This window comes from Hemicordylus capensis, chromosome 7 (genome assembly GCF_027244095.1).
Source record: "Hemicordylus capensis ecotype Gifberg chromosome 7, rHemCap1.1.pri, whole genome shotgun sequence".
Classification (NCBI taxonomy): domain Eukaryota; kingdom Metazoa; phylum Chordata; class Lepidosauria; order Squamata; family Cordylidae; genus Hemicordylus; species Hemicordylus capensis.
This window is the reverse complement of record NC_069663.1, coordinates 1601089-1672258: the sequence shown is the minus strand read 5'-3', so window position 1 is coordinate 1672258 and position 71170 is coordinate 1601089. Positions and strand designations below refer to the sequence as shown.

Genomic DNA, 71170 nt, shown 5'->3' with positions numbered 1-71170 from the left:
AGTTCAGTGCTTCTAATTTTCAGGTCATCTTCAGCTGGATCCAGTTTTTGTCCGCCATAATTGAGGATGTTAAAGACGTCAGGTCGCTGGGTGGTCAACTCCTGTCCTATGATGAGGCTGAGGCCGTGGAAGCCGTACTGGTGAGTGAGATGCGGCAGAGAATGAAAGGGAATGCCCTAGTGTGGGCTCAGTCCAAAGTGTGTGTTTTGGGGGTGGAGCTATCCCAAGGAAGTTGGGGCAGCTGTCTCGACCCAATTCCTCAGCCAGAAGGAGGACGGTGCACCACCTGGAAGCCTATTGGGCTACCTGTATTGCTGCCCTCCTTCTGTTCTGCACTCCTTCACTGCCCCATTGGCCCCCTCTCCTGCCAATGTCTGCTTAAGGGTCGCTTTCTCACTTTCTCCCTGCTCTCTTCTAGGCTGCGAAGAGTCTGCCGTTGCTGCAGGCGGCTGTTTAAGACCTTCCCCACCAGTGACTCCGCCAAGGGCAAGCCCCCCAGAGGGAGGTTCTTTAAACGGAAACACCACGTTGAGCCTACTCCAGCACCACCTCCAACTCCCACAGGGGGCTCCCCGGCAGTATCCAGAGTCACCATCGATGAGGAGGTGCCCCAGGTTGGGACTGGGGCTGACTCTTTGGGGAAGGTGAGAGAGCTAGTGCTTGGGAACCTGGCAGACTTGTGGGTCCGAATGAAAAGGCCTTTGGTGAGCAGTCGCTTCCCTTTGGGAGATGCTAATCTCTCATTATTCATATAGGCTGGCTGACTTGGGCTGTAACCTAGAACTGGTAGCCCACCTTAATTGCAAGAAAGGAAATCCCCGTTTTTAAATTCCAAATGGGAATCAAACTCCTTAAACCCACCCACCCCCGACTCTTCTTCCCTTCCAGATCTGACAAGTGGAGTGGAGAAAATGGAAAGAGCTGAGGTAGGGATCTATTCAGAAAAGGGCCTTCCTCCCTAGAGCCCAGGACATTTCTCTGAGAGGCATTTGCCCCATACGGGATCTGGAAGCACCCACTCTCTGCTCTGATCCCTTTCCCACTTCTGCATTCTCCCTGAGAGGCAGAAGCCGAATATTCCATGGAGGGGGTGGGGTCCCCAGAAAGGACCTGAGAGCAGCCCATGAAGTAAGGGTGCCCGCTAAATTTCCAGGAAGGCACGGAGAGTCCTTCCATCACTAACAGTTCAGTGCTTCTAATATTCAGGTCATCCTCTGCTGGGCTGAATTCTTGACGTCCGTTATTGACGGTATTAAGGATGCCAAGTCCTGTGAAAGTGAGATGCTGTCGTATGAAAAAGACAAGGCTGTGGACGCCGTACTGGAGAGTGAGATGTGGCAGAGAATGGAAGAGGATGACCAAGCGTAGGCTCAGTCAAAACCTGACTGCCAAAAGTGTGTGTTTGAGGCTGGTGCTGTTCCAATGAAGTCCATGGGTACTGACCAACTCTCTTCTGCTCTTTGATCTCTGCCAGGAAATTATGGAGGACTGTCTGTGGCAGGACTCCCAAGTGGGCATGTCTCAAACTCTCAACCCCTCTCACAGGGGTAAAAATGGTTCTTGCAGGCAAAGACCTTGCAGCAAAACTGTGAGGTCTGGAAGCCATGCTTGCCTTCTGCTTGGGGAACCCCAAGGCAAAAAGTGACCCATTAGACCCTCCTCCATTTGTTCAATATGTAGAAGTCCATCCTTACGTAAATCAATTAACATCAGAATATTACGTCTTTTCTCTTCTCTTCTCTTCTCTTCTCTTCTCTTCTCTTCTCTTCTCTTCTCTTCTCTTCAGATGGCCTTGTCTTCGAGGACTTCCATGAAAAGGAGGAGTTTGTCTGATCGCCCATTTGCTTCCTTTTCTTTTTAATGCTCCTAAAGCTAGGAGAATAGCTGCCTGGAAGTATTATATGTTTTTAAGAATACATATCATACCATATCATATCATATTACATGATTGATCTTAACAATGACTTTGAAATGGTTCTGTATTGTATTTTGTATTTCCTTCACCCCTCCCCCCTTTTCGATCTGTTATGATTTAATTTTTGGTTTGTTTTATCTTAATAAGTACAGTTTATTGTTCTTATTCTTATTTGCATTCTTATTCTTACTATTAGTGAAACTGCTATATATCTTGAATTTCTGCCCAGACATTTATGAAGCGACATAACAGCTGGGGGAAGCACCGTGCTTTGTAGAGGTGCACCAGGCAGAAATTCATCTGGGGCATCTGTAGGAAGTGGATTGGGGAAGCTGCAATTCTGGAATGTCTGCCTAGACACATCCCTCCCCAGCCCAATGTCCAGCTGAGAGATCAAGGCAAAGTGTGGCTGCATGGAGCCTCTTTGGAAAGCCACCATACGCTCCCAGACTGTACAAAGTCTTGACAGCTTCTATGGTGCAGAATTTAACATGGCCACCTTCGCTTGGAATTTCCGTGCTTTTTAGAGTAGAACTGGAAATGGAAAGCATCTCAACTCTCATCTGAAAGAAGAGGTTTTTGGATGACTGGAGAACATTGAAGCCCTAATGAGTTGCTATATCTAAACCTTTTCTGATCAGATCCGCTTAAAGTTAAAAGACGAGGCCACCTGAAAAGATGACACTACTTCCAAATGACAGTCAGGAGAGCGCTGAGGACTAATGTAGAGAACGAAGAAGGACCTAGTTTGGGGCCTTCTTATGTGGACCAGCTCAGTCTTTCTCCTATTCCAGCTGGACGACCGCAAACATGATTAATCTCCCCAAAGGGAAGAACTTTCACAGCTCTTCCTTTTTAATGAAACTCTTACCTTCAGCATCATTGATCTCAACTAGAAATTAAAATGTCTTACTCCCTGAAGCGTATCACACCATCCATAGATGGCAGAAGTAAGATTAAAGTAGCAATCCTAAACATAGCTGCTTGGAAGTAAATCCCTTTGAAATCAATAGGGCTTACGTTGAGTAAGCATACTTCAGTTCAGGGCTGTAAGATCCGAAACATTCCAATTCACAGACTAGCCCAGTGGAGCAGAACTTCTCAATGATTCTATTGACAGGCTTTTGATCTTGCTTGATTTTGGGCTGTGTTGCGTGGAATCCGATCGAATCATTTGGAAGTCTTGTATATTATTGCATAAGTCTATATACACTGACGTAATGAGGAGGTTTGGAGAGAAGAGGTTGCAGAGGAGCTCTGTACTGACAGCAGTGCTGGATGATAGTCTTGACATAGCATCTTTTATTGTACACACCATTTTCTTTGTGGGATTAATCTGCACATAACTGGGTGAGTCATGATAGCTGCTGTTTCACCAGTGGGCAGGCAGGATCACAGTGTGACTTGCTCACGACCACCTATGAGTTTGTGGCTGAGCACAGATGTCAGCCGGGGTCCAGATCAAGACTGCTGTCCCACCCCACCCCACCCCCATTACATTTATACCCCACTCTTCCTCGGTGAGGGTAGAGTTCTCCATGTTATCCTTGCAACAGCCTTCTGAGGTAGGCTAGGCGGAGAATAGTGACTGGCCCACGGCCACCCAGTGTGTTTCATTGCTGAAAGAGAATCTGAACCCAGGAGAGGTGGCTCAGTCATGCATTATGAGAGGCTGTCTCCACAGGAGCACCAATGGCCATAGGGATGGATTTGGGGCTTGATCCTGCTCTCAGTTTACAATCCTGCTGGAGGCTCAGCACTTGATTAGACAAGAGGACATCTGGAATTTGGTGATGCGAGCACCAAGCCCTCTTTCTTTCATGCCGAGACATTGAACAGCTGGCACCAGACCTTTATGACCAATTCAGGTTTTCTGTTAGGCGACTCCGGAACAGCATTCCTTCCGTGACTGGCACTAGCTTCTCCCTTGTGCTTCTTTTTAGTTTGCGAGCTCTTTGGGGGGACGGGGGGCCACTTTCTTCTCCTTTTTGTATGTAAACCACTTTGAGAACAGTTGCGTTGAAACATGAGATATAAATAAGATAAGTAGTTGTTTGCTTCGGTATTCCATTTCTCAACATCCTTCCTTCACAGAGGGGGAAAGTGCCAGTTGGACTTCCAAGGAGACCCTGACCTGGATGAAGCTGGCTCACTTTTGAACAATATCGTGGCTTGAGTTGCCCTCCGAACAACTTGAGTTGCCCCCCGTAACGTCACGGGCTTGCGACGATCTCTAAACTGCACAGGCGTGCAGTTCATTTGCTTCAAGCCACCATCCCTCCCCCCTCGCTGCCACCCCTCAGCCACCATTAGAGTCTTTGGTTTGGTTTTTTAATGGAACTTTGGTGGGGTGGGCCCCCCAAAGGAAGTTTTGGGGAGCCTCGCATGGGGGTGGGGGCTCGTGGCTGGGCGGTCCGGATGCCCAAATTACCTTGGTGTGTCCCTAGAAGGATCTGCTCTGCTGCTAACACCAGACATGGATCTCCTGACCAATGACCCGTTTAACCACTGCCACCAAGTAGACTTGTGTGTTCTAGGCTGAATCTACCGCAATGGCCTTCCAACCTTCCGTTGCAAAAGCAAACTTCTTTCAAGGTAGTAAAGCCTATAGGCGTGGGGTGGAGTCCACAGAAGCTAGAATTTTCCTTTCGCTATTACAAGAAATCTGACTTTGTGATTAGTTCACTTCAAGGTTGTTTCACACGTTCAGTACAAAACAAAAACAACAACAGTAACTAACAGAGCAAAAGGAACAGACAAAATGTGATCAAAAACGCATCCAAGATAGATACGTAGATCTATGTCTTAACATGTGGTTATGAAATGTCTTGGTTTGATGTCCGGTCACAACATAGCTATGCATCTTATTGATCTTATTAGCAAAGCGCCAAAAGGAAGCTACCCACACCAGTTACGGAGTAGAGTGCAGAGTTGAGTTGTTGCCATTATGTGAAGAAGACACATGGAGATTGTTGTACAATCTAAACGAAAAAGATGTATTGGTGAAGTACATTTAGAGAGGAAAAACCTAGTCCTATCTATCAGCTACATAATGAATAGGAAGGGAGAGAGAGATGTTTCCATCTACTCTCTCAGAGGAAAGGAAGAGGACTGACTCTTGACTGGGAATAGCTGAGGAGTCGAGGCAGGGGCCATAGAGGAGAGGCAAGCAGGGACAGGTAAGGAGGCCCTCACTAACTACCTCCACGCCCAATACCCCAAGTGGTCATTAGGAGAGCTGGTGCAAAAGGTCGATGCACTGGAACTCCATCTCCAACTCTAAGAGTAGTAGCTTCTTTACAGTAAGTGCAATTTCTGACCTAATTCCAAAGGAGCATGGAAGTCTCTTGTGCAGAGTTCTCTCTCTCTCTCTCTCTCTCTCTCTCTCTCTCTCTCTCTCTCTCTCTCTCTCTCTCTCCATCATAGTTTCATGGTCAGCATCAAAACTTCCATATGATCTAGAAAGCTGGGTTTTGGAACATGTTCATGACCATCTAACTAGCCTGGGACAAGTTTACCCTGTAGCAGAGGCCTGTACAGAGCAAGCCAGGCTGCACATGGGATATCTCAAGCTCTTTGATGTGGCTTGTCATGCACAGAAATCACGCTTGATGTAGAAGAGGGGAGTGGACTTCAACGTTCTAATCAAAGAGCTGCATCTGAGCTGGCACAATACAAGTGCCTGTTGCTATTCTCTTAGAATGAGCCAGCCCTATTGGTATCCCAGGTATATTTTGGTGTACTTAAGCTTTGCCCATATATGGCAAAGCTTTTCTGCAAGCAAATCAGAGTGTGAAAAGTCAGACCAGATATTGGTGCTCACCAGGGAGCTGCTGCTGAAAACGGCCTCCAAGGATCTGATCTCCATCTTGTTGCTAACACTTAGAAGCATTGTGTACATGTGACAATTGAACTGGGATTCTCCATGTCTCCTTCGAATGGGCTTGTGGAGATTGACAATGTGGTTGCTGCATTGTAATTTCACCGAGTACACATGCGCAAACCCAGTGAAGGTCATTCACTTCAAGGAGGCTGTTGTTGGGCTTTGTGATTATTTAGCAAAGCACCAAGGAAGCTACCAGGCACTGGAGAAGATCCTTTATCTTCTGCTTCTGGTGGAGAAGGAATGCCCCTTCTGGTTGTGGTACAGATTCTTCGGGTTCACGGTCTGGCTCTTGCATCGTGAGACATCTTGCCTCTTTCACCTGGATCTCTGGCACAAGTTCTGGCACATCATCCCTAGTTGGCCCTTGTCTCTCATCAAAAGACACCACATTGCAGATCCTGACCTCTCCATTTGTAGGATCAAGGGTTCTCTATCCCTTTTGGCCATGTGGATATCTAACCAAGACTCCCAGTTCACACTTGCGATTGAGTTTGGTTCTCCTGGCCTTTGGGACGTATGCATAAGCTCTCTATCCAAACATTTTGACATGCTTTAGAGAGGGTTTGTGCCCAAGCCATCGTTCAGATGGTGTCTTGTCTATTGCTTTGGCTGGCAATCTGAGTGGCAAGGACTTAGGAACACATGGGAAGCTGCCATCTCCTGAGTCAGACCATAGGTCCATCTAGTTCAGTATTGTCTGCACAGACTGGCAGCGGCTTCTCCAAGGTTGGGAGAAGGTTGGGGTCCACCCTGGTTGCATATGAATGGGAGGCTAGCACTGTAAGAGATTCCCCTTAGGGGATGGAACCGCTCTGGGAAGAGCAGAAGGTTCCAAGTCCCCTCCCTGGCTTCTCCAAGATAGGACTGAGAGAGATTCCTGCCTGCAGCCTTGGAGAAGTCGCTGCCAGTCTGTGTAGACAATACTGAGCTAGATGGACCAATGGTCTGACTCAGGAGATGGCAGCTTCCTGTGTTTCTATGACATCAGAATGTATTAGCTCCAAAGGACACTGTGACTGTCTGTGCAGAAAAGCTGGCTCTCACCCCTTGATTCAGTAAGCAACACTGACCCCTTGTGGCAGCTTCTCTGCATGACTCCACTTTAAAGTCCTTCCGAATGCCATTTCCCCCAAGCTCATTTATCACATGGATTTGCCTATGTGCTAGTCTTTTCGGCCATATGGTCGAACAGTTCTTGTCTTTGCATGAGGCTGCAAGCCTGGCCTGTTCAGTTACACAGTCCAGTTGAAAAAGCACATCTTTATGCATATAGGCTATATATATTATGCATCAGGAAATCATCCTTCTTAGCTGATGTAGCAAACGTTGTCTTGCAAAGTCACTTTGCAACTTTGATTGACTCCATCTCCCACAGAGGTCAAGTTACTCTCCATATCAGGGACTAAGAGGGCATCTTGGATCAAAATCTTTTCCATTTCCCCATCCAATTGCTTACTAGACAGTTCAGCAGTTCCTCTCCTGGATGAATAACTATTTTTCCCATCAGCAAACCAAACAGCAACTTTGTCATTTTTGTCTAAATCTATCAACAGTTGAGGGGAATTCAGGATGTTTGGGGTAGCGCCTGACTCAATAAGAAAACGATTCCTCTCATTCCTGGTTGCTACAATGAAAGACTCTCTCTCTCTCTCTCTCTCTCTCTCTCTCTCTCTCTCTCTCTCTCTCTCTCTCTCTCTCTCTCGTTTCCCGTTCTTTCAATCCAACCTGCTGTTTGCTTCTCTGTCTGTGAGAAACGGGTATCCTCCTTTCTATTGTGTAGACAGACTGTCAGTCATCTCTGGAGCTATGCTGACCAGAAACAGACTTCCCCAAGTCTTCAAAGGTCATCAGGCAATGGCTGTGCTGTTAACCATAATATCAGTTGTCAGCTCTACAGCCCTATGAAAGCAATGTAGCTGCAGCTTATAGCAGCGAGCAATGTTGGTATCCAAGCAGTTGTGGAAAGCTAAACAACACTTGAGATTGACCCTCATGGTTGCCCACTCGCCCTTTTTAGGACAGGGAACTCCCTCTACTTGTCAACCTGATGAGCTGGTGAGGACTCAGCCGTTAAGAGTTCAGAAAACTTTTGCTCTCCACCGGAAAGAGACATCCCACTTCTCAGAGAAGTTGAAGGTCACCCCTTCAAACCTGCACATACACTTCACTCAAGCCATTTCCAGACTTCTCTTCCTTGGGTGTGCACCCAAACGGACCAACTCCAGCATCCATGAACTCATTCTTCTACCTGAATCTTGGACCCTCCAGGTATGACTGATGCATTGCCTCCAAGCAGGTTTTGAAGTAGGACTCCAGAGGCAGCATGGAGAAGACAAGCGGCTGCCTCTCTGTGGTTGACTGCTGCACTATTACGTCAGTAGCCTCCTCCCTCCTTCACTTCCACTGGGTCTCCTCCTCTCCAAGCATGGGAAGGAGAGCCCTGCTGTTCCCCAAACAAGAGGGTCCAGAGGGAAGCCAGGCAGCTGTTCAGAGCTTCCTTCCACTTGGGGCATCAGCTCTTGGCTTTGAGACTCAGAGGGAGGGAGGGAGAATCCTGCTGCTGCCTCTTCCGCCACCCTCCGCTGAATAATGCCAAAGTCAGCGATGAAGAGGCAGAGTGGAGAAGGCTAAGCAGCCACCGACCTGCTCCACGCTGCCTCCTGGCAGGCAAGTGACAGCATCGCCACACTCTGGAAAGAGCAGAGAGCAGTGGCCAGAGGGCAGAGCCAGCAAAGTGATGTGTGTCCCCTCAGGTGAGAATCAGTGTCAGGATTGCGCTGAAGGAATGAGTCCCCGTGTCGTGCTGAAACAAGAGCACATCCCAGCAACCAAGGTGGCTCTCGGGATGAATGGCAGTGGGCGGAGGTGGAGGGGTCTGCTCTGAGGGGCCTGTGGTGGTTTTGCTTTCAACATGGTGGGGAAGAGAGTCCTCTGATTTCTCAGATCAACAGACATATGAACAGGAAGGGTGAGGTTTGGAAGAACTTCTACTACTACTACTACTACTACTACTACTACTACTACTACTACTATTGATATACCGCTTTTTGACACAAGTTTCCAAAGCAGTTTAAGTGGAGTAAGAATCAAGGAATAAAGATGGCTCCCTGCCCCCAAAGGCTCACAATCTACCGAGAAACCTAAGTTTCACACCAGCAACCACCACTGGAGGGTTACTGGGCAGGGGGTGGGTAGGGCCAACTGCTCCCCCGTGCGGCCTCTGTTCAATAAAGAGAATCAGCCCTTTGAAAAGGTGCCTCTTTGCCCGCTTGGCAGGGGATGCCTCCAAGTCCTGAAGCAACCACTAGAGGCAAGAGGACCAATGGCCATTGCTGAGGCTCATGACACATCCTCTTTTATGACACCACCGGGGCTCAGCTGCTCTTTGTGGGTGAGTTAGGCGAGGAGGGAGGAGGCGAGGTGGAGAGGAGTTGGAGAGATAGCGAGGAAAGAGTGTATTAGAGAGTCCGTTGCTGTTTCTGTTTCTGTTGATCCATCTATTTATTCATCTATTTGTTTATTTATCCATTTATTGATTGATCTATTTATCCATTTATTTATCTATTCAGTGTTACAGTTAGTGTTAGTGTTTGTTATTTTGTTGCTTGTTGCTTGTTGTTTGTTTGGGGTGGTTTTGGGAGGGATCTAGGGGGGAGGGAGGGACAGTCAGCTTTTAGTAAGAGGAGGGATAGTTATTCAGCGAGGAAGAGTTAGACAGGGAGGGAAATGGGGGAGAAGATGAGGAAAGGCTTCTTTGCACGGTTAGTGGGATTCCATAACAGCTTTGCCTTGCTCCCTCTGTTCCCGGACAGGTCTGACTAGAGACCCATTCTCACCTTCTCCCTGCTCTCTTCTAGGTTGCGAAGAGTCTGCAGATGCTGCAGAAAGTTCTTTAAGACCTCCCCAAGCAGTGACTCCGAAAAGGGCAAGCCCCCCATAGGGAGGTTCTGGCCACGAAGCAAGCGGGTTGAGCCGACTCCAGCGCCACCTCCAACTCCCTCAGGGGGCACCCCGGCAGTCTCGGGAGTCACCATCGGTGAGGAGGTGCCCCAGGCTCCTGGCGAATGGTTGGGACTGGGGCTGACTCTTTGGGGAGTGTGGGACAGCTGGTGCTTGGGAGCCCGGGAGCCAGCCTGAATGCCAACAAAGGGAATTCACCTTGCTTAATTCCTCATGGGAATTCAAGTCCTGAATCCCCCCTCCCTTCCCATTCTTCTTCCCTTCCAGGTTTGACAACTATCCAGGAGGAAGTGGACAGAGCTGAGGTAGGGAACCATTGAGGAGAGCGCCTTCCTCCACAGAGCTCAGGACATTCCTGTGAGAGGCATTTCTTCCATCCGGGATCTGGGAGCACCCACTCTCTGCTCGGATCCTTTTCCCAGTTCTGCACTCTCCCTGAGAAGCAACAGCTGCAGAATATTCCATGGAGCGGGTGGTGTCCCCAGAAAGGACTTGAGAGCAGCCCACCAAGTAAGGGTGCCCGCTCCATTTCCAGGAAGGCACGGAGAGTCCTTCCATCACTATCAGTTCAGTGCTTCTAATTTTCAGGTGACCTATGATAAGGATGAGGCTGTGGAAGCCGTACTGGTGAGTGAGATGTGGCATAGAATGGAAGGGAATGCCCAAGCGAGGGCTCAGTCCAAAGTGTGTGTTTGGGGAATTTGAGTGGAATAATCTCACCTTACAGACACCCTTCAGGTTACTCCTGAAATGGGAAACATGTTCTTTGGCTCTAATTTCGTTTTCTGACATTAGAAACCAGATAGATCCAATTTGGAAGTATTTATTTTTTATAATTTATTCTATTTCTATACCGCCCTTCCAAAAAATGGCTCAGGGAGGTTTAAACAGAGAAATAATAAATCAATAAGATGGATCCCTGTCCCCAAAGGGCTCGCAATCTAAGAAGAAACATAAGACAGACACCAGCAACTGTCACTGGAGATACTGTGCTGGGGGTGGATAGGGCCAGTTACTCTCCCCCGCTAAATAAAGAGAATCACCAAGTTAAAGGTACCTCTTTGCCAAGTTAGCAGGAGAAGCTATATTACTTCTAATGTGAAAAAGGTACATGATACAGTAACCCAATATTGATGCAAAGCAAAGAATTCATGGGATGGCAAAATCGTTTTTATTATGAACATTTTGACTTTCCATTATCAAAATGATGTGGTCGCTAAGAGTTGACACCGACTTGACAGCACTCCATCCATCAATCACATGCGTGCCACAAAGAAGCAGTTCTTTTCTGCCCGCATTGCTTCTGCAAGCTCACGTTCAGCAGAGTTGTCTCGGGTTGTGAAAGGGTTAGTACATGACCCTCCTCCCTTGAATGAGTATTTGGATCCATCAGTTACCCACTTTGACATTTTAAAGAGATGTTTGCAGATAAAAACTCTCTTCATCCAATGGAACAGACTCTACAGGTAGTGCAGAGCCTACTGTGGAGGTGTCCGGCAGCTCCTCTTGCACAGTGAAATTGGATCATTTTCCATTTGTGAGCACGGAGGATGTGGACAAGCTGCTTGGGAGACTTCACTTGACAACATGTTTTCTTGATCCTTGCCCAACATGGCTTATACCATCTAGCAAGGAGGTGATGGGATTAGGTCTTGGAAGCATCATTAATGCTTCTCTGAGGAAGGGCAGGATGCCTCCTTGCCTCAGGAAGGCCATGATTAGACCACTGTTGAAGAAACCTGCATTGGATCCCATTCTAGGCCTGTCTCCAACCTCCCATGGTAGGGCAAGGGGATTGAGAGGGTAGTGCCATCTCAGCTCCAGGAGTCTTGGAAGAAGGAGATGATCTGGGCCCATTTCAAAATGGCTTCCGGGTGGGCTATGGGGTTGAGAAGGACTTGGTTGGCCTGTTGGGTGATCTCCAATTGGGAATTGACAGGGGGAGTGTGAGCCTGTGGATCCTTGTGGATGTCTCAGCCGATCCTTTTGATATCAGTGGATCATGGCACCTCCTGGAGCGCCTGAAGGGGTAGGGAGAGGGGTAGGGAGTGAGAGGCACCACTTTGCAGTGACTCCACTCCTACTTCTCATATAGGTCCCAGATGCTGTTGCTTGGAGATTGTTGCTCTTCCAAAGGAGAGCTATTGTATGGGGTTGCACAGGGCTCCATTCTATCTCCAATGCTTTTTAATATCTACATGGAACGGTGCGGGGAAATCGTCCGGGATTTGGAGCAGGGTGTTATCCATATACTGACACACAAACCTCTTTCTCCATCTCAACTTCATTAGGTAATGGCCTAACTTCCCGAAAGACTTACCTGGAGTCCGTGATGAGCCGGATGAGGGAGAACAAACAGGCTCAATCCAAGGAAGACAAAGGTACGCATGTTGGGAAGTTGGGACATAGGAAGTGGCTTAGATCTGCCTGTTTTGGATGGAGTTACACTCTCCCAGAAAGAGCCCGTATGTAGTCTGGGAGTACTTCTGGACCCAAGCCTCTTCCTGGTCTCTCAGGTTGAGGCAGTGGCCAGGAGGGCTTTCTATCAGCTTAGGCTGATACGCCAGCTGCGTCCATTCCTGGAGATAGACCAGCTGGAAACAGTGGCGCATATGCTAGTGACATTCTGCACTAGTGCCATGCACTGTACTTTGGGCAGTTTTTGTCTGTAGTATGCTGAATGTATGTAGAATACAGCAGCCAGGCTGGTCTCTGGGGCTTGGGCCCAAGATATTAAAGGAAATGCTACCTTCTTCATGAACCCTGCAGCTGCCTATTCAGATCATCTGGGGAGGTTTGGTTGCAGTTGCCACTGGTTCAGCTGGTGCTGACCCAAAACCGAGCCTTTTCTAGGGTTCCCCAGGACTTTGGAATGTGCATCCTAACTAAATCAAGTGTTTCTATATTTCTTTCTATTCTCAGCATTTTTCACCAACTACGAATGAAAAGATTCCTCAGCCAATGCACACACTACACTGTGCTGCCAATAGAGTGTGGCCCGTGAAGCTCGTCACTCCCACCCTGATATCTCTACTGCCTAAAGTCCACAAAAAAGTCTCGGTCATCAGCTCTGATTCCAAAAAAGCTGACTTGGGTATCTACAAACCTTAAGTCTGCACAGTGACTTCCAGGCCAAGACAGGGATCATTACCATCCCAACATAGACTCGAGAGACCGCTCCACTCCCAACAAGGGAGACCCCAGAGAAGTCACACCAAGATCACCCTCCGATCCTGAAGGTGACATCGACAAAGCACATATGGAGCATGATACCATCAACACTAGCTGATCTTCTCAAGACCGGCCACCTCCGGACTGAAAAGAGTCTCCTGCACGATACCAATGATCTAGAAGAGACCCTACGTGATACCAACGCTCTCCGGGCCACAGGGAATCCCCTCACCATCTGTACTCTCCAAAACACTATCCCATAGGATTTGGCATATTGCTACTGAGAACCTCGACACTGAGACTACTCTCCATCTGATCATGCCCGATTGTTCCACTAACTTCTTCGACGACAGATCTGGCATTGGTGATAGAGGACGCTATCTTCACCCTTGCTCTTGGGCTCCACATCGAAACCAATATCCGGGGAGATTGGACCATCCAGACGCTCGGTCCCGATCACATTCTCCTCAGCACTGCCGGTCTTGGTCTCAGTCAAGAGATCAAAGAACTCAACCACCTAAGCAGCCGGACCTTGACCCTCTACCACCAAATTCCTGAACTGAAGAATCCGCCTCAGAGGAAGATGCTGAAACAGCTCTGGACATCGCATGTGGTTCCACACCTTCCGATCCAATTGGAGATCCCAGGCCTCTGTCTCCCTCAGAGTACCTGAAGCTCTTTCAGCACCTGGAGCCAAGAAAGGGAGGGCTAAACTGAATAGCATGCCCTACCATTTTTGAAAAATGCTGGAACCCAACTTGCCCTCATACATACAAAAAAGGATATTCCCAAAGAGGTGTTAATTCTCTTGGAAGGGTCAATCATGTGGAGCTTTGACTGCAAGAGGATGGATGGCAGAAGAATCTTGTTCAGAGCTGTGTAGTTATTGGGACCATTTTCAGCATTTTTAAGTGCCAAAATGTCTTCAGAATCCGCTTACAGAATTCAGCTTCTTGAGTCTCAGCTTTCTGTCCCTCTTTGAAACAAAAAGCCAATGTCTAGGCACTGTGATTTTAGAAAGGTACGCAAATGGTTCTTAAGAGGATGTTGATACTGTTGAAGGACCCCTGGACCTTGAATGCTGAAGGACCCTGCTAACGGGGCAAAGAGGCACCTTTTTAACATGGTGATTCTCTTCATTTAGCAGGGGGAGAGTAACTGGCCCTATCCACCCCCAGCACAGCACCTCCAGTGACTCTTAGGTTTCTTTTTAGATTGTCAGCCCTTTGGGGACAGGGATCCATCTCATTTATATATGATTTCTCTATGTAAACCTCTTTGGAAACATTTGTTGAAAGTGGTATAGAAATATTTGTTGTTGTTGTTGTTGTTGTTGTTGATTTCCAGTGTCCAGAGGCCACAACTTCATGGCTGTGTACCCTTCCCTTTCCATTCCTATAGTCAACAGAAGCACAATAGTTTTGTTCAAAGTGAGAGAAATAATGGGAAGTGGTTTAATTTGCACCAGTTATCCCATCGCAGAACTCAACCTTGCCTGTGGCAGAATTTAGGCTGTCGGTGCACACACAGAATTGAGGCTGACAGCACACACAGTGCTGTCTGCATGCAGTTCTTCCAAATAACAGCATCATAAGAAGTTGTGCTCCAGTTCATGGCAAGGCTTTTTTAAAAACTGCATTGCGTTAACCCTCCTCCCCTTTATGTTACATAGGTCCCTGTTTTCCAAATCCACACTCTGTTGGACCGAGTTCATACAACTCAGGGTACGTGTACCGTGTGAAGCCCTCCAGTACATCGAAGCCAACCATGCAAGATACCTGTGAAGGCATGAGACTGCAAGACCTCACTACCCAATGTACAGCCCAATGGGATCTGGCCCATAGATGAAAGGGAAGACGTCATTCAACTCTACTGACCTGTCTATAAGACACAACAACCTCGAACAGGGATGTCCAACTCAGGGTCCGTGGGCTGGATCTATCCTGTGGCGCTCCACTGTCCAGCAGCCGAGCAGGTCCAGCTGATTCCTGCCGTGAGTGCCACCACATTCCCTGTCTTCCCTCTCGCCAGCACCGCTGCAGCGACCGCTGAGCAGGGGCCAGGAAGTCCATCACCAGCATGGCCAAGAAGCGCCCCTTATCCAGCCCTTCTTTCCCCCATCAGGAAGTCAGGGCCAGAAGAGGTTTTCCCTTTTGAGATGCTTTCTTCATTTTGCCCAACAGAGCCAATAAAGGATGTATTAATTGCAGGATTTTGTTTTCAGTATCATACAAAAATTGGTGTCTTTCACATTTTCACACCAAGCAAGGACAATAAACGATTTTCATGTTTTATTTTTCTTTCATGTGTACTGTTTATTGTAAACCTCCCAGAGACATACGTTTCGGGTGTTACATAAATACGTTCAATAAAATCAATCAATCGATACTGGAACTCTGATCCTGGAATCTTATTTTCTCTCTCTCGGAGTAGTTCTTCAAACTGGCCATCATGCAAGCACATCGCTTGGAGCTTGTGCAGGCAAGGCATCAGCCCGGGCACTGCTGCCTCCGCTCCTTCCATAAAGAGCAACTTTCAACACATTTAACGGGTGGGGAGCGGGCCGTGCCCTTCCTTCCAGCCGCCCTGATTGATCGGGAAAGGAAGGATTGAGACTCATCAGCACAGGAAGTGCGGAAGAGTCAGATCAGGGGTCATAGAGTAGAGACCACAGTTCTAATGGGTCACTTTTTGCACTGGGATTGCCAAAGCGGAAGACAAGCATGGCTTCCAGACCTCGCACTTTAGCTGCAAGGACTTTCCCAAGAAGAACCGTGTTTGCCCATGTGAGAGGGGTTGGGAGTTTGAAACATGCCCACTCGGGAGGCCTGCCACAGAGAGGTCAGAGCAAAACTGGGGCTCCTTGGACGAATGATGACCTTTGTCACCCAGGCCCATTCTGGGATTCCAAGGAGACAGTTCTGCCCTCCCCACTTCCCTGGAAATTGGCATTACCTTTGATGGTGCTTTGAATCAAATGATGAGTCAAGTCATCTTCAATGCGCAAGAGAGCCTTGTGTGTGGTCAGCTGTAGAAATAAAGACGGACATGTTGTTTTCATGTCAGTGTGACACCATATCCAAAGCAGTGAAGAACTGAAGATGATCCAGTTGGGAACAAAGTTGAGGATTCCCAAAGATGGAGTGTGGCTCTTCTGGGCACTGGGCAGCCAGAAGAGACATGGGGTGGGGGCGGGTGACAGCTCTGTCCTGTTCCTCCTCTTCCTCGGTGAGCCGCAGTGGAAACAGCCCCTCTCTAGCAAGTGTGCTGCCAGGCTGCCCCCGTGTGACCAGGGACCAATGGGAGGTCTTCTTCTGAACCTGGAAGCTGACAAGGGGTCCCAGAGGATGCTGAAGCAGAGCCAAGCCATGTCCACAGCAGGGTACTTACTTCCACATTGGGCAGTCTGGCCACATGCTGCAGGACGTAGACGTAGGCTTCTCGGCCCTGAGCCTGCAGCCGGGGCTCCTCTGATTCAATATACCTGTGGAGCTCCTGTGGGTTGAAACAGCAGCTCAGAGTCATCGCACTGGCCTAAATCATCCCTTGCCATGCTACTGAGAGCTAAGCCCGGAAGGAATTTGTTCCACTACAGGAACATCCCTTGGTTGTGTCCCAAAGGAGTCTAAGGAGGATCTAATTCCATATAAACATCCCCCCCCCACAATAAAGTTGACATATTTCTGAATTGTCATTCAGAATTCTAGAAGTCAATTCTAAAGTTGATCAATATTTCTGAAAGTTGCTTATGAGAGTGATGGTTTTCTCTGTCTTCTCAGCCAGTTGTCTTCTAATAAGGAAGTGACCTAGATGTATCTTGAATACACCAAGTGGATGGGGTCTGCTGCCTCTTTCTGTCAGACCACGTTCGGATGTGGGAGAGGATGAAGATAGAAGCCCCATTCACACCTTATGTTGCACACTCGGACCACGAGTGGAGAGTGCACAGGGGCAGATCTGGACACAGGGACTGCAATTCATACATGCTGTTGAATAGAGGCACTGCTTGACACTCCCTCTCTGTACCAGGCCTGTGAGGGGCCCGTGCCCAGGTTCACTTTGAAAAGAAATGCAACTACAGTCACGCACGTACCAGCGTTCAGACACCTGCACGCATCTACTACCTAACGTCCCAATAGGGCTTTCATTGCGCTTACCTTCAAGATGCCAATGGTGCTGTAGACAGAGGGGGCCTCCTCCAGCAGCCCCCTGAGCATCTTCTTAAAGGATGCCATGTTCTCCTTCGAGGGGGGAAAGAGAAGATCAGTCATGAGTAGGAGACACAACCGGTCTTGAGAATACAACATTGAAAAATCACTGGTACTGACAGTGCTATCACGTTTTCTTCGCAAGAGAAAAAAGCCCAAGAAGAATTTACCTGGGTCCCTGGGTCCACTTGGTTCAGCCCGGACACCGCCACGTTGAGGACTGCTGCCTTGAGATTGAAGGGCATAGGCGGCTTCATTTTGCTGGAGGGAGAAAGATGAGATTTCGTAGTGTGAGGAGGGCTGGTGATCCAGCCAATGGAAGCTCCTCTAGAGAAGAGTAACATGGCAACCCAGCAAGCGTCAAAAACGACGACAGGTCTGTGATGGTTCCCTTCTTTTTTCCAAAAATGACCAGTCCCCGTCTGGGGAGGCCCTGGTTCGCAAAAGGCCATAGTACTTAAGAAGATTTCTTTCTAAAAGAAAAACCTTCACATTAATGGCCATCTTTTGGGAAAGGGGAGATCCAGTTACAGATCTGGCCTGGTTTGCCACTGCCCTTTCCTGACACAACCCCCTCCTATTTAATCCCCGTGGGCTATAAGCATACGTGAGTTCCATGACGGCGTCCAGGCTTAACCGCAGCAGGAACCCAGGGTCCGGATGCTTTTTGACATCCTCCATAATTTCCTGGCAGAGATCAAAGAGCAGAAGAGAGGTGGTCACTACCCACGGACTTCCTTGCTATAGCTCCATCCCCAAACACACACTTTGGACTGAGCCCTCGCTTGGGCATTCCCTTCCATTCTATGCCACATCTCACTCACCAGTACGGCTTCCACAGCCTCATCCTTATCATCGGTCAGAAGCTGACCACCCTGCGACCTGATGTCTTTGACGTCTTCTATTACTGCGTACAGGAACTGGGTCCAGCTGAAGATGACCTGAAAATTAGAAGCACTGAACTGTTAGTGATGGAAGGACTCTCCGTGCCTTCCTGGAAATGGAGCGGGCACCCTTACTTGGTGGGCTGCTCTCAAGTCCTTTCTGGGGACACCACCCGCTCCATGGAATATTCTGCAGCTATTGCTTCTCAGGGAGAGTGCAGAACTGGTAAAAGGACCCGAGCATAGAGTGGGTGCTCCCAGATCCCGGATGGAAGAAATGCCTCTCACAGGAATGTCCTGAGCTCTGTGGAGGAAGGCGCTCTCCTCAATGGTTCCCTACCTCAGCTCTGTCCACTTCCTCCTGGATAGTTGTCAAACCTGGAAGGGAAGAAGAATGGGAAGGGAGGGGGGATTCAGGACTTGAATCCCCATGAGGAATTAAGCAAGGTGAATTCCCTTTGTTGGCATTCAGGCTGGCTCCCGGGCTCCCAAGCACCAGCTGTCCCACACTCCCCAAAGAGTCAGCCCCAGTCCCAACCATTCGCCAGGAGCCTGGGGCACCTCCTCACCGATGGTGACTCCCGAGACTGCCGGGGTGCCCCCTGAGGGAGTTGGAGGTGGCGCTGGAGTCGGCTCAACCTGCTTGCTTCGTGGCCAGAACCTCCCTCTGGGGGGCTTGCCCTTTTCGGAGTCACTGCTGGGGGAGGTCTTAAAGAACTTTCTGCAGCATCTGCAGACTCTTCGCAACCTAGAAGAGAGCAGGGAGAAGGTGAGAATGGGTCTCTAGTCAGACCTGTCCGGGAACAGAGGGAGCAAGGCAAAGCTGTTATGCAATCCTACTAACCGTGCAAAGAAGCCTTTCCTCATCTTCTCCCCCATTTCCCTCCCTGTCTAACTCTTCCTCGCTGAATAACTATCCCTCCTCTTAGTAAAAGCTGACTGTCCCTCCCTCCCCTCCTAGATCCCTCCCAAAACCACCACCAAACAAACAACAAGCAACAAAATAACAAACAGTAACACTAACTGTAACACTGAATGGATAAATAAATGGATAAATAGATCAATCAATAAATGGATAAATAAAGAAATAGATGAATAAATAGATGGATCAACAGAAACAGAAACAGAAACGGACTCTCTAATACACTCTTTCCTCGCTATCTCTCCAACTCCTCTCCACCTCGCCTCCTCCCTCCTCGCCTAACTCACCCACAAAGAGCAGCTGAGCCCCGGAGGTGTCATAAAAGAGGATGTGTCATGAGCCTCAGCAATGGCCATTGGTCCTCTTGCCTCTAGTGGTTGCTTCAGGACTTGGAGGCATCCCCTGCCAAGCGAGCAAAGAGGCACCTTTTCAAAGGGCTGATTCTCTTTATTGAACAGAGGCCGCACGGGGGAGCAGTTGGCCCTAACCACCCCCTGCCCAGTAACCCTCCAGTGGCGGTTGCTGGTGTCAGTCTTAGGTTTCTCGGTAGATTGTGAGCCTTTGGGGGCAGGGAGCCATCTTTATTCCTTGATTCTTACTCCACTTAAACTGCTTTGGAAACTTGTGTCGAAAAGCGGTATATCAATAGTAGTAGTAGTAGTAGTAGTAGTAGTAGTAGTAGAAGTTCTTCCAAACCTCACCCTTCCTGTTCATATGTCTGTTGATCTGAGAAATCAGAGGACTCTCTTCCCCACCATGTTGAAAGCAAAACCACCACAGGCCCCTCAGAGCAGACCCCTCCACCTCCGCCCACTGCCATTCATCCCGAGAGCCACCTTGGTTGCTGGGATATGCTCTTGTTTCAGCACGACACGGGGACTCATTCCTTCAGCGCAATCCTGACACTGATTCTCACCTGAGGGGACACACATCACTTTGCTGGCTCTGCCCTCTGGCCACTGCTCTCTGCTCTTTCCAGAGTGTGGCGATGCTGTCACTTGCCTGCCAGGAGGCAGCATGGAGCAGGTCGGTGGCTGCTTAGCCTTCTCCACTCTGCCTCTTCATCGCTGACTTTGGCATTATTCAGCGGAGGGTGGCGGAAGAGGCAGCAGCAGGATTCTCCCTCCCTCCCTCTGAGTCTCAAAGCCAAGAGCTGATGCCCCAAGTGGAAGGAAGCTCTGAACAGCTGCCTGGCTTCCCTCTGGACCCTCTTGTTTGGGGAACAGCAGGGCTCTCCTTCCCATGCTTGGAGAGGAGGAGAACCAGTGGAAGTGAAGGAGGGAGGAGGCTACTGACGTAATAGTGCAGCAGTCAACCACAGAGAGGCAGCCGCTTGTCTTCTCCATGCTGCCTCTGGAGTCCTACTTCAAAACCTGCTTGGAGGCAATGCATCAGTCATACCTGGAGGGTCCAATATACAGGTAGAAGAATGAGTTCATGGATGCTGGAGTTGGTCCGTTTGGGTGCACACCCAAGGAAGAGAAGTCTGGAAATGGCTTGAGTGAAGTGTATGTGCAGGTTTGAAGGGGTGACCTTCAACTTCTCTGAGAAGTGGGATGTCTCTTTCCGGTGGAGAGCAAAAGTTTTCTGAACTCTTAACGGCTGAGTCCTCACCAGCTCATCAGGTTGACAAGTAGAGGGAGTTCCCTGTCCTAAAAAGGGCGAGTGGGCAACCATGAGGGTCAATCTCAAGTGTTGTTTAGCTTTCCACAACTGCTTGGATACCAACATTGCTCGCTGCTATAAGCTGCAGCTACATTGCTTTCACAGGGCTGTAGAGCTGACAACTGATATTATGGTTAACAGCACAGCCATTGCCTGATGACGTTTGAAGACTTGGGGAAGTCTGTTTCTGGTCAGCATAGCTCCAGAGATGACTGACAGTCTGTGTACACAATAGAAAGGAGGATACCCGTTTCTCACAGACAGAGAAGCAAACAGCAGGTTGGATTGAAAGAACGGGAAACAGAAAGAGAGAGAGAGAGAGAGAGAGAGAGAGAGAGAGAGTCTTTCATTGTAGCAACCAGGAATGAGAGGAATCGTTTTCTTATTGAGTCAGGCGCTACCCCAAACATCCTGAATTCCCCTCAACTGTTGATAGATTTAGACAAAAATGACAAAGTTGCTGTTTGGTTTGCTGATGGGAAAAATAGTTATTCATCCAGGAGAGGAACTGCTGAACTGTCTAGTAAGCAATTGGATGGGGAAATGGAAAAGATTTTGATCCAAGATGCCCTCTTAGTCCCTGATATGGAGAGTAACTTGACCTCTGTGGGAGATGGAGTCAATCAAAGTTGCAAAGTGACTTTGCAAGACAACGTTTGCTACATCAGCTAAGAAGGATGATTTCCTGATGCATAATATATATAGCCTATATGCATAAAGATGTGCTTTTTCAACTGGACTGTGTAACTGAACAGGCCAGGCTTGCAGCCTCATGCAAAGACAAGAACTGTTCGACCATATGGCCGAAAAGACTAGCACATAGGCAAATCCATGTGATAAATGAGCTTGGGGGAAATGGCATTCGGAAGGACTTTAAAGTGGAGTCATGCAGAGAAGCTGCCACAAGGGGTCAGTGTTGCTTACTGAATCAAGGGGTGAGAGCCAGCTTTTCTGCACAGACAGTCACAGTGTCCTTTGGAGCTAATACATTCTGATGTCATAGAACCATAGGAAGCTGCCATCTCCTGAGTCAGACCATTGGTCCATCTAGCTCAGTATTGTCTACACAGACTGGCAGCCACTTTTCCAAGGTTGCAGGCAGGAATCTCTCTCAGTCCTATCTTGGAGAAGCCAGGGAGGGGACTTGGAACCTTCTGCTCTTCCCAGAGCGGTTCCATCCCCTAAGGGGAATCTCTTACAGTGCTAGCCTCCCATTCATATGCAACCAGGGTGGACCCCAACCTTCTCCCAACCTTGGAGAAGCCGCTGCCAGTCTGTGCAGACAATACTGAGCTAGATGGACCTATGGTCTGACTCAGGAGATGGCAGCTTCCCATGTGTTCCTAAGTCCTTGCCACTCAGATTGCCAGCCAAAGCAATAGACAAGACACCATCTGAACGATGGCTTGGGCACAAGCCCTCTCTAAAGCATATCAAAATGTTTGGATAGAAAGCTTATGCATACGTCCCAAAGGCCAGGAGAACCCAACTCAATCGCAACTGTGAACTGGGAGTCTTGGTTAGATATCCGCATGGCCAAAAGGGATAGAGAACCCTTGATCCTACAAATGGAGAGGTCAGGATCTGCAATGTGGTGTCTTTTGATGAGAAACAAGGGCCAACTAGGGATGATGTGCCAGAACTTGTGCCAGAGATCCAGGTGAAAGAGGCAAGATGTCTCACGATGCAAGAGCCAGACCGTGAACCCGAAGAATCTGTACCACAACCAGAAGGGGCATTCCTTCTCCACCAGAAGCAGAAGATAAAGGATCTTCTCCAGTGCCTGGTAGCTTCCTTGGTGCTTTGCTAAATAATCACAAAGCCCAACAACAGCCTCCTTGAAGTGAATGACCTTCACTGGGTTTGCGCATGTGTACTCGGTGAAATTACAATGCAGCAACCACATTGTCAATCTCCACAAGCCCATTCGAAGGAGACATGGAGAATCCCAGTTCAATTGTCACATGTACACAATGCTTCTAAGTGTTAGCAACAAGATGGAGATCAGATCCTTGGAGGCCGTTTTCAGCAGCAGCTCCCTGGTGAGCACCAATATCTGGTCTGACTTTTCACACTCTGATTTGCTTGCAGAAAAGCTTTGCCATATATGGGCAAAGCTTAAGTACACCAAAATATACCTGGGATACCAATAGGGCTGGCTCATTCTAAGAGAATAGCAACAGGCACTTGTATTGTGCCAGCTCAGATGCAGCTCTTTGATTAGAACATTGAAGTCCACTCCCCTCTTCCACATCAAGCGTGATTTCTGTGCATGACAAGCCACATCAAAGAGCTTGAGATATCCCATGTGCAGCCTGGCTTGCTCTGTACAGGCCTCTGCTACAGGGTAAACTTGTCCCAGGCTAGTTAGATGGTCATGAACATGTTCCAAAACCCAGCTTTCTAGATCATATGGAAGTTTTGATGCTGACCATGAAACTATGATGGAGAGAGAGAGAGAGAGAGAGAGAGAGAGAGAGAGAGAGAGAGAGAGAGAGAACTCTGCACAAGAGACTTCCATGCTCCTTTGGAATTAGGTCAGAAATTGCACTTACTGTAAAGAAGCTACTACTCTTAGAGTTGGAGATGGAGTTCCAGTGCATCGACCTTTTGCACCAGCTCTCCTAATGACCACTTGGGGTATTGGGCGTGGAGGTAGTTAGTGAGGGCCTCCTTACCTGTCCCTGCTTGCCTCTCCTCTATGGCCCCTGCCTCGACTCCTCAGCTATTCCCAGTCAAGAGTCAGTCCTCTTCCTTTCCTCTGAGAGAGTAGATGGAAACATCTCTCTCTCCCTTCCTATTCATTATGTAGCTGATAGATAGGACTAGGTTTTTCCTCTCTAAATGTACTTCACCAATACATCTTTTTCGTTTAGATTGTACAACAATCTCCATGTGTCTTCTTCACATAATGGCAACAACTCAACTCTGCACTCTACTCCGTAACTGGTGTGGGTAGCTTCCTTTTGGCGCTTTGCTAATAAGATCAATAAGATGCATAGCTATGTTGTGACCGGACATCAAACCAAGACATTTCATAACCACATGTTAAGACATAGATCTACGTATCTATCTTGGATGCGTTTTTGATCACATTTTGTCTGTTCCTTTTGCTCTGTTAGTTACTGTTGTTGTTTTTGTTTTGTACTGAACGTGTGAAACAACCTTGAAGTGAACTAATCACAAAGTCAGATTTCTTGTAATAGCGAAAGGAAAATTCTAGCTTCTGTGGACTCCACCCCACGCCTATAGGCTTTACTACCTTGAAAGAAGTTTGCTTTTGCAACGGAAGGTTGGAAGGCCATTGCGGTAGATTCAGCCTAGAACACACAAGTCTACTTGGTGGCAGTGGTTAAACGGGTCATTGGTCAGAAGATCCATGTCTGGTGTTAGCAGCAGAGCAGATCCTTCTAGGGACACACCAAGGTAATTTGGGCATCCGGACCGCCCAGCCACGAGCCCCCACCCCCATGCGAGGCTCCCCAAAACTTCCTTTGGGGGGCCCACCCCACCAAAGTTCCATTAAAAAACCAAACCAAAGACTCTAATGGTGGCTGAGGGGTGGCAGCGAGGGGGGAGGGATGGTGGCTTGAAGCAAATGAACTGCACGCCTGTGCAGTTTAGAGATCGTCGCAAGCCCGTGACGTTACGGGGGGCAACTCAAGTTGTTCGGAGGGCAACTCAAGCCACGATATTGTTCAAAAGTGAGCCAGCTTCATCCAGGTCAGGGTCTCCTTGGAAGTCCAACTGGCACTTTCCCCCTCTGTGAAGGAAGGATGTTGAGAAATGGAATACCGAAGCAAACAACTACTTATCTTATTTATATCTCATGTTTCAACGCAACTGTTCTCAAAGTGGTTTACATACAAAAAGGAGAAGAAAGTGGCCCCCCGTCCCCCCAAAGAGCTCGCAAACTAAAAAGAAGCACAAGGGAGAAGCTAGTGCCAGTCACGGAAGGAATGCTGTTCCGGAGTCGCCTAACAGAAAACCTGAATTGGTCATAAAGGTCTGGTGCCAGCTGTTCAATGTCTCGGCATGAAAGAAAGAGGGCTTGGTGCTCGCATCACCAAATTCCAGATGTCCTCTTGTCTAATCAAGTGCTGAGCCTCCAGCAGGATTGTAAACTGAGAGCAGGATCAAGCCCCAAATCCATCCCTATGGCCATTGGTGCTCCTGTGGAGACAGCCTCTCATAATGCATGACTGAGCCACCTCTCCTGGGTTCAGATTCTCTTTCAGCAATGAAACACACTGGGTGGCCGTGGGCCAGTCACTATTCTCCGCCTAGCCTACCTCAGAAGGCTGTTGCAAGGATAACATGGAGAACTCTACCCTCACCGAGGAAGAGTGGGGTATAAATGTAATGGGGGTGGGGTGGGGTGGGACAGCAGTCTTGATCTGGACCCCGGCTGACATCTGTGCTCAGCCACAAACTCATAGGTGGTCGTGAGCAAGTCACACTGTGATCCTGCCTGCCCACTGGTGAAACAGCAGCTATCATGACTCACCCAGTTATGTGCAGATTAATCCCACAAAGAAAATGGTGTGTACAATAAAAGATGCTATGTCAAGACTATCATCCAGCACTGCTGTCAGTACAGAGCTCCTCTGCAACCTCTTCTCTCCAAACCTCCTCATTACGTCAGTGTATATAGACTTATGCAATAATATACAAGACTTCCAAATGATTCGATCGGATTCCACGCAACACAGCCCAAAATCAAGCAAGATCAAAAGCCTGTCAATAGAATCATTGAGAAGTTCTGCTCCACTGGGCTAGTCTGTGAATTGGAATGTTTCGGATCTTACAGCCCTGAACTGAAGTATGCTTACTCAACGTAAGCCCTATTGATTTCAAAGGGATTTACTTCCAAGCAGCTATGTTTAGGATTGCTACTTTAATCTTACTTCTGCCATCTATGGATGGTGTGATACGCTTCAGGGAGTAAGACATTTTAATTTCTAGTTGAGATCAATGATGCTGAAGGTAAGAGTTTCATTAAAAAGGAAGAGCTGTGAAAGTTCTTCCCTTTGGGGAGATTAATCATGTTTGTGGTCGTCAGGCTGGAATAGGAGAAAGACTGAGCTGGTCCACATAAGAAGGCCCCAAACTAGGTCCTTCTTCGTTCTCTACATTAGTCCTCAGCGCTCTCCTGACTGTCATTTGGAAGTAGTGTCATCTTTTCAGGTGGCCTCGTCTTTTAACTTTCAGCTGATCTGATCAGAAAAGGTTTAGATACAGCAACTCAATATGGCTTCAATGTTCTCCAGTCATCCAAAAACCTCTTCTTTCAGATGAGAGTTGAGATGCTTTCCATTTCCAGTTCTACTCTAAAAAGCACGGAAATTCCAAGCGAAGGTGGCCATGTTAAATTCCGCACCATAGAAGCTGTCAAGACTTTATACAGTCTGGGAGCGTATGGTGGCTTTCCAAAAGAGGCTCCATGCAGCCACACTTTGCCTTGATCTCTCAGCTGGACATTGGGCTGGGGAGGGATGTGTCTAGGCAGACATTCCAGAATTGCAGCTTCCCCAATCCACTTCCTACAGATGCCCCAGATGAATTTCTGCCTGGTGCACCTCTGCAAGGCACGGTGCTTCCCCCAGCTGTTATGTCACTTCATAAATGTCTGGGCAGAAATTCAAGATATATAGCAGTTTCACTAATAGTAAGAATAAGAATGCAAATAAGAATAAGAACAATAAACTGTACTTATTAAGATAAAACAAAGAAAAAATTAAATCATAACAGATTGAAAAGGGGGGAGGGGTGAAGGAAATACAAAATACAATACAGAACCATTTCAAGGTCATTGTTAAAATCAATCATGTAATATGATATGATATGGTATGATATGTATTCTTAAAAACATATAATACTTCCAGGCAGCTATTCTCCTAGCTTTAGGAGCATTAAAAAGAAAAGGAAGCAAATGGGCGATCAGACAAACTCTTCCTTTTCATGGAAGTCCTCGAAGACAAGGCCATCTGAAGAGAAGAGAAGAGAAGAGAAGAGAAGAGAAGAGAAGAGAAGAGAAGAGAAGAGAAGAGAAGAGAAGAGGAGAGACGTAATATTCTGATGTTAATTGATTTAGGTAAGGAGGGACTTCTACATATTGAACAAATGGAGGAGGGTCTAATGTGTTACTTTTTGCCTTGGGGTTCCCCAAGCAGAAGGCAAGCATGGCTTCCAGATCTCACAGTTTTGCTGCAAGGTCTTTGCCTGCAAGAACCATTTTTACCCCTGTGAGAGGGGTTGAAAGTTTGAGACGTGCCCACTTGGGAGTCCTGCCACAGACAGTCCTCCATAATTTCCTGGCAGAGATCAAAGAGCAGAAGAGAGTTGGTCAGTACCCATGGACTTCATTGGAATAGCACCAGCCTCAAACACACACTTTTGGCAGTCAGGTTTTGACTGAGCCTGCGCTTGGTCATCCTCTTCCATTCTCTGCCACATCTCACTCTCCAGTACGGCGTCCACAGCCTTGTCTTTTTCATATGACAGCATCTCACTTTCACAGGACTTGGCATCCTTAATACTGTCAATAACGGACGTCAAGAATTCAGCCCAGCAGAGGATGACCTGAATAGTAGAAGCATTGAGCTGTTAGTGATGAAGGACTCTCCGTGCCTTCCTGGAAATTTAGCGGGCACCCTTACTTGGTGGGCTGCTCTCAGGTCCTTTCTGGGGACCCCACCCCCTCCATGGAATATTCGGCTTCTGCCTCTCAGGGAGAATGCAGAAGTGGGAAAGGGATCAGAGCAGAGAGTGGGTGCTTCCAGATCCCGTATGGGGCAAATGCCTCTCAGAGAAATGTCCTGGGCTCTAGGGAGGAAGGCCCTTTTCTGAATGGATCCCTACCTCAGCTCTTTCCATTTTCTCCACTCCAGTTGTCAGATCTGGAAGGGAAGAAGAGTCGGGGGTGGGTGGGTTTAAGGAGTTTGATTCCCATTTGGAATTTAAAAACGGGGATTCCTTTTCTTGGAATTAAGGCGGGCTACCAGTTCTAGGTTACAGCCCAAGTCAGCCAGCCTATATGAATAATGAGAGATTAGCATCTCCCAAAGGGAAGCGACTGCTCACCAAAGGCCTTTTCATTCGGACCCACAAGTCTGCCAGGTTCCCAAGCACTAGCTCTCTCACCTTCCCCAAAGAGTCAGCCCCAGTCCCAACCTGGGGCACCTCCTCATCGATGGTGACTCTGGATACTGCCGGGGAGCCCCCTGTGGGAGTTGGAGGTGGTGCTGGAGTAGGCTCAACGCGGTGTTTCCGTTTAAAGAACCTCCCTCTGGGGGGCTTGCCCTTGGCGGAGTCACTGGTGGGGGAGGTCTTAAACAGCCGCCTGCAGCAACGGCAGACTCTTCGCAGCCTAGAAGAGAGCAGGGAGAAAGTGAGAAAGCGACCCTTAAGCAGACATTGGCAGGAGAGGGGGCCAATGGGGCAGTGAAGGAGTGCAGAACAGAAGGAGGGCAGCAATACAGGTAGCCCAATAGGCTTCCAGGTGGTGCACCGTCCTCCTTCTGGCTGAGGAATTGGGTCGAGACAGCTGCCCCAACGCTTTGGGGCAGAGACCTTTGACATATGGGGTGCAGTTCTGGTCAGCCCAGCTCAGCCAGATTATGTTAGAGCTGGCAAAGTTGCAGAGAAGAACCATGAACGAGCTCAGGGGTGAATGGAAACCATGTAACCATTAGGCAGTCCTGTTTTCAGGCACTGCATGACACTTCCTAGCTGGACCAGGCCTGTGAGGGGCCCGTGCCCAGGTTCACTTTTAAAACGAAGCAACTACAGTCATGCACACAGAATCACGTACCAATGTTCAGACACCTGCACACATGTACTACCAACTGTCTGAATGGGGCTTTCATTGCTCTTACCTTCAAGATGCTGATTAAGTTCCAGACAGAGGGGGCCTCCTCCAGCAAAGCCCTGATCATCCTCTGGAGCGCCTCAATGTTCTCGTTCTGGGGGGGAGAAAAGCTCAGACATGATTATTCTATGCAGAAACCACATGCTTTTTTAAAAACAAAAAAAAAAGTTTTACCACAAGCAAGCATTGTGTAAGACTATGTGTAAGACAAATCATATGATATTTATTTAGACTGCCTTCCTGCCTTCCTACTGTCCACCACCCTCTTGCCATTTTAAGCAAATCCAGACTCACAGTTTCATCAAAAATGTCCAGGTGTTCAGTTTTAAACATTTCCCCCCTCCGTTTCAAAACACTTAGGACTTCACTGTGAATATAGGAACTTAGGAACATCGGAAGCTGCTCTATATTGAGTCAGGCCCTTGGTCCATCTAGCTCAGTATTGTCTACACAGACTGGCAGCAGCTTTTCCAAAGTTTCAGGCAAGGGTTTCTCTCAGCGATAAAATCTTGTCCTAAAAAAAAAATAATAATAATCTTGTCCTGTCTTGGAGATGCTGCCAGGGAGGGAATGTGGAACCTTCTGCATGCAGTTTTCAAACATGATTCCCTAAAGGAGCATTTTATTGTCCCTTGGACTGTGTTAGGGATGGGGCTGTATTTCAGTGGTAGAGTATCTGCTTAAAGATGCTGAAGGTCCCAGGTTCAGTCCCTGGCATCTACAGGGAGAGCTGGGGGAAACTCTTGCCTGAAACTCTGGAGTGCCAATGCCAGACAGAATAGACAATATTGAGATAGATTGCGGTTCCCAACAGGGGGTACAAGTACTTCAAAGGCTATCGGAAGAGCCAGCGTGGTGTAGTGGTTAGAGTGCTGGACTAGGACCAGGGAGACTCGAGTTCAAATCCCCATTCAGCCATGATACTAGCTGGGTGACTCTGAGCCAGTCGCTTCTCTCTCAGCCTAACCTACTTCACAGGGATGTTGTGAAGAGAAACTTGTGTATGTAGTACACTGCTTTGGGCTCCTTTGAGGAAGAGCGGGATATAAATGCAAATAATAATAATAATAATAATAATAATAATAATAATAATAATAATAATAATAGTTGTTGTTGTTGTTTTTGTAAAAAGATTGCACAGACTGACTACAAACAAAGGCATGACAAGGTAGCAGGGATGATACACCGGAACATCTGCAAAAAATACAAGCTACCTGTAGCCAAACATTGGTGGGACCATAAAATTGAAAAAGTTGAAGAAAATGAAGATGCAAAAATATTATGGGACTTCTGACTACAAACAGACAAACATCTGCCACACAATACAACAGATATAACTGTAGTCGAGAAGAAAGAAAAACAAGTCAAAATAATCGACATAGCCATACCAGGGGATAGCAGAATAGAAGAAAAAGAAATAGAAAAAATAATAAAATACAAAGATCTACAAACTGAAATTGAAAGGCTGTGGCAGAAAAAGACCAATATAATCCCAGTAGTCATTGGCGCCCTGGTTGCAGCTCTAAAAGACTTTGAAGAGCACCTCAACACCATAGGGGCCACAGAAATCACCATCAGCCAAATACAAAAAGCAACTTTACTGGTAACAGCCTATATTCTGCGACGATATCTATAACAACAGCAACAACATTGACAATAAAATTCAGCCATCGCAGGTCCTTGGGAAGGACTCGATGTCTGGATAAAACAAACCAGTCAATAACACCTGTCTATGTAAATAAATAAATAAATAAATAAATAATATCGAGGGGGGGCTCAGAACCCTCCTGCCCCCACACTGCAGCTGTGCTCTTTGTTCCCCTTCTCAGGATTGCCGGCTTGAAGCTGATGTGTCCTCAGTGCTGTGTCTGCTGCAGAAGGGGAGGGAGCAGCGTGAAGACCCTCCCCCTCCGCTGCTGATTGGCTGGCTATGTGCTGAAGCTCAGCGTATCCCTCCTCCTCAGCCTAAGCGACAGGCTTCAGAAAATTGCACTTGTCCCATGAATTTCAATCAGGCTGCTTATGAGTAACTTAGTGTGGATGTGAACCAGTGACTGCAATAGTCTCTGTACCACTTAAATTTGTGTTTTTGTGTATATATGTGTACACACACACACACAATTAAGTGCAGCAGCTATGAGATGGGCTACTCCAGTCACTGACTGGCTTAAATCCAGATTAAGTTGTCTGATACGGGTGTGTGTGTGATTTTGCTCCCAAATGGGGCCCTGTGGCCCCGTTTGGGAGCGAAATTGGCCAGCACTACCTTTGCAGTGCGGCCAGAGCAGCTCCCCCTGACTTTTGAAGGTGAACGCAGCGCTGGCCAACTGAGCTCCTAAACAGGGCCACGTGGGCCTGTTGGGGAGCAAAACTACACGCCTGCATCTGACATCAGACGCAGGGGGTTGGGCTGGAGGGGGCCACGGTGGGGGCAGCACCTGGGTCACCGCTGGCCTCCCTCTGCGGCTGACTCTAAGCAGTCTTATGGAAATGAATGGGACAAGTTGACTTGTTCTGTTCATTTCAATGGGAGTACTCAGTCACCGGTACAGCCAGCAACAGGGTCTCCGTCACTGACGGGAGTACGCACATCTCTTCATGTTCTCCACCAGATCTACTTTCCTCTCTCCCCCTGCCGTGTTTCACTTTTGGAACTGTAGACGGACATTTGCATATCAGCAGAGCCATCAATAGTCCCCCAAGGCCAAAAGAGGCCCAGGGAAATGCCAAGATTTCCAGCTGAGTCTGGTTTCGACCAAACCATTCGCCTCCAGCACCTGTTCCGCTGTTCCTCCCCCGGGAGAAATGTTAGTGCAATTAGATGGCCAGTGACGCCCACAGTTCCTCGAAACGGCCACAAGAGAATGAATTAAGGAAGTAACACGGCTCAAAGTTGCCAGGAGGTAAACATCACAAAGTCGGGAGGCCTGGAAACTGCATGGATGTAGCTGGACTGGATTTGGTTGTAATGTGTTCATGATGTAATGTGTTCTTTTAAAAAACATTTCCTAGACTTTGGTGGAAGGCGAAAGGCTGAAATCCACAGACATGTATTTGTTAAAAAGAATCTAGAGGGTCAAGGTGAGCAGGAGGAATGGGGACTTTATGAGTCTTTGTTCTTCCCTTTCCCCATGCCTTTAACTGCCGGAATCAGCCAGAAATGTCATGGGCATGGCTACCTGCTGATAATCCCAGGTAATTAATTGTCCCAGGAGAATGACAGACTTTGGCCTTCTACCCATTCACACCTGCTCAGTGAAGTGCAGTTAATCATTCTGCTCAGTGAAATCCAGCTAAAACATTTCAAGGTTGCAGGCAGGAGTCTTTCTCAGCTCTCTCTGGAGATGCTGCCAGGGACAGAACTTGGGACCTTCTGCATATACTCTAGCACTGAGCTATGGCCCCATCCCCTGGGATCTTGGAGAGCTGCTGCCTGTCAGAGCAGGGAGTTCTGGGCTAGCTGGACCAATGGTCTGACTGGAGCCAAGCTAGACATGGCAGTGGCAGAGCAGTCTCTCAACATGCAGCTCTCACTCTCACACAGTCACGTAAGAACTAGGAGGAGGGAATCTGATTCAAGTGCTGAATCATCTCCTGTCTATGCCTTACCTCCCCATAATCTGTCCTCAATGTCATTTTTCTCTTGATTGATTGACTAAGTACCGTCAAGTTGGTGTCAACTCTTAGCGACCACATAGATGGATTCTCTCCAAGATGATCTGTCTTCAACCTGGCCTTTAACGTCATTCAGTGGTGCGTTCATTGCAGCCGTAATTGAGTCCATCCACTTTGCTGCTGGTCCTCCTCGTTTTCTCTGTCCTTCAACTTTTCCCAGCATTATAGACTTCTCAAGGGAGCTGGGTCCCAAGTATGATAGTTTAAGCCTGGTCATTTCTGCCTTGAGTGAAAATTTTGGATTGATTTGTTCTATAATCCATTTGTTTGTTTTCCTGGCTGTCCATGGTATCTTCAAAAGTCTTCTCCAGCAGCAAAGTCTTCTCCAGCAGCGTCAATACTTTTTCTATCTTGCTTCTTCCAAGTCCAGCTTTACACAGAGAAATAACAAATAAATAAGATGGATCCCTGTCCCTAGAGGGCTCACAATCTAAAAAGAAACCTAAGATAGACACCAGCAACAGTCACTGGAGGTCCTGTGTTGGGGGTGGAGAGGGCCGCTGCACATCATGACATGTTTTTGAGATTATTTTGGTTTAGCTCAGTTGTTTTCAAACTTTCTACTAGGGATGTACACAAAAGGAGTTATGCAGGCTTGGTTCAAATTTGAACTGGATTTGAGTGGAACCATCCTGGCCATTTTGTGCCCATTTGAACACACAAGACCAGCCAAGTTTGACCCTGGACCTGTCAAGCCAAACCGGCTTGAACCCAGCTAGTTCTCACACCCCTGCTGTCTATCCTCTGGAAACTTGTCCTCATCACTGTAAAGGCAAAGTGTGCCATGAAGTCGGTTTTGACTCCCGGTGACCACAGAGCCCTGTGGTTGTCTTGGGTAGAATACAGGAAGGGTTGACCATTGCCTCCTCTGAAGCATGAGATGATGCCTTTCAGCATCTTCCTATATTGGGAAAACATACCTGCGGGGATTTGAACCGCCAACCTCTGGCTTGATAATCAAGTCATTTCTCTGCTGCACAATTAAGTGGCTTCCTCATCACTGTATCTCCTCACAAACTAATTCTATCTATCTATCTATCTATCTATCTATCTATCTATCTATCTATCTATCTAATATTTCATATTTTGTTATTTTCATATGTTTAATAGAAATATTACATACATATTTATTTATTTATTTAAGCACATTCATATACTATACTGCTGCTGCTGCTACTACAACTACTACAAATATTTATATTCAGGGGGTCATACATGCTGCTGATCACAGAAGTGCTGGCCATCATGGGGACGGTGTTTCCTTGTGCAGAAAATTGCCACTGTAACTGTGAGCAGCCAGATCATTTGAACCTAGGAACCTAGGAAGCTGCCATATACTGAGTCAGACCACTGATCTATCTAGCTCAGTATTGTCTTTACAGGCTGGCAGCGGCTTCTCCAGGGCTGCAGACAGGAATCTCTCTCAGCCCTATCTTGGGGAAGCCAAGGAGGGAACTTGGAACCTTCAGATGCTCTTCCCAGAGCGGCTCCATGAACATAGGAACAAAAGAAAAAATGCCAAAAGACCAAATTGAAAATAGCCTCAGGTTTTATCCATCCTTTGTATTATTTGCCTTGAAAACTTGACTTTTCCTTTTGTGCTGATGGATGGCACCCAGATGGTTGGCTGATGGTTGGCACCCAGACAGCGTCTCAGGACGCTGTCCCTACATGAGGGGGGAGGGAATTGGCAACTCACTTGCCTGTCTTTCTCTCAAGTAAACAGGTTTGCAACCAGCAGTGCCTTGAATTGTCTTTCCAAGAAGGATTGGTCCTCTCCAGATTGAAGGAATACCTGGATCCATCGCCAGAACGTGATTCCAAGGGAGTCTCCAGAGGACATCAACACTGACCCAGGAAAGCTAACCATCATCAGCAGCAGCTACCCGGGGGCAGTCCCTATCTGCATTTCCAATCCAACCCAATGGTGACAGAACGTCCATCTGCTACCCTGTCCTGTGTTCGAAGAAGAGGGCCTAATGCAAAGTTCATCTTCCTGCTCCTAAGTGCTATAGGAGAGGGATAGACAACAAATGCCTGGAGACTGTCACTTTTCTCTGGAGTCATACATGCAACAGCATCTCCCCAAGCTGTAAAGCCCTGGAACCATCCTACCTGGGTAAGATACCTTGCCAAAGACACTATTTCAAATTCTGCCAAAGAGACTATTTCTGATTGCCCACTGGGGGGGGGGGGATCAAGGCTCCCAAACACATAACATTCGAGCTTGTCTATGGACACTATCCAAACAAGCCAAAACAACACGGATCAGAGAACATCCAGGATAGCCAAAATCCTGCAACGTTGTACAAGAGCATTTGGTTCTCAACTGAAGGACTAAAATATTTGTTTTACCAAGGACTCTTAGGGTTTTTTTAATTTTAATTCTAAAGCTCTCCATGGCTTCCTTTTTGGCCATGACAGACTCTAGAGGACACTAAGCGTGGTGGGAGTTGATGATTTACACCACTTTCTTATATTACTTTCTTGTAGTGACTATGTGCTATCATTATGTTGAAAACCATGCTATCTCCTGTGCTGTAAGGACATGGACCTCACATGCTTGCTCTCCGGTCATTTCCCAGAGCATTTACCTGCAAGTCTGCACCTATCCCCAAGTTTGTGCTCTAAGACATTAAGCTAGCCCAAGCTTGACCTGCTAATTTTATAGACACTTGTATTTAAGCAATGTGATTGTACGTGACTTGTCATTGCTATCGCTTTCCACAAGCTGATAATCCATTAATCACTAGAAGCACCTGGTTCCACAATGCAAGACTGTTATTGATACCTTATTTGGGATAAAGATGGGTTAAAACAATGTTGCTTGCTATAAGTTGTATGATCTTTATATGTACACCTTGCTGCTATGTGTAAAACTTTTTATCTATATCAAATCAGAATTATACTAATTATGTTTGTAGCTCTAGGATATTATATGCAATGTATCTAGTTTTATTGCCATATGTACAGCCCATTCAGCACCTATATGTCCCAAATCCTTTAGCTACACAAAACACAGAACTATATTTCCAAGATTAGGAGTTTATGTGTTAGAAAGAGCTATTATTAATATTTCCAAACAGTTAGGACTTTCATTTAACTAATATGGAGAGCCTATTGATTTATGGGCAAAGAAGATAATTCTAATTATAGTATGTATTTTCCTTTTATTGATAATCACATGTTGCTGCTTATAATGCATTCTAGCTTGAATCCAAATGTTTATGAGAACCTTTCAACCTTGCCATAATGTAAGACCCATACATACAGCTGTACCTTTACAAGCCCATATATCCTGAAGGTTCAGGATGATCCAGTGTTTCAGGGGGGAATTGATGTCTTTTAGAAAACCAAAGTAACTCCATTTTCCTTAGAAAACCTCAGTCTGACTTAAAGTAACCCCAGCCCAGCTCAGGGTCATCACGGCCTCTCATGATCAACGTCGTTATCTCTCTCCACTAAATTGTATCTGAGGAAACTTGGTTCTCACAGGATTCTCACTGTTCTTTGCCGACAATTAAGAAAACAGGATGTAACCAAATAAGGAGTAATCACCAGATGAAGAATGAATCATTCGCATGCGTACTAGATACTTAGCCCACCATTTTATTGCCACGTATACTATGTCTAGGGTGTCAGCATCATTCAGATTGTTTGTATAAATGTAAGATGCACCTATAACCAATTTGTATTCAGTGCAGAGCCAAAGCCCACTGCTAATCTGCAACAAACGCCTCAAAAGAGATTCCCACTGTGTCTGTTTGATTGGCTAAAAGGCGGACCCAGGGACGAACCGAATTCACATCACTGTTGTCCCCTTCCATGTGTGATCAGGGATGGACTTCATTCTTTATCCTGCAGGGTTGCCAACCTTTTTGCTAGCCTGGCTCCTGTGCCTTGAAAAAGAGCTTGACAGTCCAAAATTAAGCAGATGAAGCTTTTGCTGCAATGAAAATGAAGAGATGGGGAAATCTTCATCGGTTTAATTTGAATACGCCAGGTTTCCTCTAAAAGCATAAGAGCAGGAGCAGGGAGAGAGTTGGCAAGCCTGCCTGCTGGTGCCTCGTGGCCAGCATTGGGCATGGGAGTTCCGCCATCCTTGTGTACATTCAAACATGGCGGTTGCTGGGGGGGGGGGTCCAAGCCGGGAGTGTTTACCGGTCGCGACGGATCCTGATGGTGCTGGAGGTTCCGCTGCTGCCTTCAGTCTCTCTGGACTCGACCGTTGGCAGGAAGACTTTCTGGCCTCTCCTGCTGCTAATAGCAAATTTCTGTCCAATTTGGATCGTGAAGGGAGCGCAGAACATGGCCTCAGGCAAGGAGTCCAGAGTGAGTGTCCACCGCCCTGCCCCAAATAGTTTCAATGTTTTTTGGGCGGGGGAGACCCCCAGGGGTTGGATTTGGGTCCAGGTGGAGACATTTAGGAAGCGACACTGTCCTGGCCCCTCTGGGCTGACCTTGTAGGGCAGGAAGGGAGTGGCCCAGTGCAGCTTCACGGGGTCCTCATGGAGCAGCAGCCCTCCATGGATGGCTCAGAGCTCCATCAGCCCCCTCCCTCCTCCAGGACCTCATCCAGCGAGGAACGTGCAGAGTGGAGCCACCTGCACAGTGGAAGGGAAGGGGTTCCTGGCCTCTCTGAGCTCTCTGCAGTTCCCCCCTTCAGAGGGGCAGGATGGCCATATTAGGGAGGGAAGAAAACAACACTGGTCTTTCTTGGCTAAAAGAAATGAAATGTTGAGGTGGGGGGGGGATGGAGGGAAGATAGAAATGGCAGGATCTGCCAAGTGGCATTTATGTGGAGGATGAGAATTGCCCCCTCTTGATGTAGCCTGGCTCCTCTGCTTTGAGCAAAAGCTTGAGCAGATTGAGCAGGTGAAGGCATTCCTAGCCTAAAGAAATGGGAAACTGCTTCACCAGCTTAAGATCTGCATGTCAGGCGTCTGCTGAAGTCACAGGAGCAGGACCAGGTAAATAGTTGGCAACCCAGCCTACTGGTGCCTTGTGCCCACCACTGGGCCTGGGAGTTCCACCATCCTTGTGTACATTCAAACATGGCGGTTGCTGGAGGGGGGAGTCCCCAGCTGGGTGTGTTTACTGGTCGCAACGGATCCTGATGGGGCTGGAGGTTCCTCTGCTGCCTTCAAACTCTCTGGACTCGACCGTTGAAAGGAAGACTTTCTGGCATCTCCTGCTGCTCACAAACAATTTCCGTCCAATTTTGGCCGTGAGGGAGTGCAGAAAATGGCCTCGGGCAAGGAGTCCAGAGTGAGTGTCCACTGCCCTGCCCCAAATAGGTTCAGTTTATGGAGGGGGGAGACCCAGAGGGGTTTGATTTGGGTCCAGGTGGAGACATTTAGGAAGCAACACTGTCCTGGCCCCTTTGAGCTGACCCATGTGGGCATGAATGAACTGGCCCAGCACACCTTCACAAGGTCTTCATGGAGCACCAGCCCCCCCATGGATGGCTCAGAGCTCCGCCAGCCCCCTCCCTCCTCCAGGACCTCTTCCAGCGAGAAAGCACAAAGTGGAGCCACCCGCACAGAACAGGAGAAAGAGTTCCTGGCCTCTCCGTGCTCCCTGCAGCTTCCCCCTTCAGATGGGCAGGATGGCCATATGAGGGACTTGAAGAACATAACACTGGTCATTCTTGGTATTTGAGCATGACTGGAATGGATGGTGAAAAGAGCCCAAACTCGGGAGCACTTTCAGCATCCAGCAACACCCCTGCAGCGAGGCTCCCCCTCTCTCTTCCTCTTTGGATAGATGGTGATGACCTCCATTTTTTGGAAGGCTTCTTCCTCTGTAGCTTTGCATGGGATTATATGAGTTCTATTGTTTGTTAGCCACTTCATTATTTTTAAATTAAAAGGAAGATATCAATTTAATGGAATGTGGGGGGGGGAGGAAGGAGGATAGAAATGGCGAATTCTGCCAAGTGGGAGTTGCCGGTTCTGTAGAGGATGGGAATTGCCCCCTCTTGTTGAAGGGGGTGGCGGGAGACCCCCAGGGGTTGGATTTGGGTCAAGGTGGAGACATTTAGGAAGTGAGACTGTCCTGGCCCCTTTGGGCTGACCCTGGTGGGCAGGAAGGGACTTGCCCAGCCCATCTTCACAGGGTCTTTATGGAGCAGCAGTCCCCCTTCGATGGGTCAGAGCTTTGTCAGCCCCCTCCCTCCTCCAGGACCTCATCCAGAGAGGAAGTGCAGAGTGGAGCCACCTGCACAGAGGAAGGGAAGGAGCTCCTGGCCTCTCCGAGATCCCTGCAGCTTCCCCCTTCAGTGGGGCAGGATGGCCATATTAAAGGAGAGGAAAGATTGTGCTGTTGGTCAGTGTCGACTCCTGGTGCCCACAGAGCCCTGTGGTTATCTTTGCTAGAATACAGGAGGGGTTGATCATTGCCATCTCCTGTGCAGTCTGAGATGAGGCCTTTCAGCGCCTTCCTTGATTGCTGCTGCACGATATAGGAGTTTCCCATTGTTTGGGAAACACACCAGCAGGCATTCGAACCAACAGCCTCCTGCTCTCTAGGCAAGTTGCTTCCCTGCATCACCATTAGGTGGCTTAAAAAAAATATTCGTCATTCTTGGGAGCTGGAAATGCCTGGATTGGATGCTCAAAAGCCTGTTTTAAAACAGTTACACTGGCTGCCCATTTTTTTCTGGGCAAAATACAAAGTTCTGGTTATTACCTTTAAAGCTCTGAACGGCTTGGGTTCAAGATATCTTAGAGAGCGCCTTCTTTTACATGATCCCCACCGCACGTTAAGGTCATCTGCGGAAGTCCGTCTCCGGTTACCACCGGTTCGTTTGGTGACGACTCAAAGGAGGGCCTTCTCTGTAGCTGCTCCTGGACTGTGGAATGCACTCCCAGCGGAAATTCGTAATCTTGATTCTTTACTGTCCTTCAAGAGAGCCTGGCCTTTCAGGGTTTTTAATCAGTTTTAATTGTTTTAATACCTGGTTTTCAGTGTTTTAATTGTTTTGATAGTTTAATTGTTTTTTAAGTAGTTTTAAATTGGTATTTATATTTGCTTCTCTGTTTTAATTGTTTTTAATGTTTCCTGTTTTAATTGTAAACCGCCCTGAGCCATTTCGGAAGGGCGGTATATAAATGAAATAAAATAAATAAATAAATAAATAAATAAAAGGGATCAGGCTCGGGAACATTTTAAGTCTCCAGCAACACCCCTGCAGAGAGGCACTCTCCCTCCCTAGATCCCTCCCTCCCTCCCTCCCTCTTTGGATTGATGGTGATGATGACCTTGTTTTGAAAGGCTTCTTCCTCAGTAGCTTAGAATGAAATAATACAAGTTTTATTGCTTGTAAGCCTCTTTGATATTTTTAAACTCAAAGTAGGATATAAAAGAAATGAAATGTTGTGGAGGAGGATGGAGGGAAGATAGAAATGGCAAGATCTGCCAAGTGGCACTTATGTGGAGGATGGGAATTGCCCCCTCTTGATGAAGGGGGTGGGGATGGGGAGACCCCCAGGGGTTGGATTTGGGTCAAGGTGGAGACATTTAGGAAGTGAGACTGTCCTGGCCCCTCTGGGCTGACCTTGTAGTGCAGGAAGGGACTGGCCCAGACCATCTTCACGGGGTCTTCATGGAGTAGCAGCCCCCCATCGATGGGTCAGAGCCCCGTCAGCCCCCTCCCTCCTCCAGGATCTCATCCAGAGAGGAACTGCAGAGTGGAGCCACCTGCACAGAGGAAGGGAAGGGGTTCCTGGTCTCTCCGAGATCCTTGCAGCTTCCCCCTTCAGAGGGGCAGGATGGCCATATGAGGGAGTGAAGAAAACAACACTGGTCATTCTTCGGTAAAAGAAATGAAATGTTGAGGAGGGGGATGGAGGGAGGACCAAAAGGGCCATTTCTGCCAAGGGGGAGTCACAGGTTCTATGGAAGATGGGAATTGCCCCCTCTTGATGTGGCCTGGCTCCTCTGCTCTGAGCAAAAGCTTGACCAGCTTAGCCCAAAGAGATGGGAAATGCATCACCAGCTTGATATCTGCATGCCAGCCTTCTGCTGAAGTCACAGGAGCAGGATTAGTGAGAGAGTTGGCAACCCTGCTGGCTGGTGGTGCCCCATGCCAACCACGGGGCCCAGGGAGTTCAGCTAACTGAGCCAAGAGACCCCTTCAAAGTGGTCATACTCTGATATTTAGCAGGGGGAGAGCAACCTGTCTCCCATGCGGCTCACGCCAAATTTTGTCCATTTGGGGCCATGTGGGAGCGCTGAACATGGCCTCCGGCAGGGGGTTTAGAGGAAGGGTTCACCATCCTGCCCCAAAGAGGTCCAATGTGGGGGAAAGACCACCCAAGTTCTCAAAGCGGTTTGATGAGAAATCTAGGGTGGGAGTCCCCACTGGCTTCTTAGGAATGACCCCGGTGGGTGTGAGCTGGCCCAGCCCATCCTCACTCCTGCTCTCCTCTCTCCTTGACAGGACATGGGAGAAGGATGCCCCTCACTCCGCGGCGTGGGCAGCCTTGATGAGGCAACTCCTGTGGCTCCTCTCAGGTACGTCCTCCTGCTCCTCCTGGGTTATCTGGGCCCATTCTTGATTTATGGCACCTTGGATTTCAGGACCACTTTGGATCCTCTCAAGAAACATGGCCCCTGCCAGGGTTTCATTGTTGGAGATCCAGCTCCAGATGCCATCGGCCTTTGGCACCAGTAACCCTGATGACCACGACAGGTCTCTCTCTGACCAACACGTAGCCAGAAGTCAGATAGAAGTCTTTTCCTCTCAGCATCTTATTCTGAATAAAGCAGATTAGTTTAACCTTGTGTGAATCTCCCTGCTTATCATGGACAAGCTGTTGCCCTGGAGACCCTGTTTACTTTATGCTGTAATGGGAGTGAAATAGCTGCTGAATACTCTGCCATAGAAGTCATGACCCCCAACATTAATAAGCCCAACCCCGCAAGAGGTCTCAGTTTGCAAGGGGCACCCAGTCTAAGTTCTGACTATTGGAATGTGGGGAAGACAGAAAGGAATGAGAGCAGGGGCAGGTAAAGGGAGTTTCAAAGGAGAAGAGCCGATCCGTCTGAGCTAGCTGGGTTCTGGGAGAGGATCCAGGGGTTCAGGCACAGGAGGCCAGGGAGGGTTCTCGTGCACATTTTGCTCCCTAGGGTTTTAAATGAGGATGGGTGGGGTGGGGGGATCGGTTCCCTAGTCTGCTCTCTGAGGACTGAAGGGCTGTGGGGCTCCATGGGCTGGTGGGCCTGGCCCACCATTTCTCAATGCCTGGATTCCAGGTGAGCCCTGCAGCCACCCAGAGGGAGACCGGAGCCAGGGTGTGGCTGGCTGCTCCTTCAGGGCTGGATCTGCTGGTGCCTCCTTGAGTGGTTGCAGGGCAAAGGGAGCAACTGGGAGGGGAACAGTGGAAGCCCCTCTGGGGGGCAGAGGAGGGGGTCGTGGCAGCCCCTCGGAACAGGTGATGCTGAGTCAGACCATTGCTCTACTCTGACCAGTAGCCGCTCTCCAAACCCCAAACAAGGGAGCTGAGCTGTTTTAGAGGTTTTTAAATTAGGCAGTATAAAAATATATATAAATCCAATGAATGAATGAATCAGGAAAGAAAGAAAGAAAGAAAGAAAGAAAGAAAGAAAGAAAGAAAGAAAGAAAGAAAGAAAGAAAGAAAGAAAGAAAGAAAGAAAGCTCTTTATGTTGTGGAGAGCAGGGAGGGTATATAAATTAAAAAATGAAATAAAATAAAATATAATAAAATAAAATAAAATAAAATAAAATAAAGAAAGTAACCTTTATGTTGCAAGGAGCTTGGAGGGTTCTTGCCTTCACCCCTGCCCACTACTGGAAACTGACTACTCTGGGTTCCTTTGAAACACTCACTCACTTGTGTCTTTTGTCCTTTTCCCATCTCAGTGACTTCCAGCCACAGGAGATATATGAAGAGTGCTCCGTGGCCAAAACGAGCAAATGGTCACTGGTAAGAGATGAAAACCCAGTCTGTACATGGCAGGGCTGGGAGGGGGTGGGAGAGACCCCATTTCAAGCTAGAATAGAGGGCGTGTGGTAGAGATCCAGTCTTAGCAGGTTGAAGGGATGCTTTGAGAACTTGTCTGGAAAAGCCATATGCCTTGATATTTGCAGTGGTAGTAGCAGTGAATTGGGTGGGTGGGCTGAGTGACAATCCGGGCTCAACTACAAGTGACTCAGGCAAAGGTTGGAGACCCTCGCTATGGAGGAAGCATCATGGGAACTTTTGGGATGGGAAGTGCTGAGAGGGAAGAGGGGTGTGTCTACCTATCTTCCAACGTCGCTCCTTCATTCCGCTCTCCTGCCCCAAATCACTCCCTCCCCCAGGGTTCTAGACTTTGATTTTGTTCTGGACAACCAAGCAGAAAACACATCCAGGAAGGGAGCAGTCTGGAGGGGAACTAGAGTGGGAAAGTCTTCTTTGGGGTAGATGGTGCATTCTTCCCCCACTGCCACTTCTTGGCTCCACATGGCCCACTTTCTGGTGTCATTGAAAAGGGCCTCAAAACACGAGTCTGCAGCATCAAGTGGCCAATAGCTCTGCCCAGCAAAGAGAAGAACATAGCTGGCTTTCCTTAATTAAAGGCACCATTCAAGAAACCACAGTGTCCCATGTAGCAGGAGGCCTGACTCTTCTTCGGGATCCTGCCACTCCAAATGTTGTGTAATACCCATGATCTCACCCGACTGCCCAGGAATAAGCGGAAAGCTGGTTTCTGAGGTTCAGTAGATTCTTGGGTTTGGTTTCCTCTCTGAGCCCAGTTACACGTTGGTAGACACGGTTTTGAGGTGCTAAGGAGCCACCTCCTGCTTTAAGCTCCTCTGTTAAGAAGGACCTCTTGAAGGAGGGTTGACGTTTGGACCCCAGATGCCCTGGAAAGGTCAAGTGGGCACCAGAGCACCCATTCCTCTCTCCATTCTCATCCACAGAAGTCATTCTCGGATGGCTCCAGGATTCAGACGGTCAACACTGGGAACGAGATCCTGGAAGACGCACATGCCATCAGTTCCCCGAGGAGGTAGAGTTTCTTCTTGAACTTTTGTGTAGGGAAGGTTTTCTGTCCCCCTGCCAGCCTGGATCTGGGATGGATCCAGTGCCGCTGACTGGCAAGAGGTGCAGGGCAGACAAAAACGATGTCTTCATACATTGTGTAGAAGCAGGGGCGTAACTAGGTTGGAGTGGGCCCTGAGACAAGATTCTTAAATGGGCCCCCCCGCCGAGAAATTTTTTAACAATAACAATAACAATAATAATAATAATAATAATTCGATTTCTATACCGCCCTTCCAAAAATGCCTCAGGGCGGTTTACAAAGGAAAAAGGTGCCTCTTTGCCCCGTAAGCAGGGGGCTTTTATTCTCACATTTCTGTCCTCATTCAAAACATACAAAAAACAGATGTACAAAATTGAGCAAATGAGAAGAGAAGAATTATATGGGAGTGAAACCTTTTTTTAAAGGAGTCAGGAAGTGCATCTTTGGAGGCTCAAATGGATACCTTTCAGGCACAACTATTTCCAAGTCAAAAATTCCTTTTTCATGTGGTGTATTTACAAAACCAAGGATTTGAGCTTGAAGTTCATCTAAGCGACTTCCAGTCTGCCAGCAAGTAATACCCGGTGGTGGCTCTGTGGACAGCAGATGCAGCTCCCTTTTCAATCATGAAGCTCTCTGCATTGTGCTCCGTTTTCGAAGTCGAGCTCTAAGAAGAGAGCCAAATGCGCTCAAGGGTGTAGCAAGGTTGGAGTGGGCCCTGAGAAGAGATTTTAAAATGCCCCCCCCCAAAGTCCAGGGCTTCCACACACCCCAGGCTTGCAAGGATTTAAGTCTGATATTTCAAAATATGTATGCTGCCAAGAAATACATTTCACTGAATACACACACACTTCACAATATATAGTGATATACATTGAATACTATATCTTTGTGCTACTTTTAATGCCTAGAACACACTAGAAACACTAATTATTCAAATGGGCCCCTTGCTGCAGATTAGCAAAGGAGACTTTCAACCATGCAGGGTGAGCCTATGTTTGTTTTCTCAGAATTCTGAACCAATTCAGTCAAGTTTGATTCCAGGAGGTTTTTCACAAGAGGCTTTGAAAGCCCTGGAGGTGCTGCATTCACATGTGGGCCAGATTGACCCTAAGGGGGAAAAATATAAAAGCACAACACATGCGTCACAGTTCTCACTCATGTCTGTTCTCACTCAGACCTGGGTTGCAAAACAACTTGAACAGAAGTGTATTTATGAATGAATGAATGAATGAAGACATAAATAAATTTGTTCCAGAAGTTTTTGTAATTTCCTGCCATGAAACAAGCCACTTCTAGGACTTTTTAGAGGTTTTTTTTAAGCCAGACAATTTTCCAATCAGTCTTCCATGAAATATTCAGAGACTTCTCAGTCTCCCCACCCCCCATCCAAGCCCTATGGCAAGCAGATCCCTACCTGGATATAGGGGGCGGGGGGCGGGGTGTGACCACCAAAAGGAATCCACATTCTACCTGGCCACGGCTGAGCTGTCTGGCCTGGGAAGAAGAGGGTCTGCTGCAGAGAACTGGAGTGGCCACTCTGACTGCCAGCCTTCTTCCTGGGGCTGGCCAGCCTACTCGAATTCAGGCTTCACGGAGGCCTACACGGAGGCCTCCCTGGAAGCCCCGCCCAGCCGCCGATCAGCTGAGAGGCGCCCGGGAGAAAAGCAGCTTGCCTGCTGCCTGGATTGCCGACCAGGAGGACCAGAAGGAGGGAGGGCAAACAGGGCAAGTGGCTGAAGGGTCTTGGGGCTGGGCAGGGGGCAATGGGGAGTCATGGGAGGTGTCTGTGGGGGGCCCCTCAAGGCAGTGGGGCCCCGAGGCGACGGCCTCCCCCGGCCTCATGGTAGTTACGCCCCTGCGTAGAAGCATTCACTCTTCCAAGATGTGGTGGTGATGTCCGCTAGCTTGAAGGGCACAGAGGATAGCTTCCTGGAGGCCTGCCGGATGGCTGTCCCCTATTGGAAGCAGAGTGCTGGGACAGATGCATCTTTGGTCTGATCCAGCAAGGCTCTTCCGAGGTACTCAGGCCATTGTATTTCTTCCTGCAGTGTCTTCACGGTTGAGGAGGATGGATGGTTTCTGCAGACCGTGGACACCGAATGGTCCTATGAGGTAAGGAAACGATTCCAGTCGCTTTTGTGGATGGGCTGGTGGAGGGGTGAGGGGAGATTGCATCTCCACCGTCAGGAGACAGAGCGGGGTCAGATCCTGAAAGGGGAGGAAATCCAGCTGCTGCATGTTGGCCAGAGGATTACAGTGGGAACGTCGTGGCTAGGGAAGGATTCTGCCACCCTCTGCCTCTCCTTCCAATGGCCACCTTTCTGGGTTGGTGTGCTTTGGATTGGAGGCATCAAACGGCTCCCAAGACCCTGAGACGGGTCAGGAGAGGAGAGGGTCTTCCTGGCAGAGATCCTCCAGGTCTCTTGACTGAAGAGGCATTTCTGGAGAGACAATCCTGGTCCCCTCAGGTAAAAACAGCCCACAGCAGGAGGGATGGCCCTCACTCCGGACTCAGGGGCCCACCTTGTATCTCCCTTAGGAAAGGTTGAGATAACCCTGTTTCCTACGGAGAGGAGAGAAGAGGACATGAAGGGGTGGGATCAAGAAGACTCTCTGGGCCAAACTATTGATGCCAGTGGGTCCCGTTCCTCTTGGTTTCCATTCCCCATGAAAGGAATGCAGAAGAAATGACAAGAAATGACAACAAGCAGTTAGCATTCCATTCTGGAGCTCCCATGCAGTGATGTTTCTGTTAATGGCTGGTTTTGGGGAGGGAAAGAAAGAGATTTCACAGACCTACCTGTCATGCTGTCTTTGGACGAGAGCTCCAGAGTGCAGCCAGCTGATTCTGATGGCCCTTTTGAAGGATGGTGGCCAGTTTGCTGACCACAGTAGATCATATCACAATGGAGGTTCATGGTTGGACATAGGATGAAACCAAATGGCCACAAGCATGTGGTGGCTGTGCCCTGGCACTCCCAAACCGTTAGAATTAGAACACATGGTTTCTTTTTAATAAGGTTTTTTTGTCTTAAAAAAAAATCAAAATAATTTAAAGAAATAAAAATGAACTCAAAGAAAATGTCAGGGGAAAAACTCGCTACGAATCCTAGGCCCTAGGAAGATCAGAGTGAGTACACTCATTGGAAACCTTTGTCTCATTTGCAGAGTCCTGACATCCAAGAGGCCAAGATCCCAGAAGTCAACACTAGGGATCAGGAGCTGGACGTGGAGAGCTTTGTCAGTTCCCCGAGGTACTCTTTTCTCACCTGGAGGGGCAGCTCCATCGCTCATGGAAGTAGAGGACCTTCCTTAGGAGCCCATGCAAGTTTTTTTGGGGGGAGGTGGTTTGTTTAGCAAGAAGCCAAGGGTGGACAGAAGCTCTGAGCAGCATGGAGGGTTGTTTCCATGGAGACAGGTGTCTCCATGCCCAGCCCGTGGGCTTCCTGCAGGCATCTGGCTGTCCACTCCTGGAAACAGGGTGTTGGGCTGCTTGCCTCATTCATCTCATCAAGCAGAGCTCTTTCTAAGCACTCGTGTTCTGATCTCATGTGTCTTCTTTCTTTCTTTTCTTAGCGTCCAGAGGCCAAGCACCGTGTTGAGGAGGCTGCAAAACACCGCCGCTGACCAAGAGCCATCCCTTGGAGAGGTCAGGAAGCCTCAACATCCAGTCCCTCCCTCGGAAGAACTATGGGTTGGGCGTGTGGGTCCCCCGTGTTGCCCAGGAGTAGAGAGCATGTGGAATGGCCCCAGTTTTGATGCTGCCGGGTGGGCGGCCATCTTCTGACAGTTGTTTGCTTAAAGCTATGGTAAAGGGACAGCCATGCCCTTAACAACACTGCATCACAATGGTGGCACGGTGGGGGTGATAGGATTAAAGAAGATGGCCGCAAGGAGATGGTGGCTATGGCCTTGACTTCTGGTGGAGATCTCACAGTTAAAGGTGGAGCATCCTGTTGCTTTAATGGCAACCATTGAAAAACAGTGACAAATAAATGAAGAATGAATAAAAATACAAAACAATAAGCAAACTAAACCAAACCAATGAGAAATGAACTAAATGAAAAAGGGGAAAGAAATGGGAAAGAAAGAGGAAAGGAGACCCAATTTTGGCATGCTTTTGCACGTGCCTTTAGTGTCCTCACTAAGGAGCCGACTGAAAGCATGAAGTGGACTGGAAGTGGTCTTTTCCAGTCACCAGAGCCATCAGGGCCCCAGCTGAGTGAGGGAGCGCAGCATGTCTTGGGGTGGGGAGAGTTGATGCCTTTCCCCTCTGCCATTTGCATGAGTGCGCGAAGGCCTGAAATCAGCCCGACCGACCTTATTGCGAGGAAGGCGGGCACGAGAGAGGAGCTCTTTTGCCATCTCTCCCGCCCGCCTCCAGCCAGCATGCCTGGGCTCCAAAGTGGTTTTTAAGAAAGCTGAAAATCAGGAAAGCGGGAAGAGTTGTGTCCAGAACGGGACGATCCCCTTCCGACCAACTTCCTGCATTGAGCTCACCCGGTGATGACCGCTGGAAGGTGCCAGGCTGGCCTTTTCCCTGCTGAAGCCTAGGAAGCTCAATGCGAGGGCCAGAGCAACCATTTCTCCCCCTTCTCTCCTTCACAGAGTTCTTCCTTCCCGGGGGCCGAGACTCCACATGCCAGCGTGGAGGAAGAGGGGTCGGAAGAGGACTATGCCACCAGTTCCCCCAGGTACCTTTCTCAGCTGAAGGGCCGCTCCAGGGAACATAGAGGCGGATCACCTTCCCAGGGAGCCTCGGTTGATTAGACATGTTCATGGAGGAGAAGCCAGTTGAAGACTATTACCCATGACAGCCAAGGAACCTCTGAATCTCTCTCTCTCTCTCTCTCTCTCTCTCTCTCTCTCTCTCTGAATAAACACACTTTAATGCCACATGTAACCAGGTCTCAAGTGGTTCACAACCTACTAAATAGGTATCTGGCTGTCCACTGTTGGGTTCTGGGCTACACGTGTCTTTCACTTGATCCACAGGGCATGCATTGCTGTTCTTATGCCATGTCTCTCCTTTCTCCTCTCAGAGTCCAGAAGCCAAAGAAGTGGCTCATCAAGAAGATGATGAAGAACACCTACACGGTGGAAGACTCGTCCTCCGCGGAGGTCAGAACTGATCCACTTCATCATCCATTTTTTCATGTGAACGGGCTCTAGGTTGTGTGTGTGTGTGTGTGTGTGTGTGTGAGAGAGAGAGAGAGAGAGAGAGAGAGAGAGAGAGTGCCCTGTTCCCCAGCAGGAGACAGAACATGGAATGGTTCTAGTTCTAGATGCTGCAGGATGGGAGGGATTGTGATTGGTGGGATGGGAGGAAATGCATCTGAGGCATTGGAAAGGGGGCAAAAATGTGGTGAAATGCTCTTCTGGGCTGAGATGCCAAATGCCTTTTCTACCAAGAGGCAGGTCTTATTTTAGAGCAGGATGTCTTCCCAACCGTCCCTTGGGCTTGGTTCCTCTCAGAAGCCTCGCAAGGTCAATGCAAGCCCCGGAACACTCCCGTTTCTCTTCTCTCTCCTCCCCAGTGCTCCTCGACGGACGAGGACGACACGATGCATGACATCAGCAGCATCGAGGACGAGGTGTGGGACTCTCCGCTGACCCCCAGTTCGGCCAGGTAGGTACCCTCGTCTCAGCTGAGGAGCCAGTAGGGAGCTGGGGGGCTTTTACCGTAGCCACCAGAAGGCTGCAGGGGACAGGGGCAGATCCCCCATGTCTGAGCCCCATAGAGGGATGTTTCCTCCTACCTGCTCCCTGAGAAATCTGGAGGGGGAGTTCACCCAAGAAGGCCTATTGGCAGCCGGTGCAAGAGAGACACCAGCAAGTCTATTGCTGGCTGTTAGCAGAGGGAGCTCTGAGACCCCCATGTTGTTGGCATGAGCGGGTGTTGGGGAGAAGGAGCAGGGGAGGGCTCCTGTCTCGATGCCCCCTTTGAACACTTCCCAGGGCTTCTCAGTGGGGAACGAAAGGCTGGACTTGGGAGATCTCTGGCCTGATGAAGTTCCCCTGCCAGCCACCTCCCAAGGGAGGCTAGATCTTTGCTTAGCATCTCTTTGGGTGCCCGTGTTCTTCTTCAGCTGGCTGCCATCTCCTACAGAGCAGTTCTTGGAGCAGCTTTTCTCTCTCCTCTCCTCTCTCAGGAACATCGGCGAAGAGGAAAGAAGAGGACAGCTGGCCCCAGATTGGTTCTCCTCGGTGCATCTGGGAGAGGTAAGGGGCGGAAACCAAGGGTGACTTGACTCCACCCCTCTGCCCCACCTTTCTTGCACTACACAGGATGCCAGCTTGGATGGCAGTCACTGTTCTCACGGGAGGTGGGGACTTGCCCTTTCCCCTTGTGGATGTCTTTCCCTTGCAGTTGACCTCATGCACCCTGAGCCAGAGGCAGCACCCTCCAGGCCAAGATGTGGGTGCAGACACCCATGGCCCTGGCCTCGCCCTGGGGATTCTCCTGACCCATAACCTTCCCTCGGACTGTGTGCTGAGGCCTGACCCTCCTCTTCTTCGCAGGGGAGAGCAACAAAGAAGATCGGGGATGTCGTCCGGTGTGTGGAGTATGCCAGTGAGGTGGAGGAGAGGTTCCCCGAACTCCTGGTGGGCCTGGTCAACAAGATCCTCACCGGCCTGCAGAACACCACCGAGGGAGTCGGGAACCGAGACAGCCAAGACCTGCCTCCTGAGTAAGTCATGGCGGTGGGGAAAGCGTTGCCAGCAAGTCCTCCTTCCAGCATTCTGGGAGGACAGGCTAGGGTCATTTCTCCCATGTCCCACTCTGATGGGTGAGGAGCATTTCTGGCCTCTTGGGGTGACTCTGGCACGGTGGTCCCTTCCCTCAGCTCCACAGGGGAGACCCCAGAATTTGCAGCCCTCTTGGCTCTGCAGAGAGCCTTATAATGAGTCTGCAGTGTTAAAAAACCAGCTGTGGGGAAAGTCACTTCACCCCTGTGGTCTCCCTCCCATGGTCCAACACAGTCCATCCACCCTTGACACTACACCACCCCGCAAGGAGACACACACTTTGGTGACAGCAACCTTCTCTTCTCTGCAGGGAGACCGCGCAGATTGTCCGGACCCTGCTGGAGAGGGTGGCACAGGTGACCCCGGAGAAGACCTGCTGGCAATCCCTGTGCTCTCCGCAGAGCTGCCTCCAGGGTGTAGCCCTCTTGGTGAGGTAAGTAGGAGTGAATAGGAGATATCTCAGGCGGCCTGGGGGCTGGTGTGGTTTGGGTCAGGTCTGCTCTTTCTGGACCTTCCGCCCAGGACTCAGCAGGGTCTTTTGGTGTTTTGCAGGGCTCTCCTCCAGACACGGTCCTCCACACTGGCCAGGCTGAAGGGATACCTGGCTTCCCTCTTCAGCCCGGACAAAGATCCAGAAGAGCATTCCCTCGCAGAGGTGGCCTTCTTTGTGGAGGTGAGCAGCGTGTTCCTCAGGGTGGGCTTCCCTGAGAGGAGGGTCTGGCCCCAGAGGCTGATGGATGTTTTCCTCCTTTCCCTCTTTCAGCTGCTCCTTAAAGACCAAGACTTTGATGCCTTAGAGAAGACCTGGACGCTCCTGGTAGCGTGGCTAGTCCACCCCAGCCAGAACATCCGCTACCTGAGCGAAAGGGGACTTCTCCAAATTTATGGCACCCTGAAGGCGGTGAGTGACATCCCTGGGCATGGAGCATCCCTAGGCATGGAGACTCCTCTCTTTGGGGAGCCCTTCCTGAGGCTGGTGCTCCTAGGCATCCCCAGGTGTGATGGGGAGATTTCTCCAGTTGGGTGGATTCAGTCTGTGGAACCCTTGCCACAGGACGAAGGAGAAATCCTTAAGGGAAGGCACAGGAATGCATCTCTCAGTAGGAGCCTGATTTCCTCACGTGCTACAATGCCGCATTCTCCCCGCTCTTTATGCCTCTGGGATGGCTTGAGTCATCTCCTCCCCAAGGCAGTGGATGGTGGCCAAGCAGCATCAAACACGGACAGCTCTGTGGTGCGTTTAGCAGCGGGTGGACTAGCATGTGTTTTCAAGGAGCCACCTTTTCCCACCCTAGGCCAAGAAACCCCAGGATTTTAGTGCCGGGATCCTGCGAGGGCTCAGGACCTCCAGTCTGGAAGCCACTTTGGGGGTCCTGGCCTTCATGGAGCGGCTGAGGCACTGTCCATCAGAACACCAGGCCACGGTGAATGCTGTCCTGGCTGCCCTGTGCCGCCCTCTCTTCCACCACGTGAGTACTTGCACGCCAGCCCTCCGCCTGGCTCTATGAGGGCCGGCCAACCTGCAGGTTCCGACTGGGTTAGAGAAAGGAAACCAGACACCCCCTGGAGACCCATGCAAGCTCTTCATCAATTATGGAGGTGAGGAATTCCTCCCTAATAACAAGCCCTGTTCTTCTTTGTAGGAGGAGGCTAAGATCCGAAGGGCAGCCATGAGGACCCACCTGGATCTCCTGCAGCACCGCCACCACCACCACAAGGGTACAGAGGAGAACATCACGACCCTCATCGCGGTGCTGATGCATGTGGAGGATGAAGACCTGGAGGTAGCACAGGTGAGGGCCCACTTCTTCCTGCCACCCCTACAAAGGTGTTTAGGCTTCCCCAAGTCCAGCCACCCAGTGGCAGGCCCCAGAGTTAGCCTCATGGGGTGGTGAATCCACGAGCTGTCCCGCTGTGGTTTGGCCCATCCAGGCCCTACTCCTTGAAGCCCCCTAAGAGGTTTCTTGGAATCCCTTGGCAGCCTTTTTCACTCCCATTCCGGTCTTTCTTTTGGCAGGCTGCTAAGGACAATCTGAGCCTCCTGGCGGAAGCCCTCCTATGGCACCTGGAGGGCAAGCTGCTGGCGCGGGACTCTTACAGCCTGCAGGAGCTGCTCCACAAGATCGCCAAGCGTCTGGTAAGGGCAGCCCCTCCCTGTCCATCCCTCGGCTCAAATGGCTCAAGGACCTTTGGGCGATGCTTTGCTCACTCGGGATTTGTCTTTGCTCTTGATCCCAGATTCGGCAGCTCGGCACAGAGGACGCCGTGGAGATGGAGGCCACCAAGATCCTGGGCTTCTTCCGCAGCGAGCAGCCTTCAGTGAGGAGAACGGCTGCCCTGCTGATCGGTAAGCGAAAGAAGACTTTTGGGTCTCCCTTAGTGGGTCGTCTTGGTGGGCAAAGGTTCATTCTCTTGGAAGGCACTGCCAGAAGGGTGTGGAGGGGCAGGAGCTGTTCCCTCCCCAGGAGGACTGGCCCAGTGAGCGTTAGCGAGGTCTCTTGGCTTAATTTCCTCCCAAGGTGACATAAGAGTCCCTGGAGGAATGGCTCAATCTGTCAGTCCCAGAGGGAGCAGAGAGGGGAGGACTTCCTCTCCTGAATGATGGGAAGTGGGCTGTCCATGCGCAGGGTCCTGAACTGTGGTCCCATTTCCTTCCACCCTTGTTTTTAGGTCACCTGGTCCACAAAAAGGGCAGCATCCTCACTGAAGGGAACATAGAGACCTTCCATGCTGGTAAGTGCCGGTTTCTGGGTGGGAAGGGGAAGTTTCTGTGAGGGGAGAGGCCTAGATTTAAGGACCACAGAGCTGGAATGGGCCACCTGTCCCCTCAAATGGAAGGTCCCGCTTGCATCCTCAGGGATGCTCAGCAGTAGGCTTTCCCAGAGTGCAGGGGAGAAAGAATCAGGACTTGCGCCCTCTTGGTGTGGAAATGGTGGGGCTTGGCCAAGGGTGGGGTGATCTCTTCATGCCATTTCTGAACCTTCTCCTTCATCCCTCCAGCGCTGGAGAGCTTGCTTGGCGACCATGACCCCGAGGTCGGGAGAGTTGCCTGCAAGACAGAGAAGATCGTGAAGAAGGCCTTTTCCCTCCACTCCCGGCACGGGCTGCGGGCTGCCGTTCGGCGCTTGTGGGCGGGCTGTAAGAAGAAGAGACACCCGCCAGAGTACGGTGATCTCTCCACCTGACCGACTGGTGAGCAGACCAAGGCAGGGCTTCACTTGAAGGGGCCCCGATGGTTAGGGAGGGGGCTGGGGCTGCAGGAAGGGTGGGCAGGAATCTGGGCAACCCTCCCTCGTGTTGGAATGCCAACTTCGGCGCTTGTGGCTGGTTGTACCAGTAGCCCAAGGGAAAGAGGAAAGATCTCTCTTCCCTCTGGGAAATGAGGACACAGATATTCTGCCAGGAGTCCCTGGTGCTTGGTGGTGTCATGGGGGAGAGTGTGAGAAGACCCTCCATCTCTGAACCAATGTCCTTCTCTCTTTCCAGGAACAACAGCCCCGTGCTCTCCCCTTGAAGATCAGCAGCTGAAGGGAGGTTCAGGAAAGACCGTGCAGCGCAGGGGCCTCCCAGAAGACCTCCTCCAACCGCGTGGACACAAGATCTGTCCACAAGAAGACATCCAGCAGGGAAGTGCAGTTCTGTCTGAGGAGTGAGGGGGAAGCAGGCTCCACTCCCCTGGCCCAAGGAAGCCCCGCCTCTGGGGTGCAGAAGCCCCTCCCCTTGCTTCTGCTGGCAGGCTGTGGGAGGAGGCTACAGGACCACCCTGCCCCCAAGTGGCCCTTTGGAACCATTCTTGGGCTTCCCTTGGGTCCGGGGAGGCTGTGTGGCCCCAGCAGGAGGGCAAGGTCACCGCCTCCCTCCATTCCCACCAGCTGGCCAAGGAGCGCCCCCTCCTCCTTCCACCTTTCTCCCCTTCCCCAGCGGCCTGGCTTCCCCTGGCAGGGGAAGCCCCTTCCAGGCATCCGCCCCCTCCCCTGCCGAGGGTGTGCTCCTCCCCCCCTCCACTCCCGCAGCCACGCCTCACTCCCCCCTCCGCTCCCTCCTCCTTCCTCCCAAACCGGTGCAGCAGCAGAGGAGCCTGGGAGACTCTGGGGGCCCCCTGCGGCCCCAGTAGCGCCCCCTGGTGCTGCCCGGTGGCAGGCCAGAGAATCCTCCTCTCCCTCCTGCTCCATGCTGTGGCTGCACAGTGGGGAGCCCGAGGTCAAGCAGAATTCTCTGGCTTCCCCCCCCCTCAACCCCCAGCCCCCTGCCCAATCCCCACTTGCTGGGCTGCCGGAGTGGAAAGGGAGGAGGAGCAGGGCAACCCCACTGACGCTGCTTTGTGCTTCTTGCAGGCTTGTGCTGCTGCTGGGCAGCTGGAGGAGTCGATCCGCCCCAGAAGAGGAGACCAAGTGAACGTGCCTGCAAGGAGCGGGGGTGGGGTGGGGTTGGGGGCTGGCTGGGACTCCCCCCAATTTTGTTTGCCCTGCCATTCCCTTCTTCCGTGTGACCCTGGGCTTCCTCCCTTCCCTCCTTCCCTCCTTCTCCCTTCCAGGGGCAGAATGGGCTTTGCTGGTCGTCCCATTGGGGGCCGAGTAGGAATTTTTGGCTTTCCAACAGATTGGCCAAGATGGAAAGTTTTTTTGCCTACTCCATTCTGTCCTGTTTTGTTTCCTTTAGTTAGAAAGTTAAGTGACGACTTGTAACCTATTTGAGTATATTAATAAAGTTGCCACTTTGTTAACAGCCAGTCCTTTCTGAGATCTTCTTTTCTTCTCGTCTCCCTTGGAGCGTTTGTTCCCACAGACTCCCAAGCTCACCTCTTGGCTGAGGGAGACGCTGCTACACTGCTACAGGTCCATGCAAATGCCTCTTGCTTGGAAGCACTCACTCAGACAATTGGCTTGGATCACTCCAGAGGAGCCCACTTGAGGTTTGCCGCCAATGAGGTTTGCTGAGCACAGGATCCTGGGAGCAAGCTGCACCTTCCAATCGAGTGCCCGGAAAGCACAGCCTTGGCAAGGCCTGGCAAGCTTACAAACCAACACTGACTGCCTCCAATACAGCCAAATATGACATGTGATTCCATTCCAGTGATTAAAAAGTCCTGCCAAGTATGAAATGCCATTTGTGCAGGAACAAGGACTTGACCTCCTCTTGTGCTCTTCACATTTCTGTTTTGAATGCGTATTTGCTTCCTTCCCGTGCTCTGTAATAAGAAGCTGGCAGGGATCAAGAGTTCACAGCTCCCGTTTGACAGTTTGGTCTGGTTGGGGAAAGAGTCCTGCTGTTTGGTTTTTGGAGGGAGGAGAGGGTTGGATTGGATTGGTTTGGTGTTTTTTTTTAATGGGGGGAGCTCGCATTTATTTTGATTGGTTGGTTTGGTTTTTTCCCCAAATTCAATTTTTATTATTTTTAACAATATTAATATGTCATTGATTACGAATAGACAAAGTGGACTTCCCGCACACATCTCTTCGTGAATCATCAGCTATAAAGTTCACCCTTGCTATAATAATAGTTCAAAACATAAATTTAAATCCTTACAAACACAGCTAATCTACCCAACCTGCAGGTTTTTTTACTAAATTTCGAACCCTACTGTAAAGTCCATAGTAGAAAAATAGTTCTTTAGATACAACAAGAATGGTTTCCAACCTTTTTTGAAGCTTTCCAAATTTTGGTCTCTTATTAATGTTCTAAGTTTTGCCATCTCCGCATATTCCAAAAATTTTATCAGCCAATCTTCTTTTGAAGGCACTTCATTACTCTTCCATTTCTGTGCATATATAATTCTAGCCGCCGCCGAAGCGTACATAAAAAGCGTTGAGTTAGTTGTAGAAATTGCACCTTCTATTATTCCCAGCAGGAAGGATTCTGGCCTCTTAGGAAATGTCATTTTAAATATTTTCTTTAACTCATTATATATCATCTCCCAATATGCTTTAGCCTTCCCACAGGTCCACCACATAGGAAAAAAAGTGCCTTCAGACTGTCCACACTTCCAACATTTGTTTGATACATTTTTATACATTAATGCCAATTTTTTGGGTGTCATATACCATCTATACATCATTTTGTAATAATTTTCTTTTAAAGCATAACATGCAGTCAATTTTAAATGGGTTAGTTTCGGAAAATTGGAGGGGGGGAAGAGAATAAAAGGAGGCTCGCCTGCAGCAGAAAGTTAGTGAAAGCTGGAGGAAGAGTTTAAAGTTGGCGCTAAAGCTGGAATTAGAGCTGACTAGGAGTAAGACCCTGAGGCTATTCACATGATAGTCCTGGGATGCGGAGGGCGGGCAGTGGGGTAGGCAGAGTCCAACTAATTTCCCCCCCAGATGATTCTTCTGCTTTTCTTCAGGTATACTACCATGCGCTCACATGATCCTCACTGCTCCCAGCAGTGTGGATCTTTGGAGGCTGGGATGACACATCCCAACCTTTGGATATCCCACAATGCATAGTGTGTCGAGCGTGGTGCATTGGGGGATAGGAACATATGAAGCTGCCAGTCAGACCATTGGTCCATCTAGCTCAGTATTGCCTACACAGACTGGCAGCAGCTTCTCCAAGGTTGCAGGCAGGAATCTCTCTCAGTCCTATCTTGGAGATGCTGCCAGGGGGGGAACCTGGAACCTCGATGCTCTTCCCAGAGCGGCTCCATCCCCTGATGGGGAATCTCTTATAGTGCTCACACATCTAATCTCCCATTCAAATGAAACCAAGGCAGACACTGCTCAGCTAAGGGGGGAAGAAACGCTTGCTACCACAAGACCAGCTCTCCTCTCCTCTGAGACGGGCGCTCTAGGCACCCATCTCTGTGTGCACTCAGGCAACAAGCAGCCTGAGCACCCATCTGATCCCAGTGCCGGGGTAAAGGGCACGCTCGCACCCTAAACTTTGTCTAAAGGCCGGGCTTCAAAGTGGGGTTAGGCGGGCCAGCAGCACCGTGATCCATAGGGATGCCTGCGCTGCAGACGAGCAGCCTGGGTTAAACTGCTTCTGGGAACCGTCTTCCTGAGAAACATAGCTAGAACAGTGAAGAGGGAAGCAGACGCAGGAGAGAACTGGCCCCCACCCCACCCCGATCATTTAAGAGCAGAGAGCTGGAAATCACGGAGCTGGAATTGCATCTGCTTTGCTCGCAGAAGGTCCCAGGTTTGATCCCTGTCGTCTCCTAAATCTGCTTCCTTGCAATTTCACCCCATGGAATTTTTAATCCAATTTCTAATCCAGTCCTCGGGGGCAACAGAGAAAAGCTGCCTGTGACCTTGGAGAGCTGCTTCCAGTCAGAATAGACAATATTGTGCCAGAAAGTTCTGAGCCAGGCGGACCCAGGGTCTGACTTGGTATAAGGCAACTTCCTATGTTTCTACTGGGGGCAGGACCAGAGTTGTGAAGGCCTGGAAGGATGGTCTTCAAATACCCAGAAGATCATGGAAGGAGGAGGGAGGAGTTCAACAGATGCATCATGATATTTCACAACAGAAACGGAAGAGGAGCAATGTGATATCCATTGTGAAGCACTAAAAAGGACTGTAGAAATGATCAATTCTGAGTGTGTTTTCTCTTACGCAAACTACTTGCCTTCCCTTGGCACATTATAGTTGCTGCACAAGGGTGCGGTCTGGTTTCGTTGCACATCTCGACTGTATGCTAGAACACTAACTCATCATTCGAAGGTCAGGGGTCCTCATATTTGGGTCTCCAGATGATACTGAACTACAACATCCCTGGCCACCATGGCCTTATAGAAGAAGGAACAGACTGGTTCTCTGTTGCTCCTGAGGGCTGGGCTACTAGAATCCATGGGTTGAAATGGCAAGGAAGCAGATTTAGGCTAGGCATTAGGAAGAATTTCTTCATTCTGCCTTTGTATGTAGTCCGGAAACTTCAGTTAGTTTAGAATGCGGCTGCCAGATTGGTCTCTGGGGCAACCCGGAGAGACCATATGATGCCTGTTTTGAAACAGTTACATTGGCTGCCAATATGTTTCCGGGCAAAATAGAAAGTGCTGGTTATTACCTTGAAAGCCCTGAACGGCTTGGGTCCAAGATATCTTAGAGAGCGCCTTCTTTTACATGATCCCCACCGCACGTTAAGGTCATCTGGGGAGGTCCGTCTCCAGTTGTCACCGGTTCGTTTGGTGACGACTCAGAGGCGGGCCTTCTCTGTAGCTGCTCCTGGACTGTGGAATACACTCCCAGCAGAAATTGTTAATCTTGATTCTTTGCTGACCTTCAAGAGAGCCCTTAAAACCCATCTGTTTTGCCTGGCCTTTCAGGGATTTTAATCAGTTTTTAATTGTTTTAATGTTAACCTGGTTTTCAGGGTTTTAATTGTTTTGATAGTTTAATTGTTTTTTAAGTTGTTTTAAATTGGTAATTATATTTGTATCTCTGTTTTAATTGTTTTTAATGTTTTCTGTTTTAATTGTAAACTGCCCTGAGCCATTTCGGAAGGGCGGTATAACAATCAAATCAAATCAAATCAAATCAATCAATAAACAAATAAATAATGGTAAGAGCTGTTCGACAGCGAAGCAGTCTCCCTCATGCAGTGGTAGGCTTTCCTTTGCTGGAGGTTTTCAAACAGAGGCTGGACAGGCATCTGTCAGAGCTGCTGTAGCAGTTTCCTGCACGGAGTAGGGGAATGAAGAACTCTAAGGTACCTTCCAGCTCTGACATTCTATGATCCTGTGATTCCATGGGAGTTGTACATAGGAACATAGGAAGCTGTCTTATACCAAGCCGGACCATTGGTCTGCTTAGCTCACTATTGTCTATACGTGTTGGAGATGGAGTTCCAGTGCATCGACCTTTTGCACCAACTAACCTAATGGCAACTAGGGGCATTGGGATCAGAGGGAGCTAGTCAGGGTCTCCTCACCAGTCTCTGCTTGCCTCTACTATATGAACCCTGCTTTGACTCCTCAGGTACCTCCTGTGTTGAGTCAATCTTATTTGTTTCCTCCTAGAGAGATGATGGAGACATATCCCCCTCTCTCTCCCTTATTGATTGATTGATTGATTGATTGATTGATTGATTAAGTGCTGTCAAGTCAGTGTCGACTCTTAGCGACCACATAGATAGATTCTCTCCAGGATGATCTGTCTTCAACTTGGCCTTTAAGGTCTCTCAATGGTGCATCCATTGCTGTCGTGATCAGGTCCATCCACCTTGCTGCTGGCCATTTTCTTCTCTTGCCTTCAGCTTTCCCCAGCATTATGGACTTCTCAAGGGAGCTGGGTTTTCGCATAATGTGTCCAAAGTATGATAGTTTGAGCCTGGTCATTTGTGCCTTGAGTGAAAATTCTGGATTGGTTTGTTCTGTGATCCATTTGTTTATTTTCCTGGCTGTCCATGGTATCCTCAAAAGTCTTCTCCAGCAACAAAGTTCAAAAGTGTCAATACTTTTTCTATCTTGCTTCTTAAAAATCCAGCTTTTGCATCCACAGAGTGTCACGGGGAAAACAATTGTCCAAACTATTCTAATCTCTGTAGGTATAGACACGTCATGGCATCTAAATATCTTTCCCAAGGTCTTTATTACAACTCTGCCAAGTGCTAGTTGAATAAATGATGATGATGATGATGATGATGATGATGATGATGATGATGATGATGATGCTTAGTACCGCAAGACCAGGTCTCCTTCTCAAACAACTTCTGGGAATCCAAATTTAAGAAGAATTTAAGAACGCACCTAACTTGAACGCTCTCTGCCCTGAAACTTCCCACGTGGACAGTTTGGTGTATTAGCATCATTTTCGGTATTGTGGGCCGCCTCCCCCTCTTCAGATTGCAGGTAAGATTTCATTCATTCATTCATTCATTCATTCATTTGATTTTTATACCACCCTTCCAAAAATGGCTCAGGGTGGTTTACACAGAGGAATAATAAATAACTAAATAAGATGGATCCCTGTCCCCGAAGGGCTAACAATCTAAAAAGAAACATAAGATAGACACCAGCAAAAGTCACTGGAGGGATGCTGTGCTGGGGATGGAGAGGGCCATTTACTCTCCCCCTGCTAAATAAAGAGAATCACGACGTTAAAAGGTGCCTCTTTGCCTAGTTAGCAGGGTATTGCTCATGCTCTTCCCCAGGGGAAAAAACCACACATTTATTCTATGCAGAAACCACATGCTTTTTAAAAAACAAAAACAAGTTTTACCACAAGCAAGCATTGTGTAAGACTATGTGTAAGACAAATCATATGATATTTATTTAGACTGCCTTCCTGCCTTCCTACTGTCCAGCACCCTCTTGCCATTTTAAGCAAATCCAGACTCACAGTTTCATCAAAAATGTCCAGGTTTTCAGTTTTAAACATTTCCCCCCTCCGTTTCAAAACACTTAGGACTTCACTGTGAATATAGGAACTTAGGAACATCGGAAGCTGCTCTATATTGAGTCAGGCCCTTGGTCCATCTAGCTCAGTATTGTCTACACAGACTGGCAGCAGCTTTTCCAAGGTTACAGGCAAGAGTTTCGTATGCTTTGGTAGTTTGTTGGTTCAATAAAAAAATCTTGTCCTAAAAAATAAAATAACAAATCTTGTCCTAAAATCTTGTCCTAAAAATAAAAAAAAATCTTGTCCTGTCTTGGAGATGCTGCCAGGGAGGGAATGTGGAACCTTCTGCATGCAGTTTTCAAACATTATTCCCTAAAGGAGCATTTTATTGTCCCTTGGACTGTGTTAGGGATGGGGCTGTATTTCAGTGGTAGAGTATCAGCTTAAAGATGCTGAAGGTCCCAGGTTCCATCCCTGGCATCTACAGGGAGAGCTGGGGAAAACTCTTGCCTGAAACTCTGGAGTGCCACTGCCAGACAGAACAGACAATATTGAGATAGATTGGGGTTCCCAACAGGGGGTACTAGTACCCCTAGGGGTACTTCAAAGGCTATCGGAAGAGCCAGCGTGGTGTAGTGGTTAGAGTGCTGGACTAGGACCGGGGAGACTTGAGTTCAAATCCCCATTCAGCCAGGAGACTAGCTGGGTGACTCTGGGCCAGTCGCTTCTCCCTCAGCCTAACTTACTTCACAGGGTTGTTGCGAAGAGAAACTTAAGTATGTAGTACACTGCTTTGGGCTCCTTGGAGGAAGAGCAGGATATAAATGTTAATCATCATCATCATCATCATTATTATTATTATTTATTATTATTATTATTACAAGACAGGTCTCACCAGAGGATCCAGACAAAGAGTGCCTCTCCCGTCAACAATATGGTGAGACGTAACTTTAATAAATCTATACCGGATTGGTCGTCGCCCGGGTCAACAAGGACCGCGCCAGGTGCTATAGTCCCTGGACATCTGGTGGCAAGTGGGCTACAGGACACAGGATCTTCAGTTGAGCAACCAGGGCTGGAGACAGCAAAGCTACTGGAAGAAACGTCGCTTAACCGAAAAAAATATACAAAAAATGCCCACAAGGAAATAATGATCTGCTATTACAAGTCTAGTCCAACTTGAAGAGGTTATTTAAAAAGAATATACCAAATTTGGAAAGAGAAGCATCTGGATACAGAAATAATAGAAAAAAGGCTAGCAGACCAGAGAAGATTCAGAATAAGAAATAAAGTATTCACAGGAGTTGAGCTGGAAGAACTGCAAAGAGCAACACAGGCTCAAGATATGGAAGAAGAATTACCACCAACTGAAGCAGTTGCTCAGGCACAGATGGAGGAGGTGTTGGAAATAGAGGATACCACCGTTGCTGAAGTATTTCAAAATCAAAACCAGGCTACCTCCCCTTTGCCTTCACCTCAAAAACCCAAATGCCGTTTAACAGAAAAGCAAGAAGAACTAAAGCAAAAAAATAACTGAGCACATGAAGCAAACAACCACCAGGGTTCGACTTCCCGCTCTAAAAACAGTTGCCAAAAAACAACTTGCTCAGGCATTAAAAGATGTCACTGCTGCACTTGCAGAAATAACAACCAATAATTTGCAAGAAACAAACCAACTCATGTACAGTGCAGCAACAATAACAACACAAGAGCTCGGATAGAAGATCAGTGGACCTGTCAAAAAAGAAAGCAGTACATCACCTAAATGGAAGATTTGATTAGAAAATAAAATCTCCAGGCTTAGATCAGATGCTCGTAAATTGAAAGATATGACAGACAAGAAGCTGAAGAAAGAAAACACCAAACAGTATCTGATCCAAAAATACCACCTAGATTCAAGGAAAATTAGAGAAGTCCTGGAAATAATAAAGCATCAAATAACAGCAGTATCAAAGAAGATTATCAGATATGAAGCCAGAATTACACAACACAGGCAGAATCTCCAATTCCAGTCGAATCAGAGACGTTTCTACCAAAGCATAGAAGGAGAAACTGCAAGAAATGTAGAAACGCCAAATAAAGAAGAAACAGTGCAATTCTGGCGGAAATTATGGGACAATCCAATAGATTATAATAAAAAAGCAGGCTGGATGAAAGAAGTCAAAAATGTAACCAACAAATGCAAGATCTAATAATAACACCAGAATCAATCAGTGAAAGAGCAAAGAAAATTAAAAATTGGACTGCGCCAGGCGACGATGAACTGCATGGCTTCTGGCTTAAACACCTAACAAGCCTTCATAAACAACTATCAAAACAGTTCAATCACATTTTGCAAGGAGGTGATATTGAACAATGGCTAACAACTGGGAAAACTCATCTCATGAAAGACCCAGCAAAAGGTGCAGTTCCAAGTAATTATAGACCGATAACCTGCCTGCCAACCATGTTCAAATTATTAACTGGAATAATAGCAGATGAAGTGATGCAACACTTATTAACTAACAAACAGCTTCTAGTTGAACAGAAAGGAAATTGCCCGAACACCAGAAGCACAAAAGACCAGCTGCTGATTAACAAAATGATTTTAGAAAACTGCAAGAGAAGAAAAACCAATCTAAGTGTTGCATGGATTGACTACAAGAAAGGCTTCGATTCATTGCCTCACACATGGATACTAAATTGTTTAGAAACAACTGGTGTCAGCAAAAACATTCAGATATTTATTTAAAAAGCAATGAGCATGTGGAGTACACAGTTAACAATCAATGGTGAGGCACTTGGACAGGTTAGCATTAGAAGAGGCATTTTCCAAGGGGACTCACTATCCCCTCTATTGTTTGTAATCGCCATGACCCCACTTTCACAAATACTAAACAAAACAAGCCTCAGATACCAAACATCTAAAACATCCAGTAAAATCAACCATCTGCTTTACATGGACGATCTGAAGCTGTATGGAAAGTCCCAGTCAGAAATCGAATCACTGCTAAACACTGTCCGTATATTCAGTAGCGATATAGCAATGGAGTTTGGACTAGACAAGTGTGCTGCACTAATAATGAACAGAGGGAAAATAAGAAAAACAGAAGGAATAGAACTGCCCAATAGAAGCAAGATCAAGAACCTGGAAGAGAAAGAATCTTAGAAATACATGGGCATTCTCCAGGCTGATAACATCGCACACACTGAAGTTAAAAGAAAAATGGGAAGTAAATACATCAGGAGAGTCAGAAAAATCCTCAAGTCCATACTCAATGGCAGGAACATCATACAAGCCATAAACACCTGGGCTATACCTGTTATGAGATACACTGCAGGAATGATAGACTGGAGCCAGGCAGAGCTAGAGACGCTAGATCGTAAGACCAGGAAAATCATGACCATCAATCGTGCTCTGCACCCCCACAGTGATGTAGATAGGCTCTACCTCCCTCGCAGCTCAAGTGGAAGAGGAATGCTGCAAGTCCATTAAACAGTAGAGGAGGAGAAAAGAGACCTTGAAGAATATATCAGGGACAGTGAAGAAGATGTACTTCAAATGGTCAAGAACGCACAACTATTCAACACCAATGAAACAAAACAGGCCTACAAGAAAGAACAAGTCAAGAACCGAGCAGAAAAATGGAGAAATAAGCCCCTGCATGGTCAATATTTACACAATATAAGTGGAAAATCAGACATCAGCAAGACCTGGCAATGGCTTAAGAATGGCAACTTGAAGAAAGAAACAGAGGGTTTAATACTGGCTGCACAAGAACAGGCACTAAGAACAAATGCAATAAGAGCCAAAGTCGAAAAATCCACAACAAACAGCAAGTGCCGCCTTTGTAAAGAAGCAGATGAAACAGTGGACCACCTGATCAGCTGTTGTAAGAAGATCGCACAGACTGACTACAAACAAAGGCATGACAAGGTAGCAGGGATGATACACTGGAACATCTGCAAAAAATACAAGCTACCTGTAGCCAGAGATTGGTGGGACCATCAAATTGAAAAAGTTGAAGAAAATGAAGATGTAAAAATATTATGGGACTTCCGACTACAAACAGACAAACATCTGCCACACAATACACCAGATATCACTGTAGTCGAGAAGAAAGAAAAACAAGTGAAAATAATCGAAATAGCAATACCAGGGGATAGCAGAATAGAAGAAAAAGAAATAGAAAAAATAAAATAATAAAATACAAAGATCTACAAACTGAAATTGAAAGGCTGTGGCAGAAAAAGACCAAAATAATCCCAGAGGTAATTGGCGCCCTGGGTGCAGTTCCAAAAGACCTTGAAGAGCACCTCAACACCATAGGGGCCACAGAAATCACCATCAGCCAATTACAAAAAGCAGCTTTACTGGGAACAGCCTATATTCTGCGACGATATCTATAACGATTGACAATAAAATTCTGGCATCCCAGGTCCTTGGGAAGGACTCGATGTCTGGATAAAACAAACCAGTCAATAACACCTGTCTGACTGTGTAAACAAGAAATAATAATAATAATAATAATAATAATAATAATAATAATAATAATAATAATATTTTCCCTTCTACGGAGTGAAAGCAGCTACTCTGGTGAGAACGCAGGTGGCACGATGGGAAGAAATGGAGCAGCTCCGTCAAAGTGGCCACTGCAAAATCAGGAGCATAACAAGGTTGGAGTGGGCCCAGAGACGAGGTTTTACAATGGACCCCTCGCTGATTGATTGGTTGGTTGGTTGGTTTACACATTTCACAATATATAGTGCACTCACACTCACATCCCCTATATGTATCACATCCCCTAACCGCCCTGAGCCATTTTGGAAGGGCGGTATAGAAATCAAATAAATAATAATATGAATATGGTGAATATTTATAAAGTTATATTTATATCAATTACTATATAGTTATATTTATATCTATAACTATATATAGTTACAAATATAACTAAATTTATATAGTTATATAGTTCACTGCCAGAACTATGATCTCAGGGAACTAATGGGGAAGTTCCAGATTTGTTTCTGGTTGATTATGCAGCCTTGTTCTATCTATCTATCTATCTATCTATCTATCTATCTATCTATCTATCTATCTATCTATCTATCCATCCATCTACGCAGATAGTCTCCCCCAAGCACCAGAGCTGTGTGTGTGTTGGGGGGGTACTTTTAGCTGGTCTTCTATAGGCTATCGAAGCTACTTCCTTGGAGACAGGGAAAGAAATGTCAAAGAGGGCTCTCACAGATGGAGCCGGCATTGCACAGAATGCTGTTTAATGCAGGGACCAACAACCATCACGTTTGCTGGGAGCATGGGGGGGGGCGTTGGGGGGGTAAGCACAAAAGGAGAATGTCCCATCTGTCCCAATTGTATCCAAGAAGGCTTCCCTCTCGCCATCATCATCGGCTGTCAAAATCGAAGATCCAGCTGGCCACTTGATTCCTTAAGCAAACAGGCAGCCTTCGGATGCTCTTTCTCTCTCCCTCCCTCTTAGGTCCAGAGGCAGGCAGGTTTAGCTTGAGGCTTGTTTAGCAGAAAATTGATGGTTGGAGAGAAGCAATAGTTTTTGAGAGATTGGCTGCTGGTTTTTGAACTAACTTAAGTTTCCAAACTGCGTACAAAGGCAGCCCCACGTAGAGCGCATTGCAATAGTCAAGCCTGGAGGTTACCAGCTGATGCACCACTGTTTTGAGATTGTTCTCTTCAAGGAATGGACGCAGCTGGTGAATCAACCAAAGCTGTTGGAAGGCACTCCTGGCCATAGCCTCCACCTGAGATACCAGGGTGAGGCTTGGGTCCAAGGGTACTCCCAAGAGGCATACCTGTTCCTTTTGGGGGAGTGTAACCCTCACCCAGGACAGGAAGATCTAACTCATCCTTCAGATTCTGAGTGCCTACAATGAGCATCTCCGCCCATTACTGCCTGTAGGCAGGCATTTAGGGAATGAATGCCATTTCCTGATGATGGTGGTGGTGGTGGTGATGACAAGGAGAAATAGATGACAAGCATCCTGATAACACCCTGCACCAAATCTGATGATCTCACCCAGCGATTTCATGTAGATATTAAAAAGCACTGGTGACAGAATGGAGCCCTCTCAACTCCATAGCCAGCTCTAAAGCCAGTTTGAAATGGGTCTAGATAATCCGTTTTCTCCAAAACTGTCTGGAGTTGGTAGGCCACCACTCTCTCAGTCACCTTGCCCAACCATGGGAGATTGGAGACTGGCCTGTAACTAGCCATCGCTAAGGGATCCAGGGAAGGTTTCTTAAGAAGTGGTCTATCTATTGCCCCTCCTCCAAACAGGGGGTACTCCCTCAGCGATGCATGAATGATATTAACGAGGACACCGCCAACAATCTCCTTGCTAGATAGAAGCAGCCAAGTTGTAGGAACACAGGAAGCTGCCATATACTGAGTCAGGCCATTGGCCCATCCAGCTCAGTACTGTCTACACAGACTGGCAGCGGCATCTCCAAGGTTGTAGTCAGGAATCTCTCAGCCCTGTCTTGGAGATGCCAGGGAAGGAACTTGGAAGCTAGATGCTCTTCCCAGAGCAGCCCCATCTCCTAAGGGGAATATCTTACAGTGCTCACACTTCTAGTCTCCCATTCATATGCAACCAGGGTGGACCCTGCTTAGCTAAGGGGACAAGTCATGCTTGCTACCACAAAACTAGCTCTCCTCCTGTTAGTCGGGCAAGGTTCCAGAGAACAGGTGGTAGGCCGCACCGCCCGAAGCAGCTCGTCCACATCCTCAGAAATCACAGATTGAAACTGATCCAGCATAATACTGCAAGAGGGATTGCCTAACACCCCCTTCATAACCCTTGCAGAAATAGTGGAGTCCAAGTCAGCCCAGAATACAGGAGATTTTATCCGCAAAGAACCCATTAAAAGCTTTACAGCAGAACAAATTCTCCGGGGACTGATTCCAAACAGAAAGAGCAGAAATTAAACTCCTCACAACCTGGGATAGCTCTGCTGAACGCAAATCTGCATGCACAATTCATGCAGACCAAAATTGGTTTTTTGCCGCATGCACCGCTATCACATAAACCTTCAAATGGATCCAGTGCTGTGTCCTGTCAAATTTGAGCCAGGTTTTCCTCCACTTGTGTGTGTTCCAGTCACACCTTCTCTGATGCTTCAGCCCCCGCAACTCCTCTGTATACCAAGGGGCCATTTTTGAAGCAGGTTGGAGGGGACGCTTAGGAGCAATCGTGTCTCTTGCCCTGGTGAGTTCCATATTCCAGGTTCCCACCAGGGCCTCGACAGACTCACTGGCAGCACCAACATTAAAACCCTCCAAGGCTTTTTTGGAATCCTACTGGATCCAGCAGCCTTCTCGGGTGGGCCATCCTAATAGGTCCACCACCCCTGCAGGGGTGGGTTGTGGCTGTGAAGCAGGCAGTGGTCCGTCCATAACAATGGGGAAACCACAGGATCTCCTGACGATGGAGCCCAACAGAAGACCAAATTGAGTGTGTTTCCGGCACCATGAGTTGGTCCTGAAATTAATTGCGATAGGCCCATCGATTTCATGGCCTCTATGAACTCCCAAGCTGCACCAGACAAGCCAGCCCCAAAGTGGATACTGATGTCGCCTAACATCAAAAGTCTGGGAGACTCCAACACCAACTCTGTGACTGGTTCCATCAGCTCAGTTAGGGAGTCCGTTGGGCAGCGGGGTGGACGGTACACCAAGTGTCTATCCCTAGTTCCCAGCCTCAGAAATATACACTTGGTATAAGTCATCTGTCTCACAGAGGCTCTGGTAAGGGAGATGGTATTCTTATGGACCACAGCCACCCCACCCTACCCCACCCCACCCACTTCCCCTAACCTGCTCCCCATCAGAGTAATCTGATTGGAGAAGCTGGGCCCAAACTGGACCCCTTTCCTCCCGCAGCCAAGTCTCAGTTATAGACTTATACAAGCCGGGTCAGCTCCCTGCCTCACCCATGATCAAGTCGTGGATGATTTCGGTCTTCTTCTGAACTGACCTGGCATTGCAGAGGAGCAAGGTCCTGCTCCAGTGAGTGTATGCACACGCTCTCTACTGAAGGAGATTCGGGGCAGAAACCCTGTGTGTAAAGCCTCCTGCAAACTCTAGCCCAGACCTCCAGCCCCACCCTAATATAACCTTCTCCTAGACCTCAGTCCCACCCCGAAGGCCCGGCACCAAAAGCTGGCCCCCTTTGGTGGCCAGCTTTGGTGGCCGCCTAGAGGCGGTCTGCCGGCCCTCTGGTGCACCTCCCTCCTTTTTATGCCTCCAAGAGCTCAGCAGCCCCTCCCAGGGGTGCACCAAAGTAATTCAGGTGCCTGGACCACCCAGCCATGAGACACCCCTCCCCCCGCCCAGTATGAGGCCCCCCAATCTCATTGGGGGGGCCGCCCCTCCAAAGCTCCGCTTAAAAAAATAGTTGTGGCTGGGGGGGGGGAGTGGAGCAGTTCTCCCTCCCCCCTCCTCCGGCGGCAGCCAAGAGAGATGCTGGACCCATCTGTTGGGTCCAGCATCTTTAAGAAACTGCCAGACGCGCCCGTGCAGTTTAGAGATCGTTGCAAGCCTACACGTCACGGGCTTGCGGTGATCTCCTCTGCGCAGGCGTGCCTCGCAGTTTCTTAAAGATGCTGGCCCCAACGGATGGGTCCGGCGTCTCTCCTGGACAGAGCAACTGGCCCTATCCATCCCCAGCACGGCACCCCTCCTGACGGCTGCTGCTGGTGTCCACCTTGTGTTCCAGCATTTCCAAGCATTTCCTAACCACGGTGCTCTACCTGATGGATGTCCAGCCTACAGGCAGCAGGCAGGGTGGGAGAGAGAGGAGAAACCTGAGCCGCCTCCTTGGGTGTCCCCCTGACTCATTAGGACGAGCTGCTCCTGATCTATTGTTGAGCCTTAGCTTCTTTCAGGGTGGTGGGAAGGCAGAAGTTGGCCTAGAGAAAGGGAACTGGTGGAAGGGGGAATTACATGTCGACTCTCCTTCCCTTCCACGGCGTTGCTTATTCTGTTATGACAAGTACGGTAACTACCGGAAGTCCCTAACTCACCGACAGGCTGTATTGTCTTCCTAAAGTTTGTTTTAAGGTCAGCTGTTTGGAACCCGGGACACATTTCACGTCACAGGGTGTTAGTCATCCCCTTTGCTAAGCAGGGTCCATCTTGGTTTGCATTTGGATGGGTGACAACATGTGAGCCTGGGGCGTAGCTAAGGGAGGTGGGCCCGTGGTTGGCCCTCTCTCTGACGGTGCCTTGGAATGAGGGAAATAATGAAGAAAAGAGGGAGGGGTGGAGCTGGGGGGCCCTCAGGAGCTGGGGGGGGGCTGGGTCCTTTGAACCATCCATCATAGCTACACCCCTGATGTGAGCACTGTCAGCTGTAAGAAATCCTATGAGGATGGGAATTTAGCTCAGTGGCAGGGCATCTGCTTGGCGCGCTGGAGATCCTAGGTTTAATCCTTGGCAGCATCTCTCGGGGTAGATCTGGGGGAGATTCCTACCTGAAACCTTGGAGAGCTGCTGCCAGTCAGTGTAGACAATAGTAAACTAGGTGGACCAAAGGTCTGACTCGGTAGAAGGCGGCTTCCTGTGTTCTTATGTAACAGCAGGAAAAACCAAAGAAGAATAGCAAAACAACAACAACACCCAACCTGATTGCTGTGTAGACTAGGAACAGGGCCAGCAACAAACAGGGCCAGCAACAAACCTGACCAGCAGTATCCACACTGAAGAGACAATTGTGATGCACTGTATGCAGAGCTGTCTTTTGAAGAGACAAACCCAACACAAGCCAGAAGTTGCAGTCCGTCTCGAAATACAAGCAAATTGCATTTAATATTCCCCTCTTTTGCAGTATTTGTTGGACCCCTAAGTACGTTCTCTTCCACTGCGGCTAGGAGGCTTAAAATTAAAAATCCAGCTGCCAGACAACTAGCCAGCCAGCCAGATAGCCACTCTTGCTATCCCTCCGTGGACAGCAGGGTGCCGTTCACATTTCCAATGCCTTGTTGCGAATTTAATTTCGGCGATATAGAGCTAGGACATTGTATATCCGTCGTCAAAAGGTTCCTGGTTTTTTTGGGTGGTTAGTTTCCGCGAGACTGCTCCCCCTGCTGTTTACATTCCAAATGCAACTTGCCTGAACGGAGGCGTTTTGCTGATGATGAGCAGCTAGTCTGGAAAGCGCCACGCAGAAGGACATTGCAAAAGTGCGCATCTGGTTTTTGGTTTTGTGAGAGGAAGGGGCATAGGGGATGCAGAAGAGAGTGTCCTACACAGGGTAAAGGATTTAATGTGAGCCAAGAAACTGTTTTAATTGTAAAAGCTCTGTCCTGGAGCACATTATTACTATTACTACTACTAGTACTACTACTAGTAGTAGTATAAAAGGCATGCTTTGGGGCAGAATGCCCCATGCACCTAGGGGCAGAACATGGAACATAGGAAGCTGCTTTATACCAAGTCAGACCCTTGGTCCATCTAGCTCAGTACTGTCAACTCTGACTGGCGGCGGCTCTTTGAGGTTGCAGGCAGGAATCTGTCTCTCCCAGCCCTACCTGGAGATGCTGCCAGGGATGGAACTTGGGACCATCTGCATACAAAGCAGATGCTCTATCTCTGGATCTTTCACACCTCCTTCCCCTCAAAAGGCAGCTATGTTCTCTGTGCTAAGCTATGGTCCCGTCTCCAAAAGGACTTCCAGAAAGGCTTGACCTGCTTTATCACCTCTCTGTTCAATAGTTAAATCTGGCTGGACTCCCCACAGTTGCACCACCTCTCTCTCTCTCTCTCTCTCTCTCTCTCTCTCTCTCACACACACACACACACACACACACACACACACACACACACTCCCAACAACATGTTAAACACTGCTTCATGAATTACTTTGCAATCATGGTGTGAAGTACACAGCTGAAGCACTCTCTGAACAATCAAACAACTGATAAAGTACCATTGA

General features: G+C 48.5%; 1 protein-coding gene across 1 annotated transcript; it reads left to right on the top strand.

The window, feature by feature from the left end:
- Positions 1–42059: 42059 nt before the first annotated feature.
- On the top strand, positions 42060–54783 carry LOC128332499 (uncharacterized). Its single transcript, XM_053266819.1, has 20 exons — positions 42060–42106; positions 43087–43175; positions 45242–45305; positions 46362–46447; positions 46770–46842; positions 47802–47887; positions 48236–48314; positions 48731–48822; positions 49346–49415; positions 49716–49885; positions 50254–50376; positions 50496–50616; positions 50707–50844; positions 51239–51412; positions 51587–51736; positions 51961–52080; positions 52182–52290; positions 52614–52676; positions 52944–53135; positions 53430–54783. Exons 7-19 carry the CDS (start codon positions 48270–48272, stop codon positions 53126–53128), a joined length of 1560 nt encoding a protein of 519 aa, XP_053122794.1. The 5' UTR covers positions 42060–42106; positions 43087–43175; positions 45242–45305; positions 46362–46447; positions 46770–46842; positions 47802–47887; positions 48236–48269; the 3' UTR covers positions 53129–53135; positions 53430–54783.
- Positions 54784–71170: the final 16387 nt, after the last annotated feature.

Bases quoted from the DNA above. Each gene is read 5' to 3' on its own strand.
- LOC128332499 (XM_053266819.1), top strand. From the start codon at position 48,270: ATGATGAAGAACACCTACACGGTGGAAGACTCGTCCTCCGCGGAG. The intron at 48,315-48,730 runs GTCAGAACTGAT...TCTCCTCCCCAG, and splicing joins AAGACTCGTCCTCCGCGGAG to TGCTCCTCGACGGACGAGGA. The intron at 50,845-51,238 runs GTGAGTGACATC...TTCCCACCCTAG, and splicing joins TTTATGGCACCCTGAAGGCG to GCCAAGAAACCCCAGGATTT.